The sequence below is a fragment of the Taudactylus pleione genome, unplaced genomic scaffold (assembly GCF_031769625.1).
Source record: "Taudactylus pleione unplaced genomic scaffold, aTauple2 ptg000134l, whole genome shotgun sequence".
Taxonomy (NCBI): Eukaryota; Metazoa; Chordata; class Amphibia; order Anura; family Myobatrachidae; genus Taudactylus; species Taudactylus pleione.
This window is the reverse complement of record NW_028284536.1, coordinates 1,636,848-1,708,936: the sequence shown is the minus strand read 5'-3', so window position 1 is coordinate 1,708,936 and position 72,089 is coordinate 1,636,848. Positions and strand designations below refer to the sequence as shown.

Genomic DNA, 72,089 nt, shown 5'->3' with positions numbered 1-72,089 from the left:
ATATAAATTAATATAGTCTAAATTTATTAGGTGCCCTATTTTAGACCAGGGGTTTTACACTAGAAATCTGGATTCATTGAATGAACCTTCCTGACGTCTTATATACTATAGGCTAGAGATGTGCGCCGGCCCCCGTGTTTTGGTTTTGGATCTGGATCTCCCCTGGTTTTGGATCTGGATTGGTTTTGCCAAAACCTCACCTCCATGTTTTGTTTTTGTGTTTTGGTTTTTGATCTGGATTTTTTCATAAAAAATAAAAAAACAGCTAAAATCACATAAAATGGGCCTTTTTTGTTTCTACATTATTATTAACCTCAATAACATTTATTTCCACTCGTTTCCAGTCAATTTTGACCACCTCACAGCTCACAAGGGGACCAGGAAATGTGCTTTCCAAAAATAAATAAGCAAATGACTTAAATAATGCTTTGCAAATCTTCTATAAACTGGCATTTCCGAACCTGTAGAGGGTCATAAAAAAAACATAGTTAGTTCAAACTGCCGTTGTCACCACTGTCCACTTAACCACATAAGATATATTGTGAAAAAGTGGAACTGAGCAGCAAATACATTTCAGACCTAATTTTTAAGTATTACGTTGCGCGGCTGCGCCATGGCTGCTTGCTGGCATTTGTTTTTTTTTCCCAGGAGGGGACCAGGAAGCGTGCTTTCCAGAAATAAATAGGCTATTGACTTAAATAATCCTTTGCAAAACTTCTGTCCTGTAACAGAATTTTCCAACCTGTAAAGGGACATTAAAAAAAAACAGTTAGTTAGTGGCCTTCAAATTGCCATTGTTCCCACTGTCCACTTATTCTTGGACTGGAGCAACCATGGTGACTGAATTAGTGTCATAAGGAAGAGGAGGCTTCAAACTGGGTGTCATGAGTTGGCCATATGTGGTATGTTGCTGTTAAAGGATCTGGCTGGTTATCAGTGGACACATTATTATTATAGTTGTTGTTATTCTGGGTTGCCATCTCCAGAAGGGCGTTTGCCAACAGACAGAGACTACCTACCTATCAGTTTAGGCATAGACACTTCCTGAGGTACACAACTCTGTTCTCTGGATGAAAGCCAAATAGGTGGAAGCCCCTGTTCAAAGTTCAACATCTGAAGCTCTTATCTCTTCACATCATCTATGATAGAAGAAAAAAAATGTCATTGTGGACATCTAGCTCCTCTTTCTGTACCCTGCTTGCCTTTTTTGTACAGGAAGTTGTCGAAACCATATAAATTGGTTGCGATCGCTTAATTGCGCACGAATCGCAACACGACATCCATTGGACGATTTGATCGTCCACGGCCATTTTATGCGAACACAGGCTCCCGCCGCATTTGCGCAAGCACTTGCGCACGCGCAATTGCACATGCTCGCTATACATGCACACACATCCCATGCCCCCGCAACTCGCCATATTGTGAATAGCGAGCCATGCTTCTGTGCTCACAACAGTTAAGCGCCATTTTTACATTACATAAACACATAAAGTTAGTACAGCAATACTGTTTAAATACTGTTTTGCGTTTCAATCGCATAGCCAGCTTTTAAGTATTATTGTCGGAAACCTTACCCCGACGGACAGCAGCCTTTCCTTACACATAAACTTATATCCCATTTAACCCAAAACTGACTGAGATATGCACAATGCTATGTGTTTTAAAGGTATGCAGTGAATGTTACATGTTAAATAGCAGTTATATGATATCTGGGATTAGGAATAAGATAACTGGGTCATGAGTAGTATTTACCGATTTCCCTCTGTCTCAACAGGAATATGAAACCAACAGAATGAATATGGAAGGGATCACTATCGAGTTATGAAGACCTGCCAAGAATTATACTCTATACTGTATAAATCACTGTACACCTCCCCTGTAGATTTGCATGCCAAATGTTAGTACAAAGGGATTTTTTTAACAGTTCAACCTCCAGTGACGTCAACCATTTACTAACAAATGAATAGCAACAACCATTGTGACTCAGTAATAAAGGGCCAATAGGGAACCCCTCTGAGTATTCAGCTTATGTTCAAAGGTAATTGTACACCTATAAATTGCCATGCAGTCTGGATCCCATCCCCTTTCCCTTTGCTACCTTTCTCCCTGCCTGACCCTAAAGAAACACACAGCAATCCTGATGGACAGCTGTTAGTCTAGGATCCAGACCGCATGGCGAAGTGTTGGTAATTGTATCTTTGTCTTTATCCTGTATATAGCTGCATTGTATAGATTATTTGTGTGTGTTGGAACCGCAAACTGTTTCTGTGTGACAAAGTTATTTTATATTGAAATGGGAGGTATGGGCAATCTGGTCTGTGCAATCAAATCTCTCTAATATCGATGCTGTTCAAACGGTATCAATAAAGTCCAGGATGGATGGCTTGGAAGACCTGGACCCCCCGTGAGTGTAGTCTGTGAGGTATTGGTTGGCACGCAGGTAGCGGAATAACAAAGGCCTCCATGTTGTCTGTGCTTACTATTCCGTATTTCAGTTTGCGATTCAGGTAGGAATTAAGTGGGCTACAGAACACAGTTACAGAATCACTGGATGTCTTAGTGCATTCAGGCCAAATGCGATCCATGAATGACAGATGGATAGATGAATAGATGATAGATGAATACTTTGCTTGTAATAATCTTTGGCTATATATAACAACCACCTTTTACTAGGAATTACCAGACACTTTGAAGGCTGTAACTTTGACCTGCTTTATAGAAAACATGTGAATGAAACCTTTCCACACTGCAGAACATGATGGAGAAATCCCTTGAAGTTCAGTACCTAGAGCATCTTTTTTCATGTTCTCTAAGGCCTCTCCTGTTCCATCTCATCTGAGGGTTGTGTTTTCCCCATGCAAATGAGACAATTCACATCCAGAACGTGACTCTTATTTTTAGCCGTGGTATCAGTCTTTCTTTTGGCTGAATTAGGCTTTAGTTTTTTTTACAAATATAGGCTTTAGTTTATAGAGCATATAACTTTATAAGCTGTTATAAGCTGTTAGGATAACATTTCTGCTATGTTTAAGATTAAAAAGAAAACTTTTTGTAAACCAATAGCTTAAAAAGAAAGTTTTCATTGCAATATTCATGCAGCCTCTTGACAGACAGCAGCACAGCACTCCTGTGCAGCTATACCAATGATAGGTGTGGCTGACACGCACACAGAAAAAAATTGTTTATTTATTGTTTTGGGCAGCAGCCCCTCGACAGACAGGATCACAGCACCCCTGCACAGCTACGCCAATGACAGTGACAGCCAGGTGTAAAATTGATCATAAAAAGAATTCATTGGGTGCAGCCCCAGGCTGTTAAATTGATCATAAATTAATTAAAAACAATTCATTGGTTGCAGCCCCTGGCTGTTAAATTGATCATAAATTAATTGAAAAACAATTCATGTTAAATTGATAATAAATTAATTAAAAGACAATTCATGTTAAATTGATCATAAATTAATTTAAAAACAATTCATTTTAAATTGCTAATAAATTAATTAAAAAACAAATCATTGGTTGCAGTCCCTGGCTTTTAAATTGATCATAAATTAATTTTACCAAATCATTGGTTCCTAAACCAACCATAACATTAATTTAAAATGTCAGGCAGCAATGCCCCAATCAGCACATAATGGAATGGAAAAAGGTGTAAGATGGAATAGTCCTTGGGCCCTCCCACCCACCCTTATGTTGTATACACAACAGGACAGTTTAACAAACCAATCATTTCAGCGACAAGGACTGCCAACTTTGGCTAAAATAACTGGTTTGTTTGGACCCCCATAAAACAAGCTGCCAATGTGCTTTCAACATGGAAAAGAAAATAATTACATACACAAACTGGCTTTATATTACAAGTTGTCATCATCCTCATCCTCGTCCTCCCATCAGTGTGTACATCCTCTTTTTCACACAATATTCATTCATCCCCGCTGGACTCCACCATAGGTGCCTCTGTAATTTTTTGATGTAATTGTTAGTCGAGGTCTTCCTCGTGGAATTTGCAATTAATTTTAATGAACATCATCTTTTCCACATTTTGAGGAAGTAACCTCCTACGCCAATCACTGACAAGGTTGCCAGCTGCACTGAAAACCCTTTCGGAGTACACACTTGAGGGTGGGCAACTTAAGTAATGCAAATCCAGTTTGTGTATGTGACTCCAAATTGCCTCTTTTTCCTGCCAATACTGAAAGGGACTGTCTGACATGTCTATTAGGATGTTATCTCTGAAATAATCCTCCACCATTCTGTGAATGGAGACCGTATCACACATAGTCACGGCAGAAGATATGTCGCTAGTAGGCAGTTCTCTCAGGCCCGACCAGATGTCATTTTTTGGTGACTGATCTGCATGACCAGCAGGCATTCTGTAAGGAAAATGTAGTTTTTTCCTGGCAGCTGTTGAAAATGAAGGAGGAGATGAAGGCGTTTCACATGCAGTTTTTTGACCAACAGCTCTTTGCATAGTTTTAGATTTTGGTCTTTTGGAAAAAACTCAAAAGGTAGGACTTAAACCTAGGATCCAGAATGGTGGCCAAAATATATTTTTCAGATTTCAATAGATTGACGCCTCTTGGATCCTGGTGAAGTGATTCAAGGGCTTGATCCACCAGTCCGACATACTTTGCGCAATTGCTCCGTTTCAGCACCTCCTTCAATTTCTCCAGCTGTTTTTGCAAAAGTCTGATGAGGGGAAAAACCTGACTCAAGCTGGCAGTTTCTGAACTAACTTCATGTGTGGCAAGTTCAAAGGGTTTGAGAACCTTGCACAACATGGAAATTATTCTCCACTGCACTTGAGTAAGGTGCATTCCCCCTCCACAGCTTATGTCATAGTCCGCTGTATAGGCCTGGATGGCCTTTTGCTGTTCCTTAATCCGCTGAATCATATAGAGGGTAGAATTCCACCGAGTTACTACCTCTTACTTCAGCTGATGGAAGGGCAAATTTAACTGTACCTGATGGTCATGCAATCTTTGACAAGCGGTCGCCGAATGTCTAAAATGTCCGGATATTTTGCGTGCCACCGAGAGCATCTCCTGCACGCCCCGGTCATTTTTAAAAAAATGTTCCACCACCAAATTAATTGTGTGAGCAAAACATGGGACGTGTTGGAATTCGCCCAGATGTAATGCTTTCACAGTATTGGTGGCATTGTCCAAAATCACAAATCCCGAGGAGAGTCCAAGTGGGGTAAACCATTTAGCAATGATTTCCCTGAGTTTTTCTAAGAGGTTCTCAGTGGTATGCTTCTTAGTGAAACCAGTTAAACAAAGAGTAGCCTGCCTCTGTATCAGCTGTTTTATGGGAGATGTTGCTGCTGCTGCTGTTGCTCTTGTAGGCAATACACCTACCCAGTGGGTTGTCAGTCATGTAATCATTAGTTTGCCCTGTCCCACTTGTCCACATATCAGTGGTCAAGAGGACAGTGGGTACAACTGCATTTCTGAGGACATTAATAAGGTTTTTTTTAATGTCCTTGTACAGATTTGGAAGTGCTCTTTTAGCGAAGTGGAATCTAGAAGGGATCTGGTAGCGAGGACACAGGACCTGAATTAACTGTTGAAAACCCTCTGCAGTAATGGCAGATACTGGATTCACATCTAATACCACCATAGCTGTTATGGCGTCAGTAATCCGCTGTGCAACTGTGTGATTGCTATCATACTTGTTTGCCCTTGCAAATGATTGTTTAACAGTTAATTGCTTTTTGGAGGATACTCTAAAAGTAGTCTTCCTCCTGATCTCCTTCTGGGATGAAGATCCACTGACAGCAACAGCAGCAGCAGCAGCAACAGGCATAGTCATCAAGGATCCTTCTGAGGAATCATGGATAGGAGAGGAGTCAAAATTGCTTGGAATACCAACATTGGATGCAGCAGGGCTACCCCCAATGACGAATGAGGATGTTGATGATGCAGGTGTTGGAGATCAAAGGCGCTTGGATCTCACAGAGAGGGAGCAGGTAGGTGACACCGGACTTGTTACGTTTTGAGTTTTGCAACTTGGCAATGTACTTTTTGATATTTGATGAATGCACTCCAAGTGACATAACAAGGAGGAGGTCCCTAAGTGGTTTAGGTCCCTCTCTCTACTCACTCTTGCATGGCAATGGGCATATATGGCTTGACAACTGTTGTCCGGATCGGGATGGAAATAAATCCTCACGTGAGAAGTAGATTCTTTTGTCTTTTGCCCCGGCATGACAACAAAGGACTCTGACATTTTCAAACCATGGGCAACAGCTGTTGCCTTACTTACACAAAGGACATCCTCGGCATCAACATCCTAATCACCAACACCAATATCAACAACATCCTCTTCATCCTTTGCGCCTTCATCCACCAAAAAATCTTCCTCCTCCATGTGCAATTCCACAGAAGTATCCTCAGTGACTACCTGTGCAAGATGTTGACTGCCCTTCCCCACATTTACAGAGGGCACACAAATGTTGGAACTTGGAGGATCCTCCAGTACACTAGAATTTAGGTCGGGCTCACACATGGCAACTGCGGACACACTTGCACCCTCCTCGGGGATTTGTGATTTTGATTTCTCAGGGCACACAGTTGGTTTTTCCGGAGCTGTCTTAACAACTTTTCCATTTTTAATTGGACCACCGCCACTACTACTACAAGCAGAAGGGCTATCAGTATCAGCAGTCTTCTTCATAAAGTAAAAAGGCCAAGGCCTTATCCTTTCCTTGCCACTTTGTGTAGTGAATTGCATATTACAGATTTTTTGTTTATCTAAGGTCAAATATCCTTTCAATTTTTTTTTCTTAATCTTAGTAAAACCTGCTTTACTACCATATCGATGGCGTGACTTAAGCCCTGGGGCATGGGCCTTCCTAGAGGTTGAGGAAGCTGATGGCCTTGCACTGCTGGCGGCAGCTACAACATGTTGTTCTTGGCCTTGCACTCCTGTGACAGCCCTCCATATTTTATCTGCAGTCTAGAAGCAGTGTCACAATCACCAATAGTGTAGCCAAGGTGTGGTTACAAAACTAACGCACGTGCAGTCATGCGCATACACACAAAAATATTAGAAAAAACGACAAATGATGATTTGAGAACTTGGCCCCAGAGTAACGATTGATCACGACTGGAGTCTGGCAGCACAAGGTTGCGTTGCTGGCTGGATCTTGTCCACTACTGCGGTTAAGCTGAAAACCCCCCCACACAAACAAGAAAAAAATATGACACTTTAATTGTTTTTTTTTGAAGAACGACTGGAGTCTGTCAGCACAAGGTTGCAACTTGCGTTACTTTCTGGATGTTGTGCACTACTATGGTTAAGCCTAAAACCCACCCACTCAAACAAGAAAAAATATGACACGTTAATTGTTTTTTTTAAGAACGACGGGAGTCAGGCAGCACAAGGTTGCAAGTTCGCGTTACTTTCTGGATCTTTTCGACTACTGTGGTTACGCCTAAAAAAATATGACACTTCAATTGTTTTTTTTTTATTGTACATGATTGTAGTCGCTGGATCTTGTGCGCTAATGTGGTTCAGCCTCACAGCCACGCGCACACAGAAATATATAAAAAGACACTTTGTTTTTTTTTTACTTTTCTTTATTTGGATTCCAGAACTTGGGCCCAGAGATGGACACAGCACAAGCCCAGGACACAGCAGACAGCCCAGATGGATCACCATACAACACAGTGACAGTAACAGCACCATGACCAGAGACCAGAATGGATCAGCACAGACAGCACATTGACAGCACCATGACCAGAGATCAGAATGGATCAGCACAGACAGCACAGTGACAGTGACAGCACCGTGACCAGAGACCAGAATGGATCAGCAGTCAGCACAATGACAGTGACAGCACCGTGACCAGAGACCAGAATGGATCAGCACAGACAGCACAGTGATAGTGACAGCACCGTGACCAGAGACCAGAATGGATCAGCAGTCACAAGCCCAGGACACAGCAGATAGCACCAGTACCTCTCCCAGCCCAACACTACCCACCCTCCATGTTCACTTTACACAGCCGGAGTGGAAATGGCGTCCGTCGCATGGTCCCTTATATACTACATTGATAATAGAGACGAAAGCTCGCGAACTGCGAGATTTCTGTCTCTATGGTTTTACCTCGGTTTGGAGAACCGAGTAAGGCGGGAACCTCCAATCCTGTTTGAATCTGACTCGGATATGATAAATTCGGGTGGGTTCGGTTCTCTGAGTACCGAACCTGCTCATATCTACTATAGACATGTTTTTAAGATCATATAAAACATTTTTGTTTGGTACTAATCGGTACTGTTCTATAGCGTTTTAAGTGCAGCACTCGGCTCCTGTCAGTGAGGGAGCCGGCACTGTCCCTGCCCGCACCTCCTGCACCCCTCACCCCATTGATACATAATGTATCATACAGTTTTTTTACCGTGGCCACAGCAGGGTAAGCACCGTGAGGCCACGCCCCTCCCGAAGGGCCGATATGCGAAGCCACGCCCCCAACACACCCCCTCCCAAAGACCACGCTCCCCATTTCGGCTGTTGCGACGCGCATGGTGTCCCTCCACGCACCGGGTGTCACCACGGGGAGGGACGCCACAGGCTTTGTCCCCTTCCTATGCCCCCTCCCCAACATGTAGACCTTTTCATGGTGTCCCATGCAGCCTTCTCCCTGTCCCATTTGCCCATGTTCCCCCTTGTACTGATCAGCCATGCAGTTTGCATCTCCCTATCTGTTTCTGTCTCCCCAATATTTTCCCAACCCCAGATCTACTTACCCCAATTGCACTTTTCAAAACTAAATGATCTCCCTGTACTTTGAGCACATTTAGTTTTGCACCACTTTCCTCATTTAATTATCTCTATCTCTAAGTTCACTGTCTCATTATCATTTTTTATTTATAAAATGCAATAACAATAATCATAATGGTATAACAATAATCATAATGGAAAAAAAGATACATAGAGGATGACTGAAAAGGTGCAGAAATTAAACATCTTTAATTCTGCCCTTTCCTTGAACCAGACACTCCGGGATACATAAGGCATGTCGACAATCAAAATGTCGACAAGTAGTATGAGGACCCCAAGAGACGGTTGCAGAATTCCCCCTTCACGTTGGCAGTAGTGCTGTTGGCACCTGTAAAATGCTTTAAGCAGCATCTGCCTTCCAGGGTCCCCATAATGCTTGTCATTTTGATTATTGACAAGCGCACTGAGACATATACATACTGACAGAGACACACAGAGATACACATGCAGGCTTACATATAGAGATACATATATACACATATACAGACTTACATATAGAGACACATACATACATATACAGGCTTACATATAGAGACACATACATACATATACAGGCTTACATATAGAGACACATATATACACATATACAGGCTTACATATAGAGACACACATATACACATATACAGGCTTACATATAGAGGCACATACATACACATACAGACTTACATATAGAGATACATAATACACATACAGACTTACATATAGAGACACATACATTACATGCACATATAGGCTTACATAAAGAGTCACATACATTACATACACATATACACATGCAGACTTACATAAAGAGACACATACATACACATATACACATACAGGCTTACATATAGAGACATATACATTACATACACATACAGGCTTACATAAAGAGTCACATACATTACATACACATATACACATGCAGACTTACATAAAGAGACACATACATACACATATACACATACAGGCTTACATATAGAGACACATACATACACATATAGGCTTACATATAGGGACACATACATACACATATACACATACAGGCTTACATATAGAGACATATACATTACATACACATACAGGCTTACATAAAGAGTCACATACATTACATGCACATGCAGACTTACATAAAGATACACATATACACATACAGGCTTACATATAGAGACATATTCATTACATACATATACAGGCTTACATAAAGAGACACATACATACACATATACACATGCAGACTTACATAAAGAGACACATACATACACATATACACATACAGGCTTACATAAAGAGTCACATACATTACATGCACATGCAGACTTACATAAAGATACACATAATTACATACACATATACACATGCAGACTTAGATAAAGAGACACATACATACACATATACACATGCAGACTTACATAAAGAGACACATACATACACATATACACATACAGGCTTACATATAGAGACACATACATTACATACACATGCAGGCTTACATTAAGAGACACATACATACACATATACACATGTAGGGTTACATGTGTAACACATACATACAGACAGGCATACAACAGAGATACATACTGTACACAGGGATACATATAGAGACACACAAAGGCAGGGTCACAAATATGAGATGGATATAAAGATGGGCTTGGTTACCTATCACCTCAAGTAGCAACTTCCCTCTCCTCCTCCATGATGCCAAGGCAGAAAGTTCAACAAGCAGGTATAGCAGAAGTAGGCAGAAATATCACAAGAGTGAGTGACAACCAGATCAAGCAAATTTCCACTCGCATGGTAGGGTGAGGAGATCTATTGGAAGAGGCCAAATGAAGAAGTGAGGGTGAGGAGTTTGGAGGTAGAGAATTTGGGATATCAATTGGAATATTGAAGTCACCTAGGATAGTAGAAGGAAGGTCTGAGGAGAGAAAGGGTGTGAGCATGGAAACAAATTTGTAAAGGAACTTGGAGAAAGGGCAAGGGGGAAACTTTGAAAGTATGAATAAAGAAAGAATGTAAGAGAACGTACAGATTTCCAGAAAAGTAAATAAAAGTACAGATCTCCAGAAGGATATTAATACAATAGAGACTGTACAAAGAAGGGCAACTAAAATGGTGCCAGGTCTACACCACAAAATGTACTGGGAAAGACTAAAAGATCTTAATATGTATAGTTTGGAGCAGAGAAGGGATAGGGGGGACAAGATAGAAACATTCAAATATATAGAGAGTTTTAACAAGGTAAAGGAAGGAGACATTCATCAAAGAAAGAGAAGTATTAGAACAAGAGGACATGTTCTAAAACTGGAGGGTGGTAGGTTCAGGGGAAATTTGAGGAAAAATTACCTCACAGAAAGGGTAGTAGACAAGTGGAATAGCCTCCCATCAGAGGTGGTAGAGACTAAGATAGTAGAGCAATTTAAACATGCATGGGATATACATAAGGATTTCCTTCAGAAGAAGTAAGGATCAATAAAGGTTGAGGTAATAACATGTTTAAAAATGGGGAAGACTAGATGGGCCAAGTGGTTCTTATCTGCCGTCACATTCTATGTTTCAATGTTTCTATGTTTTACTTCTGCTCTTGACTCTATTGTTCCGGCGATCACTACTCACCCTTGCAAATCCAAACCTCAACCTTGGCATTCCAAATGCACCAGATACTTGCAAAAATGTTCTCAAACTGCCGAGCAACAGTGGAGAAGATCACGCTCTCAGGCAGATTTTGTCCATTTCAAATTTCTGATGTCACCCTACAGTGCTGCCCTTTCCCTTTCTAAACTGTCATATTTCAAGAATCTCATATCCTCCCAGTTCACAAATCCCCAGCATTTCTTTTACACCTTCAACTCCCTCCTCTGCCTACTCCCTTCTCATCCCCCCTCCTTGGTCTCTGCCATTGACTTTGCTACCTATTTTTAATCTAAAATTGGTTCCATATGTCAGGTCATCATATCCAAACAGTCCGACAGCTCTCCACCTCCTTTCCTGGATCACCCCTCCCCATCCAATTTACTGACTTTGACATCCTTCTCCCCTGTATCTGGAGAGGAAGTAATGACCCTGATCCAGTCCTCCCCCTCTTCCACCTTCCCCCTTGACCCCTTCCTCTCCTGCCTCCACCACTACCTCTCTCCTTCTGCCAGCTGGTATCTTGCCCACCTACTTAATCTCTCCCTATCTTCTGGCACTTTCCCTTCTGCATTCAAGCATGCCCTTGTCTCCCCATTCTTAAAAAACCTACCCTTGATCCTAACATTTTCTCTAACTACCGACCCATCTCTCTCCTCCCTTTTGCCTCCAAACTCCTTGAGTGGATTGTTTACAACTGCCTCACCACATTTATTTCCTCCCACTCCTTCCTTGACCCTTTTCAGTCTGGCTTCCATTCTCTCCACTCCACTGAAACTACCCTCACAAACACCAGCAATTACCTCCTTGCTGCCAAATCCATGGGCCACTACTCCCTGCTCATTCTCCTTGACCTCTCTGCTGCTTATGACACTGTGTACAAACCTCTCCTGCTTCATATCCTTCACTCCCTTGGTGTACATGACAACTCCTGGCTGTCCTCCTACCTCTCTGACTATTCTTTCTCTGTTTCCTTTCATGACTCCTCCTCCACCCAAAGCCTCTTACAGTAGGTGTTTCCTGAGGTTCTGTTTTTGGACCTCTCCTATTCTCACTCTATACATCCTCTCTAGGTAAACTCATCAGCTCTTTCGACCGCCTTTGTCATCTCTATACAGATGACACTCAGATTAACCTTTCCTCATTTGATCTTACCCCCTTTCTGCTGACTTGTATCTCCAACTGTCTCTCTGCCATCTCTTCCTCAATGTCCCAGCAATTTCTCAAACTTAATATGTCTAAGACTGAGCTGATCATCTTCCCACCATCCCACATTACCTCATTTCCTACTATTTATTTATAAACAGATTACATAACTATCTCATCTAGTCCCAAAGTGCATTGTCTTGGAATCATCCTGGACTCTTCACTCTACTCATTATTATTGTACTATTCATTATTATTTTACTCTTTCTGGTTCAGAAGTTGAATGGGTCTCGTCAGCCTATCCGCAACCACAGATCCTTGAACAAATTCCTAAAGGTGCCAAAGTTCAGGATGGTTACTCTATGCTCCATTATCCTAGCTATGGAGCCTTGGGACTTATAGTATCTCTGAATATTCAGGATGTGTACCTACAGTTACCTATAGCACCCTCACATCTCCAGTTTGCTATACCATAGCAACAGTTCCAATTTCAGGCTCTGCCTTAGGACTTTCCCCAGCTCTGGGTGTTTACCAAAATATGGGTATCAGGGCAGCCCACCTGCATGGTCAGGGTTTCCAACTGTTTCCATACCTGGATGACCTTCTGCTCCTTGCAGGATCCTCAAAAGTGCTTCACCACTGTCTATAGTTGTATAGCAGTAGTAGCAGTAGTAGTAGTGGTGCCAATAGTAGTATTAGCAGTATTAGTAGTAGTAGTAGTAGTAGTAGTACAACAGTATTAGTTATAGCAGCAGTATCAAACGTAGTAGTAGTAGCAGTAGAAGTGGGTAGTAGAGTAGTAGTAGAAGTATATGTAGTAGTAGCATCAGCAATAGTTAGTTGAGAAGTAGTAGTGATAGAAATAGTAGCAGCACCATCAGAAGTAGTAGTAGTAGTAGTAGTAGTAGTAGTAGTAGTAGAAATAGCAGCCGTAGCATCAGTAGTAGCAGTAGTAGTATAAGCAATGGTAGTAGTAATAGTAGTAGTAGCATTAGTAGTAGTAGTAGTAGTAGTAGTAATAGTAGTAGTATATGAAGTAGTAGTAGTGGTAGAAGTAGTAGTAGTAGTAGCAGTACTAGTAGCAGTGGCAATAGTAGTTGAAGCAGTAGTAGTAGTAGTAGTAGTAGTAGTAGTATCAGTAGCAGTATCAACAGTATTAGTAGTAGCAGCAGAAGCAAAAGTTGTAGTAGTAGCAGTAGAAGTGGGAAGTTGAGTATTAGTAGTGGGTAGTAGAGTAGTAGTAGCAGTAGAAAAAACAGCAGTAGCATCAGTAGTAGCAGTACAAGTAGTAATAATTGTAGTAGTAGAGTATAAATAATAGCAGTAGTTGTAGTAGTAGTAGTAGCATCAGTAGTAGTAGGTAGTAGTAGCAGCAGTAGAAATAATAGCAGTAGCATCTGTCATAGCAGTAGTAGTAGTAGAAGTAGTAGTAGAAATAGTAGTATCAGTAGTAGCAGTAGCAATATTAGTAGCAGTAGTAGTAGTATCAGTAGTAGTAGTAGTAGTAGTAGTATTAGTAGTATAAGTAGTAGTATTAGTAGCAGTAGTAGTGTCAGTAGTAGTTGAAGTAGTAGTAGCTGTAGCAGTAGTAGTATCAGTAGTAGTAGTAGTAGAAGTAGTAGTAGTAGAAATAGTAGCATTAGCATCAGAAGTAGCTGTAGCAATATTAGTAGTAGTAGTAGTATTAGTAGTAGTAGTAGTAGTAGTAGTATTAGTAGTATAAGTAGTAGTATTAGTAGCAGTAGTAGTGTCAGTAGTAGTTGAAGTAGTAGTAGCTGTAGCAGTAGTAGTATCAGTAGTAGTAGTAGAAGTAGTAGTAGTAGAAATAGTAGCATTAGCATCAGAAGTAGCTGTAGCAATATTAGTAGTAGTAGTAGTAGTATTAGTAGTAGTAGTAGTATTAGTAGTAGTAGTAGTAGTATTAGTAGTATAAGTAGTAGTATTAGTAGCAGTAGTAGTGTCAGTAGTAGTTGAAGTAGTAGTAGCTGTAGCAGTAGTAGTATCAGTAGTAGTAGTAGTAGAAGTAGTAGTAGTAGAAATAGTAGCATTAGCATCAGAAGTAGCAGTAGCAATATTAGTAGTAGTAGTAGTAGTAGTAGTAGTAGTAGTAGTAGTAGTAGTAGTAGTAGTAGTAGTAGTAGTAGAAATAATAGCATTAAGTCACCTGCCAAAAGGTGTAAAGTTTTAATGTACATATCCAAACTACATATGGATATAGTGTTTTTTCAGGAGACACACTTTACTACCTCTGAAACATGTAGGTTGCAAATGATGCAGTGGTCTCTTGTAGCTTCAGTGCCATATACTTCAAAAAAGAGAGGTGTCATTATATTGGCTAAAAGATCATTATAGTTACAAGTTTTTTCTGTTAATTTGGATTCTGAGGGCAGATATGTGATTGCTGAGGTGTCATTTGATAACAATGTTCTAGTGTTATGCAGTATATATGCTCCAAATATTTACTCAATATGATTTTTCAAAATAGTATTGGCTAAACTTATTGCACATAGTCACTCAAGATTAATAGTGGGAGGAGATTTTAATCTGATTTCATCTAAATATCTTGACAGATCATCATCTTCATTGCGATCATCAACACTCCTTAAATTTGGGGTACCCCATTTTGCTTCTAGGCTTCAATTAATAGAAGTCTGGAGAGCTTTAAATCCCACAGAAATAGAGTATACATTTGACCTCTAGTGCCCACAATATGTTCTCCAGAATAGACTATTTTTTAATTTCTAAGTCTGTTTTCCCTGAGATTATAGAATCCCATATTGAACCTATTGTCATATCAGATCATGCATTGCTTTGGGTTAGAATTCACTTCCACACAGACAAAGTTCCATATAGATTATGGCGGTTTCCATCCCATCTTATTCATTCCATGAAATTCAGAAATTGACTTGAAGCAGTCTGGGAGGATTTTCACACATATAATCAAGAATACGCTGAGTCCGATCCCCCTATGTTCTGGCAAGCTGCTAAATCGGTTCTAAGAGGTTCTATACTCTCTTATGTAGATGATTTAAATAAAAAATATTCCTCGTCTTATATTTCTCTCCAAACAGCTCTCACTAACGCTTATCGTGATTATCAAATTAAACCTTCCCCCATATGAAATAACTCTATCAAATTGAAAAGACTAATTTTGAGGAATTCCTACATGATATGGGAGATACATATTTATTTGCTACTAACTATAAGTTCCATAACTTTGGAAACAAGTCAGGATGGATACTCACTAGTTTATTGAATGGCTCCCTCCCCTCTATGTCTGTACATCCACTTAAAACATCTTCTGGATTGCTTACGTCTTCTGACATTCAAATCACGGATATCATGAGGGAATTCTATACATCATTATACACTTCTGACAACCACCCTCAGGCAAATGCTGACCCACTTATTACAATACATAATACTACTTGGTCCATGCTTAGTTATCCACAAATTACTGTTGATCAAGCTGAAACTTTAATGGCTCCAATATCCCTGGAGGAAGTTCAAAAAGCAATTCAGAATCTAAAACCTGCAAAAGTGCCGGGCCCTGATGGCTTCGGAAATGACTTTTATAAATGACTTTCCCCCCAAATTGTAGATACCTTAGTATTAGTCTTTAATCAATTTGTTTCTGGTAAAGCTCTTCTCTTTATTTGAATCACACCATTATAAAGGTGATCCCAAAACCAGGTAGAGACCTTTCCTCCCTGGCATCCTATAGGCCAATATCCCTTTTGAACTCTGATTACAAATTACTAACAAAAATATTAGCTGAAAGGGTCAAATTGATCCTGCGGTTTATTATGCATCTAGCTCAAACAGGCTTAGTAAGGTGTTGACATTACGTTCTGAATGTTCGTAGAGTTTTATCAGTCATTCAGCACCTGCAACCCCGCAAAGACATTGACTTTAATCCTAATATTGACTTATCACTAGACGCTGAAAAGACCTTTGACCTCATCAAGTGGCCTCACTTATTTCACATGTTGGATCAATTTGGTTTTCCTTACACCTTTAGAAATGTAATCACATTACTTTACACCAATTCACAATCACAAATCTCTAGTAGTGGTATTTTATCATCACCGTTCCCCATTCAAAAAGGCACCAGACAGGGATGTCCACTTTCTCCTCTCTTATTCGCCATCGCTATAGAACCATTGGCAAATGCCCTTAGGTCTTCTGCTTTATTCTCCGGTATTTCCATTAGAGAGGTGACCCTCAAAGTTGCCCTATTTGCAGATGACATGTTACTGTTTGTCTCAAATCCGACCCAATCTCTTCGAGATATAATGGAGCTTATAACTTCATTTGGTTAATTTTTAAGCTACAAATTAACTTTGAGAAGTCTGAAATTCTCCCTATCTCAGGTTCTTTGTTCTTCCTGGAAGACTTAACCTCAATTAACACTTTCAAACTAAAAACATCTTTGATAAAATATCTAGTTGCACAAATTCCATTAGTCTTAGTAGACTTATCTAAATAAAATTTTGCACAAGTTATTATAAAATTATCTGTTACTAGACAATTGGAAGAAGTTACTATTATCCCTATAGGGTCGTAATGCTGTTATTAAAATGGTGATCTTTCCAAAAATATTTTATCTTATTCAGATGCTCCCTATCAGCTTAACTAAGATAGATCTACATCATATAAATAGTGTGATGTCTAGATTTATTTGGCATGGAAAAAGACCAAGAATTGCCATAGCAAAATTAACCCTATCTCGAGTGGGTTATCCGGTCCTACAGGCTTACTCACTTTCAGTTTTTTTCAGGTATATTATTGACTGGCTCCTTGAAAAAAGTGTATATATATGGATTTAAAATTAGATATGGCAATATTCCACCCATATTTCTCAGCAGCATTGATACACTGCAAGAGACAAGATATACCCACTAATTTTCTCTCACATATTTTTTTTTACTGACACTTATTCCTGTGGAAAGTTATTAATAATAAACTTCATAGGAAACATATTACATCACCCTATATCCCTTTTTGGGGAGACCCATCATTCCCTCCCACTCTGTCTAATTCTACTTTCACAGTTTGGCATGAGAAAGGATTAAGCACTACATCCAAAGTCTTTGACCCAAGGAAATTCTCTACTCAGTTTTACGAGCTTCAATGGACTTTCAGTCTACTGCACTCAGATTTTTACATGTATTTATAAGCAAGACACTTCATCTCTTCCATTCCCCGGCCATGGATGGAACAACTTTAAGAGATCCTGTTGGTTCACTGTTAATCACATCTCTCACTATTCCATACAAAACCAAATATTTATATACTTCTCTAATAGATTTCTCTTCTGTCTCTTTGTGAGATAAAACATTGTTACTTTGGAGGTCGGATTGGTCCTCCCTAGACACTAATGCAGATCTGTTTAGGCATTATGATACTTCCCTTAAATGCTACATTCCTCATATCTACAAGAGGTTCATATCCGTACAATCTTTAGAGCCTTCATTACCCCTTTACAAAGACATCACTTTTATACTTCCAAAGCTGCTGAATGCCTGAAGTGTTATATTCAATCAGCAGTATTTATGCACTGCATGTGGGAATGAAGAAAGATTAAACAGTTCTTGCACAAATTACTTAACTATTTGTCTTCAAGCTGCTCTATCTCAGTAAACCCAGACCCTAAAGTGTGCTTGTGGTCTAACTTTTCAAGCAGGACATTAGATCCTAAAAGGAAACAATTGATCCCATTTCTTACGATAGTGGTGACGTTTGTGAGGAGATGATGTTATGTGACTGGACAAAAGTCTCTTCTCCATCCCTCTCTGAGTTAAGTTAAAACTTCTCCAACTGTTATATTTTGATAGAAGAGACACTGTTTTGGATATTAACAGAGGAATAGGAAAATTTTATTCCAAATGGTGTTTTTTCATTGAATCCTTAGATACTGATTCCCAGAACCATATTGTCAAAATCTTTGAATCCACAGACTGGTTCTTATATAGACAACTATTAGACAATTCACATACTGCTCCCTACTGATCCTTTATTAAACTGCAATATGTCTTGTTAATTCAATTTTATAAATTCCTCTTATGCCTCATGGCTAGTTCTAAGAATTGAGCACATAAAAGTAGATTATTCTATTTTGATCCTTGCATTATAAATCTCCTTTCCTTATGTCTTCTTCCTTTATCATGTTCCCCCCCTCTCTTATTTTATAAATTTAGTGTTTCAGCATTTATAGTGATTATTAATATTCAATAGGTGATTGAAACCGGATAGTCACACATTTGGTATTCCAATTGTAATTAGTCATCTCTGGTTCACACCGCTTTTATATGACAGGCTTTGATTGACTTACAGACCATTTTGCCCGAATTCTTAGGCATACGTATGTATTTAATTTTATGGAAGCAATGATGTCTGTATTCCTTTTGTACATTGAATAATTTTGTATCTTGTTTTGATGGTTTTAATATACATAAATGCTGTATAAGAAAATCTTAATAAAACAGATAAATCAAGCGCTGGGTACCTAGACTTCTTTTTGTTGACACAATGGGATCATGTATTAGAGCAATCACAAACCGTTATACTGGAATATTGGCTGCAGATAAAAATAATCCCAGTGGAGCACACGATAGTTATTTATGCTGTATGTTTAGCAATGAGCTTCTGGCTCCGGTAAACACAAGGATCTGCAATTGCAGCATTAATCATCCATGTTACAATCTCCAGCACTACATTAGTAGGATATAGTGATACATTGTGAGCAATTATTATAATCTTCTATTTTACTAAGTAAAGTCCTGAGTGTTCCACACTATCACAGATCCAATAACTTGTGTGAGGTACACAGCAGGGGTCCATGGACACTTAGTCGGAGTGTTATCACCAGGTGCCGGTGACCTTATGCTGTAAGACCATGGATGCAGATTTAGATCTGATTGGCACTTGATCAGTGGGTCCCCTAAAGTCTGGAAGCTGCTCTGTGCAGGGTATGTGTGTAAGAAATTGGGGAAGTCTCAGTATATTATAAAGAGTCAGCTTGTTACACAGTGTGTGATCAATCCATCTGCACAAAAAAACTGATGATCTTTTACCCAGACTGCATAATGTATTTCAGTGTGTCATGCACCGGTGTATTTAATTGCTTGGATGAGCCCAGCATATGAGAGCAGCAATGCAATTAGTGTTTGTATAGGTGAAAATAAAGCAGGAATATATAAAGGATGAGTAGTTCCAGTAATGTCATATCCGGTATCTATCATCTGCCTGCCATCTTTATATTGCTGGTACCTGCTTGCTGGAGTAGACACCATACATTTATCCATGAACAAGGAGAAATCAGTTACTGTAAGTGGAGAAATAAAAAAGCAGGATAGGAGGATTCTAGACCAGGTTCATAAAATGTTTAGTCTGTATATAGATGATGATTATCAGAGGCATAGTATATTCACGGACAGAACACAAAAAAGGGTTCCAAATATTGTTAAATACCTCTGAAGGAGAGAACTGAGGCACCACTATAGGGACACATGGGATGCAGAAATTATACAGAATACCTCATGGTGATAACAGGGGGATTACAGATTTACTTTTCTATATAGTAGGGAGAGTTGGCAAATCACAGCCTGGGGTCTGGTTAACAACTAGAGTCTCAAAAAACAACCTTCAGTAGAAACTAAAATAAAAGTAAATCCTTCTTTTGAATATTTACTTTTGTATTGGTTTATGAACACTTTCATAATTTCTTCTGTCTGAACACCTTTAGCAGACACATTTGTGTTGTATGTAGTTTATTCTAGGGTGTGACTCTATAACTTGTAGGAGTAGGTATACCCCAATTTTTTTATAGAATATGATTAAAGGTATATTTTAAGATAATTTTACATTTCCATGATTGATTCTATTCATTTTCAATGATTTAATATAAAGGAGTGCCCCATCAAAGAAGGAATTACATTTACAGTACAGGCTGTTTTTTGAGTATCTATTATTATATTCCTAGGTGCACCTCCAACATATGTAATCAGTTTTTGACACATTGTCCACTATTGAGATAGAAGTAGGATTTATTTATGTTGTATTATGGTCAGAACTGTTCCAGTGCAGGATAATTGAATATGTATTAAACAAGTAGAGTCACCATTAGTGGAGCGGTAACCAGGAACACTCTCCCCAGCTCCAGCATATCTCAGGATTTGAAAGCTGGCAGCTGTTAGGAAGGGGGAGAAGTGTGGTAAAATACTGCTGTCTTCTTGATCCTTAGCAAAGCAGTGGATGTGAGCAAAAAACTTCCCCAAACTCTTACTCATTGGTCTTGGGTCTGTGTTAGTTGGACAGGGTTAAAACCATTGATGGGCACATGGCTGGGACTATAGGGAAAGGTGAATAATTATGGCTGCAATGGGAGCCAACTCTGAACATCCAGACTTGCTTGCAGCTAGGCCACACCCCAGAGCCTGGTTTTTCTTGCAAGGTATACTTTACATGTTTCTCTGGTGTCCTATATTTTTTTTTAATTTAATACTCTCATTCCTACAGCTTACAGTTTTAACATTTTATTTAGACTGATAGATCTTTCCAGCAGAATATGAAGAGATTTGCAGGTAGGGTCAAATCCAGTGCCCATGGCAGTGCCAACAATATTTCCCAAAAATGAATAGTTGATTTTTTTAATAACAAACAACAAAGTACAAGGCGCTTTAAGAGAGTCTAGATGTATAATAATAATAAGTGATATTTATGTCCTCAGCGCTGCAGGTACAAATAAACCTACTGTGAAGGTTCCCAAAAAACAGAGCCAGAATAAATACAGAAAAGACTCGCGCTGCTGATGTATAATAGATCACTGTTTATTAATAAATTCCAAAGTGGAATACCAAAGTATAAAATGCAAAATAAAATATATGTGATGCAAAATATAAGTGATGGAGTATGTAATGAAATGAATCAAAATAAACAGATATACAATTTCAAAATAAAACCATGACATGAAACAATGTAACGTTTCTTAAAAAAGAAAAAACCAGCTGGTAACTAAAAAATTGGAGTTCCTTATGATTAGGAAATGGGGATCCTTGGCACAACAGAGTCTATTAGGATATGGAGGTGATCCCTAAATAAGGGTGCAAATCCTCAATACGCACACTGTAAGTAACCTCCATATATGAGTACACAAAAGCAAATAATGGAGGATATCTTAGAAGGTAATAGGCCCCCTTAGCACAACATAGTCAGTTGGAAGTTTAGAATATATTCCCTCTAATAGGGCACAGTTCCTCAGTTAGTACACGGTATGTTCATGTTAGTATATCAAATGGTGAGTGTGTAATCACAGTGAGGAGGATAGAACTTGAATAATTACCTACATCAGGCAAAAACTTCAGTAAGTATGTATGTGGTCCCATAGATAATGGACAGGAAACATCTCACAGTTAGATGAATAAGTCCTGGAGTGGAGGTATAGCCGTGTATCCCCGGTATTCAGCACGGACTTGTAAATTCTGCGCTGTAGATGAAGCGCGTGTAAAGACAGACGGCTGTGGAATGATGCACTAGATCTATCCGAGCATCCTCGGAGATCAGTGAATTTTGGAACTACCGTGCTGGAGTCCTGTGTATCCTTATAGAATACCAGTTTTCTACAATTTCCTGTGTTTCCATGTTCATGGTTTATTTTGTTTGTATGATATATCAATGTACATAATTAAATACATTTGTTCCGCCCTTATTCAAATTTAAATCACTAGATCACATTTCTTTCATATTAACATTTAATCATGCATGAGGAACATGTATATATTTTTATATCCATTACAAGCAATTAAAAATTGTAGAACATTTGCAGCAAAAAAAGAGAGACTATAAGTACATTTTCATTTCTATCTATTTATTTATCTATTTATAAATTTTAAGATGTCTTTATATTTTTTCTTTCATTTTACAGGACACATCACTTTTATTCAAGACTTTTATTTTAACATGATATTTTACTTTTTTTTATTTTATTACCATGATGCAGGATATAATATAAATACTGTAGTTGAGGTAACCTTTTGTGCTATCAGCATGATCCACCTGTACCCTCTCTGATTATGTTTATGTAGAATTTTTAGTGACTTTCTTTGGTTTTAGATTGAAGCTGCTTCTTGGTTTGTAGAGCTGCATTTTCTTGGATCATTTTTGCATTCTTTATCCATCTATTAACCTCAGCAAAACCTTGTGGCGATGACTATTTATTACTTGGATGTGGGGGGGGGCACAGGGGTTTGCATGTCTCAAGGTGAAGACCTCACAATCAGGGGATCATCACCTCTGTACAGGTAATGTCCAAACAAATATGTTTTACAAGTCAAGTAGATGAGGAAATCAATTTACTGTGATGTATAAATGGGTGTTAATAAATCTTTAACTATATATTCATGTATATTACATATAAGATCAATCTGATTTAATTCATATTTGTATTATTTATTGTAATCATCTGTCACTTCATCTTCATTAATAAGAGAAAACTTAAAGACACAAATCTGCAGGATTTGAATCATGTTTAATAGCTGTGAGTAAAATAGAGAAGCAGTTTCTCTGCTGGACGATGCATTGCTGGTCTGCAGTGACAAATGATAAATGATGCCCCCTCCCATGGATTATAGTGATAGATTATCCACCTGTATGTGTGATAGACAGAGATTGTGCAGCATTAGTCCCTGTTCAGTATAAATACATGTATTAATACATTCTATATATAAATATATTACACACATTGTAACTCTCATTTTTAGGGCCGTATTCAATTAGCTGCGATAAGCCGTTTTCGGCTAAAAGTTCTCGCCGGTGACATCATTTTGCCAGGCAAACCCCGTATTCAATTCCAAAGACTTTTCACTGATGCGGAAAGTGAATGCATTGGAATAGGCAAAAAAGATTTGCCTATGAAATCCAGCAGAAAAAAGTGCAGAATTGGGGTTTTGGGGTGCAAACTTGCAGAAACCACCTTGCACCCTTGGGACAGCTCCCCAAAGGTAAACTGTGTCAAAAAAAGTTAAAAAACCCTTAAGAACACTCCAAAAATGTACTTTCATTTTGGGGGCAAAAAAAAATCAAAGCTGGTGGACAAACTTAAAAACTAACGAAATAGACCCCAGGGGGGTCCCCAAGTATACCCCAGGTGGGACTACATATTTTCTGCAAAAAAACCTGCTAAATGCTATTCTTCATAACTTTTGCACAGACGCTAATTAGCAGCATTTGATAGTTTTTAAGTACCCCAAATATATTCAGCTGGCCTATTTGGGGGTATCTCTTGTATAGTGATCCCCAATGTCAGTGCATCTTTTGGGGGATGTCAGGCTGATTTTCCCAAATCTGACAGTACTTTTTGCCAGGTCCGTATTTGCCGGATCCCGTTTTCACCGATTTCGAATTGAATACAGGGAAAATCGAGGATGAGCACAATACTTTTTTGCATCTAAAACCAGCATTGTCGGTGAAAAGTCCAGCATGCAAAAAGAATACGACTTTTCACAGCTAATTGAATATGCCCCTTAGTGGAATAAAAAGTTATTGAATAAATAGAAGAGACAATTGTGTTATTATGCAGTGGAATCACAAGGGGGGTAAGGGCCGCACCAAGGTTTCACCCACCCATGAATGACGCCATAGTGCTGAATTCCCCTCAGTCACAGGACCAGGTGCTGTACTGTAGCATTGCCTATAGCACTTACTCCTGACACAGTGAGGGAGCTGGCAATGTACACAGGCTGGTCCCTGATGCAGTCTGCTTCTCCGAACCCCCAGAATGACTAAAACAGGGGTTCTGGATGATAGGCCACACCCCTACCCATGAAGCCATGCCTCATGCCCTCTTTTTCCTGGCGCTCATCTCATGGGTCCGAACTGGGTGAATGATGCCACTGTATATATATAATACTAATAAAGCCCTGAGGGAGTATATGATAGTAAAGCAAATATACAAATTAACATTTAATAACTATGTATAATTTAAATTATTGATGACCATCTAGCAAATAATAATCAATAAATATAATTCATTGGAGTCATGATGTTTATATAACTAAAGATGTGTAATACAGTTTGCACACAGACAAGATATTTTGTAATTATCGTTAACATAATAAATAATATTCATTACACATAAAATCATAACTGTGGTTTTAAAATGTTATTATGATGGATTATCATTTATTATATCATTATGTGGGCACCATTTATATAGCCATAAAGTTATAAATAAGAAACAACACAACCACCTAATCACTGGGAAACTCATAAAATAATAAATGTTGCTAAATTGTAAAAATATTTTGCACTTGAATTTATATTAATCTATATTGCCCTATATTATAATTACTTTATATTTTTTACACTCAGTTTGCCCAATAGTATATTAATAAAATAGTATTATCCCATTAGAGAATTATTAATGTCATTTACCTTATTCTATACATAATGCTTGTCCTCATTATAAGAGTATTGTGGTTCCTCAGCATTTGATTACCATAATTTTAACAGAACCACAAATGTCTTAACCATTATTAAGCTTTTACAGTTTGCCAGCAGTTTAAGAATGACCGTCAGAACCGATGATTAGTAAATCCACTGGCAGATCAATGGGTATTACTGGATGGCAAGGGGGCATTGATATGTAGGGTAAGGTCAGAGAGGGCATGTCTGGGGTGTACAGCAGATGGAATGGCATATGATGCTGAGTTTGGCTATGCAGAGGTCCATCTGATCTCTTACACCTAGTACAGGGCTGGTGACAGTGTGCGCTGATAATAATGACTGTCGGACAGATAGAGGCAGCGCAGTAACATAGATCAGAAGAACATGACAAATATTTGCATTTAGTTCCTGTCACACAGTGCATGCAAAATTACAGCCAAATCCAAATGACCCCTGTATCATCACATGCACAAACATCCTGTAATCTGTCTATGATCCATTATAGTGATTGCAATGTCTGTATACTTTTATATTGCCTGTCCTGGAGTGTGGGGAGATTTCCCTCTGTTACAAAGGACAAGGCGGTCAGCAAAAGAGACTTATTCCCCTTTTCCACCAAAATTCTGGATCTGACCCGGAGTTGGAACAGGGTTCCTATCCAGATCATACCCGGAAAATATCCAGCGCCGACTTGGGATATTCCCGAGTTGGTGCCACTCACACCAGAGTCGGGTCTGCATAGATTCGGCTTTTCTTGCATGAAAGGGGATGCTTGGAAATGATGTCATCACCAAGCGCCACTGAAGCTGTACTAATCGGCCAGCTTGCGGCATGCTCCAGGTCATCATGGCCCAGAGTGCGCTGCACACACAGCAGGATTTCATGGGCTACATCCATGATAAACCCTGCTATTTACCTGGGTTGGATTGTTGGGTCACTCGACCCGGCGATCCAACCTTTACCCTTTTTACACCAAGGAGCTGCCCGAGTTAACCCTGCAATAAAGCGGGTTTTAGCTCCGGTGTAAAAGGGGTATAAGGTGCATCTGAGTGTTCTGATTTATAACCTATATTCTGGGTGAGACCAAGCACACGATAGTTTATCATCAAGTCATTGGTATGTGATGTCCCTGCAGTTCTGTGTAAAGCATTGTGTTCTACTGTGTCCTACTGTATACACCAATAATATATTTTTGTATAAAACCTTTCATAGCCCCTATAGGGGAAGGAAGTCTGTGAATAGGGAAAAAAAGATTGCCAGGCTTTTTCGTAATGCTAGGGCCAAATATGTGTGTGCAAGTGTAATGTTGTAATTTCTATTTATGGCTATCAGCCATCTACATATTGTAGGTAAATTGAAATCACTTGAAGAATGACAGGGAAATGTGTAAATTGGAGGCTATTTTACTATATACCTGGCATAGTCGCATGGGTTGTTACTGCTTCCAGATGGGCTCCTTCCTGCGCATGCACAAGACCCGAATAACGACGGCCAAGCCGTCATTATGGGTCTCGCACCAAAGGGGGCGTGCTGTCGATGGTGAGTGACAGCACACCCCCTTTGGTGGTGTGCCGAGGGCGTCGCTGCCCAGACGGAGGTGTTTCCATGGGAATGCCTACCATCTGGGGCCGGCCCCACTGACATCACTAGTGATGTCAGAGGGAGTGCTTTTGACTCTGATACAGCCAAAAGCACTCCAGGGCTTGCGGCAGTGAGACCCTACTGCAAGGGTCTTGTCGCATGCCCGATGGTAGCGATGGTCTTGCCCTTCTGCTCCACGGGAGGTTTCTGTCCTCCCTGAGCTCGCTTTAGGATAACTCACCCACAGCTATTCGAGTGGCCAGGAGGCCGCCCTTTATTTTCTAAGGGGATAGGCCCAGATTCAGAGCGAGCTCTCTGTCAGAGCGTCCGGCTCTGAATCAGGGCCAGGATCCTTAACAGAACTCAACTGGGCTCAGCCTCAGACTAGAGATGACATAACACCTCTCTTAGGTGTTACCACTAACCTCCAGTACTGATGATTTATGCAGGGAATCACCTAGTAGCCAGCCACTAAAACAACAAGATCAGTGCACTCCTCCAGTGCCTGAGTATTATTTGTGTTCTATATAGCTTCTCCTGCTCCAGAACTATGCTCTCCAGTATAGTTTTCTTCCAGTGTTGTTTAAACTCTTGTGTACATTTTCCTAGTTTCCTTGACAGCAGCCCATGTGTACCAGCATTTCCATCTGTGGTATTTCCAGGCAAAGTCTCTATACCAGATAAGTACAGTATGCTGTTCATTTCATGGTGGGAACCAACTACTTTGGGCCATGACCTGGGCCCGGATTGAGTAAAACTCATACTCTTGCAGGGATTACTAGTGAGGTCTGGTGGGGGTCTCAGACATTTGGTTGTGCTTATTCCACCTGTTTGTATTTATAATCTGTTTGTGTACTCTGATACACTTTCAGTTTTCAGATTGAGAGTTATTGCAATAAATTGTGTGTACAGTATCTCACTGCATGCTACACACAGGGAGTCATTCAGACATTCAGACCTGGTCGCAAGCACTGATGTGCTCGCAACCGGGTCAATGGGTGGCTCCGGAGCTCGCTACAAAAATGGCGGCTGTCGATGTTGATCGACAGCTCGTCCCTTTTTGTAGGCGGGCCAGGGGGGTGGTTTCCAAAATGGAGGCACCAACCTTAGTGTCTGGTCGCAAGCCCCGATGGTTGCGATGGCTATCACCATCTCAACCATTGCTCTGGTCGCTAGTGAAGCTGTGGGTGGTAACCCACAGCTTAGCTTGCAACCAGGAGGCTGCACCAAAAAAACAGAAACGGCCGCCCTCATTCAGAGAGAGTGATCGCTTCCTGCGATCGCCTCTGAATGAGGTCCACTGTCCCTGCAGTACCAACACATCCATGTATCTTGTGGCACACTACCAAAATCCTACACTTTGTGTACTCAGATGTACCTTATTGAAGTTGTGCCTTCTATGTTATACACCTCCGGTTACCTCCTCTAGAGGTATCACAACTATACCTATTTTGGTGTGTTCTCCTGTAGAAACAAAATCCCAAGGCTTCATATAACTGGAGTTTAAAATCCATCTTCATTTTATATATCAGATATTTTAATTTCTCTCCTGCTCTACTTTTTACAACCCCAAACAGTTTGTCTGTCTGAAACTATGATCATTTCTACATGGAAACACCCAATTTGTTACTTAGTCCACCATACACAGTGCAATATAGCAACAATATCACTGCTATATTGTTCCATCTCTGGGTATGATATCAGCCAGCGCAAGCTCCCTTGGGATAGTATATCACTCTTCCAGATCTTTCTGCATGTTCACTTAATCTGGGGGAGCGATGTGTGATCCCATGCAGCGCAATGCAGGTGGGGGAGGGGGTACTTTCAATATCTCTCCCTACTGCCCTATTATTAGCTAACCCCTATTCTGCAATCCCTCCCCTGTCCCCCTTAATTCCAAATCCCACTTACACAAGATCTTTGACCTCATCAATCTACTTTATTTATTTTCCTGTAATTCCCAACTGTATGTTACACCGTGCTGAATTGCTCATTATGCCCAGTGTAACCCATGGTGTGGACTCTAGATGGCTCCATTACCTGGTACTGTCATAGGCAGGATGAACATTATGTGTAACTATTTATACATTGGGTATCCTGGTAGTTGCTTTACATTTTACCATTTTATGTCTTATTTCCATGTATAGCTTATCTTGCACATTTACAGGGGTATTCAATATGGAGCAAAAAACTCAGTTTTTGCGATGTTTTCGCACCGATTACGTCATTTTCGCAGGTTTCGGTTTTACACCGTATTCAATTTCAAAGACTTTTCGCAGGTTCGAAAAGTCTTTGAAAAAAAAGGGGGATAACTTTTCACCACTGAATAGGTGGCGAAAAAAAGTGCAGAATTGGGGTTTAGGGGTGCAGGCTTAAAAAAAATAGCCTACACCCCTGGGAATGACATTTTAAAAATAACTGTGTCAAAAAAAGTTTAAAAAAACAATAGGGACACCCCAAAAATGTATTTAAAAATTTTAGTGAAAAAAAAAAATTGGGAAAAAATTGTTGAAAACTAGGGAAATAGGCTGAGGCTATTCTGCAAGTATGTGGCAGGTGTATTCTAGAAAAGGCTATTAGCGGCAGGTGTATTCTAGAATAGGCTATTAGCGGCAGGTGTATTCTAGAATAGGCAATTAGCGGCAGGTGCATATTTACAGAACTTAAAAAAAAGACTTGAGGGACTTAAAAATATGCTAGAACCCTTTTTCAAGTACCCCAAATTTGATGGGACAACTTAAAAAAATGAAAAAAAAACCTAAGTGCTCTTCTGCATCACTTCAGGAAAAAAACACCTGCTGCGGCTATTTAAATCCTCGACTTTCACTTGCAGGCTAAAACGGGGGTACCCATAGTGATCCCCCATGTTTTTACAGTTTTAGGGTGTCCTACAATTTATTCCAAGTAAATTTCATTTTTTTTCGCAGATCCTACTTCGCCGGGTCCCGTTTTCGTAGCTTTCGTATTGAATACGGGGAAAAAGCGGGCGCGCGTCCAATACTTTATCCCAGGAAAATCTCCGATATGCATCGTAAACTTCGACAGCGAGGTTTACGTTCCATATTGAATACCCCTGATAGTGTGATATAATTGGGTGCAAGGTTTAGCGGTAAAAAACATTGTGCCCCCCTCTGCAAATTTTGGATTGTCGCAGTATGTGCGCTCTCGATACCATCATTATCAAATAAAAAAAAGTGGTTGCAGGGTTTTCAGAGTTGAATACCCTGCATTATGTAAAAAAAAATACTCACTTATCCTGGGGTCTCAGGTGTACTCCTCAGCTCCTGGTGGCCTTCCCTCCATTCTGTCACTGGGAAAGGGGTTGCTGGGAGTCCCTTGGGCTGTTTGTAGGCTTAGGGGACAGCAAGGTGTTGCAAGGGCTGCTGGGGACTTGCTCTGGTTGTGCGACTAAAAATATGCGTATAAATGGAATGCAGTAATTTCTATAAAAATCACAACTTCCCATTTTCAGTCCGCTAATTAGAAAGCAAAATCCCATGGCTGCATGAAAAACTCTGTGCCGCGTGGTATTTTAAATATCCCACCACAATTGGATTCACCCAATTGTATCCAATGGAATGAACCTAAAATGGCTTTCTTGTCTGGTACTTGAGTGGGATAGTAAACAAATGATTTGATGAGTTGTCATGTCTTTCAGGCATTGCTTATTCTGGACAGATTAATCCTTAGTAGTCCACCTAAAATGGCTGCCTCACCTGCATCCTTCATTGGTACAATGACTAACCCTTGAAAATGAAAAACCCCAAATGGCTGCTTAACATTTCTATACATGGTTTCATCTTTTCTGAATTCTGAACCTCTCTATTATATCACTGATATCTGTATAGCCTCTTTATGAGCTATTGAGGAAAAGTACTACAATTTTTTTTTATATTATTTCAAATGGAATGATATTGCACAAACTATCTAGACTTACAATGCACTTTTTCAAATTCATCAAAACACTATGACCCATGTGGGAGGTAATGATGGAGGAAATAGGCTGCAGAGGGTGATACAATACATCTGGTCCTACTGTCATGACCAGGACCGCGGGTTCACAAGTGACACGGACCTTACCTCTCAGGGCGCTCTGGCATGGTCCTTCCTGCAGGTATCCTGGCTTCTGGAGGTGATCCTGGCCCTGGAGATTGGGTGTAGTGGCTGGCAGAACAGCAGGCTGTGCATTCCTGAGCAGTGCTGGTGACCACTGGGCATCGCCATCTTGGATCCAGGTCACATGTCTAAATTGGACCAATCAGCTTGCAGCTTGGGCTGGAGGGCAAGCAACCTATCCTGCACTACCTGAGGGTATTATAGAGTTGTCAAGAGACTCTTTAATTGCTAGTGCAATGTTTTACACAGCTTAGCTGTGTGCTAGTTCCTGAGCTCCCTTGCTTGTATTGCTGCAGTCTATCGTGGTAAGCCTACTAACTCTCAGTCCATGTTCCAGCTCGTTCCACCTCTGACTCCTGTCCGGATTATGTGCTCCAGATGCCTCTCCTATAGAGGGTCCTGCCTTCCCTGTGGGTTCTGTGTCCTTGTGCGCCCCCAGCTCTGGCTCCAGTGTCCGACATACCTTGTCTCCCTTGGTTGCCACAGTTTGTACCTCCTGCACCTGCCTCCATTCATGAAACACACCCCATTAAGGCCGGCATCTTTTTAATACCAGCAAATGGTCCCACGTACTACTCCTGTGTCCACTCCGGATCCAAACTCCAATCAAGTCCTGACAGTTTGCAAAAGCCCAATGGATATGGCTAGTGGACAGGGTGCCAATGTGGACCTTTTACAGGGTATCGCAAACTGCCTAGAAAGACTAGAAGCCATTCAGCGGCAACTAGCCCAATTTCTACAGGATACGTCACTCAGACAAGATGTTTTACAGACCTCCCTCATGACAGTGAGCATGCCTGCAACTGCTAATCTGCAAGCTCCTCTGATTGTTGCCATTCTGGCTTCCCCATCGCATTTACATCTACCAATGCCTAGCAAGTCCGATTGAAAAACGAAGATGTGCCGCGGATTCCTGAATCAGTGTGATATCCATTTCTCTCTCTAACCATCGAACTTCCCTACCGCAAAATGTAAGGTCACCTACATTGTCTCCCTTCTGTCTGGTCCTGCTTTAGACTGGGTGTCCCCACTCTGGGAAAGGTCTTACCCTCTGCTGGACAATTACACCGACTTTTTGGCATCCTTACAGAGGATTTTCGATGAGCCGGAGCCAACTACATCTGCCTCCACTGAAATTATGCATCTCCATCAAGGAAGTCGTCCGGTCAGCCAATACATTATACAATTTCAAACCTTGGCCTCAGAACTAAAGTGGAATGAGGAGGCCCTGGTCCCTGCATTTTGTAACGGTCTCTCTGATCGATTGAAAGATGATCTCGCCATGCGGGATGTTCCGACATAACTAGATGAGATGATTTCCCTCTGCAATAGGATAGACTTACGTTATCGTGAGAGGCAGGCAGAAAAGAACAGGGGAGACCGGTTCCGACTCTGTGCTGCTAATCCTCCGGTTACTCCCATAACTGAAGTCTCGGGTGATGAACCCATGCAAATCAATCGAGCCCAACTCTCTATGGAAGAACGGCAAAGATGCCGCCATGAGAACTTATGCATGTACTGTGGAGAAACGGATCATTTGTTTGCCACCTGTTCCCGGCATCCGGGAAACCCTCGTTACTAACTGGCTCCGGAGACACCAGGTTAGGAGCCAGTTAGGAACTTTGCCTCCAAGTAAGATTGAATCTACTTTGTGTATTCTATTGGAATTAAAACAAGGATCTCATACTATTCCTTCTCTCCTTGATTCAGGAGCAGCAGAACACTTCATTACCGCTAACCTGGTTCAAGAATTTCAGATTCCTGTCATATCTTTCACCCAGACCATCACCTTATCGGCAGTAAATGGCAGTCAAATTGTCAACGCCACAGTATCCCTACAAACCCATCCTGTCCGTGTTCGTGTGGGGGCCCTTCATACTGAACTCATTTCCTTTTTAGTTATTCCCATGGCTTCCCATGGAGTTGTTCTGGGATACCCGTGGTTATGTAAGCATAACCCCCATATGGATTGGAGCTCCATAATTCTCAACCGATTCTTCAAGTCCTTACCCTCGTCTCCTAAAATTCAGAAAGAGAGAGGAGTAGAATTCGAGGTTAAACAAATTTTGGACTCCAGGTTCCGTTATGGTCAACTACAATACCTTCTTGACTGGAAAGGCTACAGTCCTGAGGAACGATCTTGGTTGAAATCAGAAGCTATCCAGGCTCCTCGTCTGATCTGTGATTTCCATTCCAAAAATCCAGGGAAACCTAAAAGCTGTCCGGTGGCCATTCCAAAAGGCAGGGTCCTTCTTGCAGGAATCCTGGCTTCTGGAGGTGATCCTGGCCCGAGAGATCAGGTGTAGTGGCTGGCAGAACAGCAGGCTGTGCATTCCTGAGCAGTGCTGGTGACCACTGGGCGTCGCCATCTTGGATCCAGGTCACATGTCTAAATTGGACCAATCAACTTGCAACTTGGGATGGAGGGCAAGCAACCTATCCTGCACTACCTGAGGGTATTATAGAGTTGTCAAGAGACTCTTTAATTGCTAGTGCAATGTTTTTTCACAGCTTAGCTGTGTGCTAGTTCCTGAGCTCCCTTGCTTGTATTGCTGCAGTCTATCATGGTAAGCCTGCTGACTCACAGTCCATGTTTCAGCTCGCTCCACCTCTGACTCCTGTCCAGATTGCGTGCTCCAGTCGCCTCTCCCATAGAGGGTCCTGCAGTCCCTGTGGGTTCTGTGTCCTTGAATGCCTCCTGCTCCAGTGTCCGACATACCTTGTCTCCCTTGGTTGCCACAGTTTGTACCTCCATCGCCTGCCTACCTTCATGAAACACACCCCATTTAGGCCTGCATCTTTTCAATACCAGCAAACGGTCCCACGTACAACTCCTGTGTAAACTCTGGATCCAAACTACAATCAAGTCCTGACATCTACTATGCACCTTCTCCCTTCCTCACATCACTGTGACCCATGTGGGAGGTAATGATGGAGGAAATAGGCTGCAGTGGGTGATATAATACATCTTGTCCTACAATGCACCATGTCCCTTCCTCACATCACTGTGACCCATGTGGGAGGTAATGATGGAGGAAATAGGCTGCAGTGGGTGATAAAATACATCTGGTCCTACAATGCACCTTCTCCCTTCCTCACATCACTGTGACCTATGTGGGAGGTAATGATGGAGGAAATAGGCTGCAGTGGGTGATATAATACATCTGGTCCTACAATGCACCATGTCCCTTCCTCACATCACTGTGACCCATGTGGGAGGTAATGATGGAGGAAATAGGCTGCAGTGGGTGATATAATACATCTGGTCCTACAATGCACCATGTCCCTTCCTCACATCACTGTGACCCATGTGGGAGGTAATGATGGAGGAAATAGGCTGCAGTGGGTGATATAATACATCTGGTCCTACAATGCACCTTCCCCCATCCTCACATCACTGTGACCCATGTGGGAGGTAATGATGGAGGAAATAGGCTGCAGTGGGTGATATAATACATCTGGTCCTACAATGCACCTTCCCCCTTCCTCACATCACTGTGACCCATGTGGGAGGTAATGATGGAGGAAATAGGCTGCAGTGGGTGATGTTTAATCTTCCCCTATGTGTGGTAAACAATTCCACATTGAAAGAGAAATACTCCTATCAACTCCTGACATGTAACCTGTTACATGGGACCACGCCTTCTCAGGATCACGTTGTCATGTATAGATGTGGGATTATGGATATGTAAATAAAAAATCCTATTTAGGATTTGATAAAGACGCATATTATGGTGGTCCAAACTTTATATATCTTATATGATCCACAATGAATGTCTAATTAACTTTTATGTTCAACATTTACTTGACACGTGGAGGATGCTGGCTAATACTTTTTTCCTCTATATAACTTTATTTTTAACAAACAAGATGGTAATGTTATACACCTGTAAACTCAGGGTAAGTCCCCAGTTCTTACAATTTTTAAAGTTCTGGTTTGTATCCATAGATATTATATGATATACTTTTAATTATTTCTTAGTCACTCAACGTGAAAAAGATGGCTGGAGTGCATCGTAACTCATAGAAAGAGTGATTTTAAGGAATGTTTTAGTTGTGCATTGCCAATCCTGTCCTAGTCCTGTATTACATCCCAGTTTTGGACACCCGGGTTTCATTTTCTTGGATGCCATATGTGACTATATACCACCCGGTATTGATACATGCTACCTATTCTATTTATATTTTCTGTTCAAATAAATAGATACTGTTTGATCTACACCATTAGTCTGTTTCTCTCCCTATATTTGATTTCTTGATCCATACGGGGTTTGGAGAGACAAAGTATCTTTTATTTGTCAGCTGACGATTGTATATATGTAAGAATACATGTGAGTAAATATATATATATATATATATATATATATATTAGGGGTGAGCGGATTCGGTTCTACTCGGTTCCGTTCTACTTTCATTATACACAAGGGGTGTATTATTATTTTAGCTTTAGGAGCACCCGGGCCTTCTAACATCGGACAGAAGCTTCTCTTATGGGAACTCTCTTGATTGAACTTTCACATCTTAAACACTTGGGTGCTTTCCCTGGAATGTGTTTTGGAATTCTATACAGTTTTTTTGTTTTATTTCTTTGTTTCATGGTATTGAACTCGATGGAGGACTTACACCATATATTCCATGGAGGTTTGGTGAGACCAAATAGACTGAGGTATTTGAGACTGTCAGAATTGTTTATAGTCTAGCGCCTAATTATAGGACAAACCATTTATTGTATGTACTGTATATATGTGTTTGTATTTAGTGAATCATTGTTGTCTTATCTGTTGCTGTGACTTTTTCTGTACTGTGATCCTGTATAAACATTATTATGTTGCAGAATGTAGCCCATTGGCCAAAAAGGGTAAGATCATGTGAAGATAGCGTCAGCTACCGGGGCCAAAATCCAGAATGCCTTATGTTACAGAGCTTGGTAAATTTGGCATTTTAGCGTCATCATCACAATCCTTGCAATGGAAAATGGGGACCACTACATATATCTGTAATGTCTGCTGTGGTCCCTGTACATACATTCTGGGGATACCTAATAATTGTGGGTGTCCCCTGATAATAGATGTTGTAGAATAGTCTCACAATTGATAGTGACATATAATATCTGTAAAGTACCAGATGCTCTACACTAGGTCTCTCTTCTATATTCCAGTACCTGTAACTGGTCCATATCTATTACATTTTTGTCATTATCATAAATATAATTAAAAAATAAATATCACAGATCTGCAATGTAGTACAATCTTTACATACACATATTAACCTAAAATAATAACATGATTAAATTAAAATTGTTTTCTGGTTTATTTTCATAAATGTGACAATTTTATGATTTTGGTAGATTTGTGCCCATAAATTCTCATTCTCATGTAATTCACACCTGGATGATAATAATAACAATGACATGCAATATGAACATATATACCAGGTGTTCCCAAACGTTGCCCTCAAGGCACCGCAGCAGTTTATTTTATAGAGATAGTAATGGCTGAGCACAAGTGATAAATAAAACTAGGGTACTAATTAAGTCACCTGTGGTCAAGCATGGATAACCTGGACTGTTAGAGTGCCTTGAGGACCTTGAGACTTTGAGGGAACCTCTGACATAGAGTCTACAGGTGGGGCTGCAGCACCGTCCAAAATCCAAATAACAGAGACCCTCCATCTGTCACCCCAACTACTGACAAACATCACTGGCAGTTGTTGAGGTTCCCCTGTTTGAATTTTGGACCATGCTGCAGCCGCACCTCTAGAGCCACCACTGGTCATATACTAAGGAGGGCAAAACATGCAAAGAAACTTTTGTCAAAAAAATTCAATTCCAGAATTCTGACAAAAAGTTTCTTGAATTCATTAGTAACTGAAGCTTTGGAGAAGGTCTGATAGACCCAACGCATTTAGCACCAAATACCAGCAATGGCAGGTAAGTCATGATAATTTTTCATACACTATTTAATCCTAAAGTCTGGAATATTTTTCTTTGTCAAATGTAATGTAAAACCGTGCTGGTCTAATAGGTGCATATTGTAATGATTGGACATTGGGACTGTCAGAAAGGTCTACAGCCTTGTGATAAAACTATGGTGAGAGGGGAGAAAAGCGTCAAGGGAGAGCATTGAGACCTGCATTTGTTCCTTGGATTCTATAAAGAAAGACTGCACGGTGAATTTCCATACAGCCGCAATATACCTCCCCAACGATATACCTTCTGCCTAACCCGATTACAGCTAAGAGCCAGTTGCTCCATCCAGATCCCCTGTGGGTACATTCACAGCCAGCAGCAGTTCAGTCTGTGGATCCAGCATCCCCACTACTTGCACTATTGTTGGAGGGATACCACACTGTGCTACTTTGTACTTGGCCAGCACGGGAGGCACATGGTAGGTAAACCAGTGCTTATTGCTTTACTGAGCAGTCCGGGACCTCTGGATTATTATTGTTTGGCAGATGGGGGAGTGATGAGTGTTATGTGTATGTGAGACATCTTATGGCAGCTTTTCCCCTTGGAAATTGGGAAGTGATATTATCACCGTGTTTATGTGGATTGTGACATTTCCAGACAGGAGTGCTTTCAGGCATTTCTTTTTAAACAAGCATAATTTCAGCCACTTGTGTATATGTTGTATTTGAAATATTTTTTTCAGCTGTGACTATTAACATATACTGTACCCCCCCCCCCTATTTACATTGGTGCACTGATGGAAAATCCTATTTGCTGTTATATCAATTTAATATAGGAACTGCAGTTCTATGTTTATGTGTACTATATTATGAATAAAAACAGTGACTAACATCTTTTGGAGTATATATGTGTATATAAGGTGACCACAAGTGCAGTCATACATATATTTTCACATTGGGACTGTCAGACTGAACACAGGAGCCATTACAAATATTTGAAATATTAAACTGGATATTAAGGGGTGAATTCAACAATAAAAGTGATGTGCAGTAATGCAATGGGACATCAAGTTTTCCCTCACACCCCAAAGTGGTGCAGGGTAATACTTGCTATGTCAACACTACGGTATATAGCCAATATGTGCACAGTTGGGCATTGAATTCCCCTCTAATTCTGCAAGACAAACATCATCAATAAAAAATCTGTTGTCGCTAAGTAATCTCCATAACTACACAGTAATTTCTACACTATTACTAAGACTGCGGCATCTGCACCCAGTACACTGGGGAAGGGGTGATATCACTATATGGTTCTGTATAGACTTACCACATGATGGGCGCGGTTTGTTAGGGAAAGCATGTGAACCAGGGATCACATAACCATTTAGGGTAACACACCAGCAGTCACCGCTTCCGCTACACTGCAATGGACGGTAGTAGCCATTGTCATTACAGGCAGGTATATGTATTCCTAATGGTTGTGGGTTCAGTCCAAGCACACGGTCACGTTCCTTTGAGCAGGGTTCTATAAAAATATAATGTCTGGTCAATTAGCAGGAACCTAACACTGGACAATCAATAGAGTGAAGAATAAAGCCTATGGGTTATAGTTATCATGTATGTGGTAATAAAATATGTAGGCTCCCTGGTATTTAACAAAGATCATATCCCGGCACAAAGAGCTCCGATAGAAGCCCATCCCTGAGATATGTAAGAAGTAAAGTGTTCAACGATGAGACATTTTACCTCTGGATTTGGATTCTGGCTACGATACTGCGCATACACGGTCATCAGATGGCACCTGTGCCAGCGGCCCATACAAGGGAGGGATCCTTCAGATCCTTTCCTTAGAAACTGTTGCAGAATGTAGCCCATTGGCAACAAAGGATAAGATCCTGTGAAGGTAACATCAGCTACCGGGGCCAAACTCCATAATGCATTACGTTACAGAGCTTGGTACACTTGGCATGTTAGTATCCTCATCATAATCCTTGTAATTGAAAGTGGGAACCACAGAAGATATCTCCTTTGTCTGCTGTGGTCCCTGTACATACATCCTGGGGATACCTAATAATTGTGGGTATCCCCTGATAATGGATGTAGACTAGTCTCACACTTGACGGTGACATGTAATATTCATAAAGCACCAGATGCTCTACACTAGGTCTATCTTCTATATTCCAGTCCCTGTAACTGGTCCATATCTATTATATTTTTGTCATTATCATAAATATAATTATAATATAAAAATCACAGAGCTGCAATGTAGTACAATCTTTACATACAAATATTAAACTAAAATAATTCCATGATTAAAATTAAAATATTTTCTAGTTAATATTCATAAATATGAAAATTTTTAGGATTTTGGTAGATTTTTCTCCATAAATTCTCATAATTATGTAATTCACACCTGGATGATAATAATAACAATAACATGCAATATGAATGTAGATACCAGAGGCTCCCAAACGCGGTCCTCAAGGCACAGCAGCAGTTCATGTTTAGAGATAGCGATGGCTGAGCACATGTGATAAATCAAACTGACTGAGGTACTAATTAAGTCACCTGTGGTCAAGCATGTATATCTTTAAAACTTGGACTGTTAGAGTGCCTTCAGGATCTTTAGGGAACCTCTGGTATAGACCAAGGTACAACCTTCACTACTCCATTGAAATAAAGATAAAGTCATAAACACTGGTGGCTCTAGAGGTGGGGCTGCAGCATGGCACAAAATCCAAATAACAGAGACCCACCAATTGTCACCCCAACTGCTAACAAACATCACTGGCAGTTGGTGAGGCTCCTCTATTTGAATTTTGAACCATGCTGCAGCCTCACCTCTAGAGCCACCACTGGTCATATACTAAGGAGGGGAAAATACACAAAGAAACTTTTGTCAGACAAATTAAATTCTAGATTTTTGACAGAGTTTCTTGAAGTCATTAATAACAGAAGCTTTAGAGAAGGTCTGATAGACCCAACGCATTTAGCGATAAATACCAACAATGGCAGGTAAGTCATGATTATTTTTCATAAATTATTTAATCCTAAAGTTTGGAATATTTTCCTTCATCAGATATAATGTAAATCAGTGCTGGTCTAATAGGTGCATATTGTGATGATTGTACATTGGGACTATCATACTGGATACAGAAGCATTTACAAATTATTTAATATATTAGATTGGATATTAAGGGGTGAATTCAACTGAACACAATAAAAGTGATGTGCAGCACTGTAATGGGACATCAAGTTTTCCCTCACACCCTAAAGTGGTGCATGGTAAGACTGGGGATGTCAGACCTACGGTATATGGCCAATATGTGCACAGTTGGGCATTGAATTCCCCTCTAATTCTGCAAAACAAACATCATCAATAAAAAATCAGTTGTCGCTAAGTAATCTCCATAACCACACAGTAATTTATACACTATTGCTAAGACTGCGGCATCTGCACCAAGTACACTGGGGAGGGGTAACATCACTATATGGTACTGTATAGACTTACCACATGATGGGCGCGGTGTGCCAGGTGGAGTATCTGTTCCACGGATCTTATCACCATTTAGGGTAACACACCAGCAGTAACCGGTGCTTCCGCTACACTGCATAGGAAGGTAGTAGCCATTGTCATCACACTCAGGTATAACAGCTATTATCATTGGTGGCTTCTGTCCAAGTACACGGTCACGTTCCTTTGAGCAGGGTCCTATAAAAATATAATGTTTGGTCAATCTGCATTGTAATTGCTGGACAATACATAGGGTGAAGAGTAAAGCCTATGGGGTTTATTTATCCATTATTGTGTCTAGGTCCAGCAAATTATAATTAATTATTACCACATATCCTGGCAATAGGCAAATAAGGATCACCAGCATTCAGCAAAACTCACTTCCAGAGATCTGGGCACCATTACCATATAAAACAGGAAATGTGGAAACAACTTGAGTCCAATTTGACCTTTGAAAGAATCACATTGTATTGTGATGAAACGCATAAGTAGGGACGTTTGAACTATTGCAATCTAGTTGCATTGATCTTCTTATAGGTTAAACAGGTTCCAGATATTATGCATCTGCTGTTTGCCTCAAAGTCGGGCTTTAGTTTAACTGCCCACTTGACGATAGACACCTTCACGTGTGGAGATTGAGGCAGTGTATCCTTAACCGGACTACAGAAAGCAACACCAGGTTTAAAACAGACACCTCTGCTGGTGGTCCACTTTCTAAACAACTCAGGATGAGTGAATGTAAGGGGAGCCCCCACACCATACATTGTCACGATTCAGGCTGTCAGGCTGCCAGGATCGCGACTCTTACCTTGCCGGGTGCTCTGGTGCAGTCCCTCCGGCAGTGGAGTGGGGCCCTGAAGAGTGGTGCTGGGCACAGGGGGACCCCACAGACCAAGAGGGCTCATCTGGAGGGAGGTGTTTGCAGGAGCAACTGACAGCAATATCGTGCTGGAGACTACTGGGTGTGGCCATGTTGGGTTTGGTCAGGTGTCTTGTGGGAGCCAATCAGGTCACAGCTGTCCTGGGAGTGTTTTGCAGCCAATCCTGCACTACCTGAGGGTACTAAAGGGCTGTCAAGAGGTCCTTTGGTTGCCAGTGCAACATTTATCACAGCATTAACTGTGAGCTAGTTCCTGTGCTCCCTTGCTCTGTATTTACTGCAGTTCCAGAGTGTCTCAGTGTTACCTCCTCTTAGCTCTGCACCTCGCCTGCTCTGTGTACCAGTTTGCCACCTGTAGCCGTGACCCACTGCGGGCCGACCGACCCCGGTCGCTGAGTAGAGGCCGCATCCCTTCAGCGGTACCTCGCCCTCTGTGTATCCACTCACCTCATGAATCATACTCCTTTAAGACCAGCTGCCTATCAACATCAACAAACAAGCCTCCATTCCGCATCCGACTCCACTCCAGGTCCAAGCCCACGCCATACCGTGACACACACATATTTTTTCCTCCCAAAGAGTTGGAGCACAGACCAGTGATTCATAAGCCAGTAGTCATCTGTTATACCTAGATATTGAGCCTGAATGTTTGGGCCATTGCCGCTGGCTCTATCAGGGTTTGTGAATATTATCTTATGTGGACTCTTGATTCGCAGGAGAGTCTGTAAGTAATGACTTATTTTCAATATATGACTATCATTTCGTGACTGCAACCTTCTATTACACACTCATAAAAGGTGGCTGACATACACCAGGCATTAATCATCTAAGTGGTTGGATGTATCACAGACAGCTAGAGATTTGTGGTATACCTTTAAAGTGGTGGCTTCAGGCACATCAGAAAGGAACCATTGAGTGATACATATTATATTTTCTAAGAGATCTGCAACAATCTTGTTACTATGATTTTATTTGATATAAATTCCTATTGTTTAGTACACTGGTAGTGTTATGTGTTTTTTTTATACACAATAGGTTTTTAAGGATTCATTCAATTCATTTAAATTGGGTGATGTTTTGCCAAAACCAATCCAGGTCCAAAACCAGGGAGATCCAAAACCAAAACATGGAGGTTGGTGCAAATCTCTAATTTTGGTATATTTACAACTTTGTTAGTTGTCTTTTGAATTTATTATTTTCCCTCAAGACGGTTAATAATCTGATGATGCACAGACTATTCTGTTAAAATATAATTGTTGGAATTGCAAATTAACACATAATTTGTATATATACTTTGCTGCAACCTTTATGTTTAACCCCTTTTAGTATAAGTTCCTACCATTAGGTACACAGTGCTGGGATTGTTGCTAGTTGAGTCCAACTTTATAATGCTAAAAAATAATTTACTTTATATCCTAAATGACAGCAATAGATTGCAAATCTTATACTGTATATTCAAAGGACACAGTGTCAAATTAAAAAACATAATGGGATGATAGAAATATAATCATCAGCATTATTTATGGAGAAAGGTCACCGGCCAAAGCACTAGACTCTAGATTGGCACTACTATGCTAAGCAGGGAAACTGTTTGACTTAGAATTGGTTCTATTATGCTGCACATTGAATGCTTATGACTACATATCAGAATATACAGCGCTAACCTTAGTACATGGATTGAGTGCCATTTTTTTTTGCAAAGACCCCCATGAGCGGTTTGGATTCCTAGAAATCCAAACACCCCAGAACTTTTGAGACCGAAGGCATCTAAGCAGCAACTAGGACCTCCCTATCTGCTTCATATGCCTACCTGAGCCAAAACCTTGAGATCCTACTGTTGGATCTCTCAGGTTTGGCTTGGGTATCAATTTAAAAAATCCCATATAAATCAATGGGCTGACCACTAATTGCCTGAGAGAGCCATCTATTACGGCTCTCAGCCATTCAGTACTTCCCCATAGACTTCAATATGGTAAACAGACACAAGATGGTGGCCCCACCTCACTGCAGACACCACCACCTGCAGTGCTTATACTGCCAGCACCCCCACAGTGTGAAGACATTTGGAGGGTGGCCTGGTGTCAAGAAGGGCAGCAAAGAAGCCACATCTCTCCAGGAAAAACTTCAGGAAAAGACTGATATTCTGTGAAAGACATTTGGAGTATGGCCTGGTGTCAAGAAGGGCAGCAAAAAAGCCACTTCTCTCCAGGAAAAACTTCAGGAAAAGACTGATATTCTGCGAAAGACATTTGGAGGATGGCCTGGTGTCAAGGAGGGCAGCTAAGAAGCCACTTCTCTCCAGGAAAACTTCAGGAAAAGACTGATATTCTGCGAAAGACATTTGGAGGATGGCCTGGTGTCAAGAAGGGCAGCAAAAAAGTCACTTCTCTCCAGGAAAACTTCAGGAAAAGACTGATATTCTGCGAAAGACATTTGGAGGATGGCCTGGTGTCAAGAAGGGCAGCAAAAAAGTCACTTCTCTCCAGGAAAAACTTCAGGAAAAGACTGATATTCTGCAAAAGGTACAGGGATTGGACTGCTGAGGACTGGGGTAAAGTTATTTTCTCTGATGAATCCTCTTTCTCATTGTTTGGGCATCTGGAAAAATGCTTTTCCGGAGAAGTGAAGTTGAACGCTACCATCAGTCCTGTGTCTTGCCAACAGGAAAGCATCCTGAGACCATTCATGTGTGGAGTTGCTTCTAGCCAAGGGAGTGGGATTGCTCACAATTTTGCCTAAGAACACAGCCATGAATAAAGAATGGTACCAAAACATCAGCCAAGAGTAACTTCTCCCAACCATCCAAGTTGGTTTGGTGATGAACAATGCCTTTAACAGCATGATGGGTACCTTGCCATAAGGCAAAAGTGATAACTAAGTGGCTTGAGGAACAAAACAGCAACATTTTGGGTCCATGCCCAGGAAACTCCCCAGACCTTAATCCCATTGAGAACTTGTGGTCAAAACCCCACAAATTCTGACAAACTCCAAGCATTGATTAGGCAAGAATGGGTGGCCATCAGTCAGTATGTGGCCCTGAAGTTGATTGACAGCAAGTTGCAGAGGTCTTGATAAAGAAGTGTCATCATTGCAAATATTGACTCTGCAAAAACTTAATGTAATTGTCAATAAGAGCCTTTCACACTTATGAAATGCTGTAATATTACCTTAGTATACCATAGTAACATCTGACAAAAAGGTATAATAACACTGAAGCAGCAAACTTTGTGAAAACCAATACTTGTGTCAGTCTCAAATATTTAGACTATGGCTGTATATTAAGACATGGTCCCACATTATGTCTGAGATGGTGAAATACACTGTTGTGAAAAATATGTTAAAAGCTGGTTGAGTTAGTCAAAAATGTTTCTTACAAATTATGTACCAGGGATTGCAAGTATACAAAGGAAAGGATAGTACTCTCTTTTGTTTGGGGCACACATTCTACCTATATCACTATTATAATATATAACCTTTATTAAATATTATTACAACCAAAATTTCTGCAAAGGAAAAACAGGGTACAACGAACAACATATAGTATCGTCAAATGGCAAAAAATGATAACGTGGTCAGTTTCATCATGTACCATTCATTCAAAGATAATCTGTAATCATGGGGACCGCTTGGTTCAGTCATTGAAATAATAATTGTAATAGGCCGAGGTGACAGCAGAACTGAAGTGTCTTAATCTGTATATCAGTGCAAGTTGAAAAGTTGCCAGAAGTTATTATTAGATTAAATTACATATATACTGTACATATCATTCAATCAAGATGCTGATTCGGATCATATACAAAGGAAAATGCATAGGTCTGTGTGATTTCTCATAAAATCTCAATTATATGTATAATAGCAGAAATGCAAGCCCAGATTAAACAGTAAAACAAATGCAGAATGTAGTGAGAGAGGACATAAGATTTCCATGTATCATATCATATCAGGTATTAATAGTAAAGAAAGTAAGAACAGATACCACTCACTAACAGTAAGGGGATAGGTGGCTGCTGTGTTCCATGTACATCATGTAGTGAATGGGACATGAGCGGACCAACCACATGTACTATGAGGGTACGATGCAGGAAATGGCATCTGCTGTTCTCCCCCAGCAGTTGTTAAGAAGAAGACGAGTAAGACAGCTCTGGAAGAACCAACTGTCTGCTCGGAGAAATCAAAATCACAAATTCCTGAGTGCAAGTGTGTCTGCAGTTGCCATGTGTGAGCCAGACCTTTCAAATAGTGTACTTGAGGATCATCCTTCCAACATTTGTGTGCCCTCTGTAAATGTGGGGAAGGGCAGTCAACATATTGCTGATGTAGTCATCGAGGATGCTTCTGTGGAATCGCACATGGAGGATGAGGAGCATATTTTGGTAGTTGCCGTTAAGGATAATGAGGATGTTGATGATGAAGATGTTGTTGCCAAGGATGTCGTTTGTGTAAGTCAGGCAACAGTTGATGCACAAGGTATGAAAAACCCCATTGTTGTCATGTCAGGGCAAAAGACAAAAAAATCCACTTCTCACATGTGGAATTATTTCCACCCAAATCCGCACAACAGTTGTCAAGCCATCTTTAACCGATGCCAAGCAAGAGTGAGTAGAGGTAAGGACCTTAACCATCTAGGAACCTCTTCCTTGTTACGTCACTTGGAGCGCATTCATCAAATTCCAAAGTGTATGCTGCCAAGTTCCAAAACTAAAAATCTAACAATCAGTCCAGTGTCGCCTACCTGCTCCCTCTCTGTGTGATCCAAGTGCTTTCGATCTCCACCACTAACACCTGCATCATCAACATTCTCATTCATCATTGGAAGTAGTCCTGCTGCATCCAATGTTATAAGAATGATTTACTCCTCTCCTCTCTGTGATTCTTCAGAAGGATCCTTGATGACTACACCTGTTGTTGCTGCTGCTGCTGCTGTGAGTGGATCTTCATCCCAGAAGGAGACCAGGAGGAAGACTACTTGTAGTACTGTAACCAAACAATTAACTGTCAAACAATCCTTTGCAATGGCGAACAAGTATGACAGCAGTTACCCAGTTGCACAGCGGATTACTGATGCCATAACAGCTATGCTGGTATTAAATGTGCATCCTGTATCTGCCATTACTGCAGTGGGTTTTAGACAGTTATTTGATGTCCTGTGTACTCGCTACCAAATCCCTTCTAGATTTTACTTTACTAGAACAGCAATTCCCAGTATCTAAAAGAAAATCAAAAAAACCTTATTAATGTCCTCAGAAATGCCGTTCCATGTTTTGCTCATACAATTAATTAGGCAATGCTCTCGGTGGCCCGGGAAATTTTGGGACATTTTAGACATTTGGCAACTGCTTGATGAAGACTGCATGACCAGCAGATACTGTTGAATTTGCCCTGCCATCAGCTGAAGCAAGAGGTAGTAACTAGGTGGCATTCTACCCTCTATATGCTTCAGCGGATGGAGGAGCAGCAAAAATCCATCCAGGGCTACACAACAGCCAATTACATAGGCCGTCGAGTGGGAATGCAACTTACTCAAGTGCAGTGGAAAATAATTTCTGTGTTGTGCAAGGTTCTCAAACCCTTTTAACTTGCCACAAGTGAAGTTAGTTTAGACACTGCCAGCTTGAGTCAGGTCATTCCCTTCATCAGACTTTTGCAAAAATAGCTTGAGAAACTGAAGGAGGAGCTGCAACAGAGCGATTCCACTAAGTATGTTGGACTGTTGGATCAAGCCCGTGATTTGCTTCGCAAGGGTCCAAGGGTCATCAATCTCTTGAAATCAGATCAATATATTTTGGCGACCATACTTGATCCTAGGTTGTAAGTCATACCTTGTGTCTTTTTTCCAATGGACAAAAATCTAAAAAGATGCAAAGAGCTGTTGGTAAAAATTGTCAGCTGAAGCTGCATGTGACACGCAGTTCAGTTTCTGTGGCTGCCAGGAAAAAACAAAATTTTCCCTAGAGAATCCCTGCTGGTCATGCAGATCAGTCATCAAAAAATTACATCTGGTCAGGCCTGAGAGAACTTCCTACTAATAGTGTGTCAAAGCCAGATAATTGGCTAAGACAGAGTCTGTTACAATCAGCATCTGCACGACTCCATCTTGCGAATGGTAAACAAGATGCCATTTTGCGACTGGTCGCACAACACCATTTTAGCTACAACTCACAATATAAGTACATATGGCGATGTTATTATTTAGCGTTGTACAACTCCGACGCACAAGAAGAAACCATACCCTGATGTATCTAAGCCTATTCTAAGGACAACATTGCATAACACGTACCATGGTGTACTGCACAAACACGTATCCGCAAACACTAACTAGCATCTTTTCCTAACATTCCTAATGCTTATATATTACATAATTACATAAAAAGGTTCCACAGTAATAAAGGTTATTACCCAAGGTTTTATTTATATTTGCAATACTGTGATATGTATGTTGTATGATATCTATGGTTTAGTACATAATAAGCAGACCATGTTTGGTGTCATTCTGATCCACTGTTTATTTGCAGATCTCCGGTTCTATCGATGGGGAAATCGCTACATGCGTCTGCAAGTTATGAATTATAGGGAATTAGGTGATAGAATGTACATTATATGAAGTGTCCATTGCTAGTTATGCGCCGGGAAAAAGTACACAAAGAGCCACTGGAAGGCTGAACTTCTCAAGTATGAATGGACTAATGAACTGTGCTGTAACAAAAGACTCAAGAAGAAGAACCAATGTGATGATAACAGCTCAGGCTTATTGTATTGCTTTTCTCTGTCCAGGTATATAGTCAGGCTCTCTGAAACCAGCTAGTCAGTCATATTCTTGTTCCTGTGATGGAGGTTTCATCTTTGATGCCGGAATTTGGATCCAGAGCGCCTGCATATGTATCGATTGTACCACATTGATTGTAACCTTTGCACGTATTGTCTGGATCATGTGCGTATAAGTACCTTTTTCTTTTGTGCTAAATAATAACTTTTTGTGCTTTGGAACCACAATCAAAGTCTGAAAGTGTTTATTGCTGTTTGCGACTATTCATAATGCTAATTAGCGTCATCTAAGGTTTAGAGTTTATAGGCAGGAGTCCATAGAGGTTATAGGCAGGATTGCATAGAGGTTTTAATCAGGTATCCATAGCTGGGAGCTCCTAGAGTGAAATCATGCTGCCACTTGCACGGTAACAGACGGCATCGATCTCTCAGCAAAAGGGTGGAAAGGCGCCATAAGCAGGAAAGAACGCTTTGCCTTAAAAAAATCTGCTACCACTTGTTTGCTGAGAGAGCGCTACTGTCACCGTGTGAGAACAAGGTGCGCTGATTAGAACCAGGGACGAAGAAGGAAAAGTGTGTTTTCCTTCGGTGTTAAAACAGTGTGTTAGTGGGTAAGTCGCACATTAGCATCTGCGCGTTCTCTGTATTGCTGCCGCATGCTTCAAAAGTCATTGTGTTTTGTAGTGTGATTACCTGTTCAAACTTCTGAATTGTGCTACTGTGTTTTGTGAAAAGGTTTTATTTTTCTGTACAGAAGTAGGGTAGTGATTGAAGTGTGAATGTGTGTGGGGGCTACTGTCTGTTAAGCCCGAAAAAGATAAGGCTACTGTCTGATAAGCCTAGCGGAGGTTACTGTCTGGTCAAACCTCAAAGTGTAAACTTAGTAGGTGCCTGATGAGGCCATACAAACTACTGGGCCAGTGTACAAAGCAGGTACATTGTGGTTATTGGGAAACGAGGAGTTTTTCCTAGTCCAAACACCCATTAATCGCAAAGTCCATTGATCGGTTAGGTTCCTTGGGCAGAGCGATCGGACCACATGGTTTTGTGTAAATTGTGATTGTGAAGTGGGTGCCAGAGTGAAACTGCTGGCAAGGTTAGGGGTTATTAAAATTTCTAGATGCTACCAATGGGAGTAGACTCGAAGTAGGAAGCAGTGTGGTAAAGCTTGAAGTGATTTACCACAAGGAAAAAGGAATAACTCACAAAGCAAGTTGTTTCCTTTCATCACTTTTTGGCTATACTAACGGGAAACCGGTGTATAAGTTTGCAGAAGCAAGCGGGTGAAGCTTGGTAATACAGCCGCAAGTAGGGTAAGTACAATAGGTTTTTATTCTGATCCTCGTTGTGCAAAGCTGACTGTGAACTTTAGAAGGGTTGGCTATGCATAACGGGAGGGAGTGCGTGAACGTAGCTCTTTGAATATCGTTCACAGGTTGACGTTTTCCAGAAATTGCCTAACACTGTTTAAATATAGGTGCTAAGCAATCTGAAGTAACAATCGATGAAGTGCTGCTGATGGATGGGCCGCAGGGGTCGGCAAGGTATGTAATGTTTAAAAAGTATGGTGCTTATGCTATGGTGTATTGTAACATATGGGTCAAAATGACCAAGAAATGTAGAAAACCTTTTACTAAGCTTTGATGTGGAAGTCTTGAACAATGTTAGGGACAGTATTTGGTTGGTGAGGTCTCAAAACAAAAGGGTCAAGTTTAATGATTGTTTGAAACTGTGGCAGCATGAGGGGAACATATGGCAAAGCAGAGTGCATGCAACGCAAATCAGCGCTGCGTGCACTGCGCAAGGGAGCGCGGGCACAACACAAAACAGCATTGTGCACGTGACACCCGGGAATGAGCACGCACTGCAAAGTAGCGTAGCCAAAGGTACTGTTAACGCACATGCACCACCGCCGCCCTGTGCGGATAGTGGTGTTGGTACAATCGATCACAAAAACCATAAAAATGTAACAAGCAATTTGTACCCTCTTTTTAGTAACTATAAGGAACATGTTTATGATGCAGATAATGAACCTGTTGTAATGTCCGCTCTTTCCCATGTTACACAAATGTTACATGCACCACCATCACATGCACAGGTAGTGATCCCACCAGCACCAGCAAGGGAAGCAGCCTCATCATTGATAGTACAAGAAACATTAATACCTGCAGCTACTGAAGCTGCTAATCCCATACGTAGTAGTCAGAGGCTGAACCCTCAACCAGGTAATAAAGTCATGGGTAATAGTGCATTAGGCATCCACCCCATCCGGATAATAACTGTTCCCAATGGGAATCTGGACGCACAGAGTATAGTGACCACAAGGGATGTAGCAATGCATTGTCCATGGACGAGGGCAGAGTTACATTCCATAATAGTAGATTTCCCAGACCCTAGGAAGGTTTTAGCAAGTTGCCAAAAATTTGCAAAGGATTTGGGCAATGCTCATGAGCCAATCAACAAGGAGTGGCGTGTAGTATTATGGGCATGTCTTCCACACAATACTGATGTGAAAAAGTTTATCACAGCCTATGTATTGGATGGAGATGTTCCCATAACTGATGAAGGCAACCAAAATAATATAACTCAAATTGTAGATCAACTAGCCATATTTTTCCCTGTAGTAGTTAATTAGAGTAAAGTTTTTACAATTAAACAAAGGAGAGTGAGTCTGCAGGAGACTATTTTAGCCAAGCTCTGCAGACTATTACCCAATATACAGGCATAAAAGATATTAAAGACAATACCCATTACAGGGAAATAACAGTTACAGTGCTTATGGACGGTCTTAAAGACGCCCTTAAGAGCAGGGTTCAGACCTCACTTCCTGGGTGGAGGGGAATTACTGTGGACACACTCAGGGAAGCTGCAATTGAGCATGACAAAAACATCCTTAAGAAGAGAGAAATGCAGAGTGAGAAACTAATGGCCGTTAGTATTCAAGCTCTAGAAGTAATGCAATTACCACCGCAATGCACTTACCACAAACGGCCAAAGTACACACACCCCACACAATCTCCAAACTCATGTTCTCATACCCAACCTCAATCTTCTCATACTTCTCTCCCTACACAACAACAACCTTTCAACCCACGTTACATAAGGAAGTGTTTTAGATGTAATCAGGAGGGCCACATAAGTAGGTTTCGTAAAGTAAATCAGGGATTTCCTAGGTACCAATAGGAGGGGTACCGACACCAAACAGGACAGTCACCTGCTAACACCATGACCATGAATGCTGTCTTAGAAGAAGACAGTCAACGTTAGGGGTTAGGTCACACTGGTAGTCTACAGCCAGTCGAGTTAATTGGGGATACTAGGGAAAAACCGGTAATGGTAATTGATGTAACTGATACCCAATCTTTGCTCTGCTTTCTTCCCTGTTTCCTAACACCCTAACTGTCAGTACCTCTTTGCTTTCACATAGGGGGAGGTGTACACTACATATGGGCATGAATGCTAAGGCGCACATAAAGACAAAAAAGAAGAATGTTTTATTTTTGTTGGAGTGCACTTTGAGGGTTACACCACCCTTTAACAGATTTATGACACAGGCACACGTTTGGCGCTACTTTGCTGATGCACGTGCGGCTACAGCGCACACAATTCACAACACAGAAAATAAGAATTTCCTTTTTTTTGTATGCACTTTGAGGGTTACACCACCCTTTAAGAGATGAGCCAGCTGGCCCTTTACTTATGGGACATAGGCGCATGCTGGCTCTGCTCCTTTGTGGATGCATGTGCGGCTACAGTGCACACAATTCACAAACACAGAAGAAAAGTTGAATTGTTTATTTTTTGTGGAGTGCACTTTGGTGGGTTACACCACCCTTTAACAGACAGACGCACACTTGGCGCTGCTGCTTTGTGGATGCATGTACAGTGCACACAATTCACAAACACAGAAGAAAAGAAGAATTGTTTATTTTTTGTGGAGCGCACTTTGGGGGTTACACCACCCTTTAACAGACAGACGCATGCTTGGTGCTGCTGCTTTGTGGATGCACATACAGTGCACACAATTCACAAACACAGAAGAAAAGAAGAATTGTTTATTTTTTATGGAGCGCACTTTGGGGGTTACACCACCCTTTAACAGACAGATGCTTGCTTGGCGCTGCTACTTTGTGGATGCACATACAGTGCACACAATTCATAAACACAGAAGAAAAGAAGAATTGTTTGATTTTAGTGGTGCGCACTTTGGGGGTTACACCACCCTTTAACAGACAGACGCACGCTTGGCGCTGCTGCTTTGTGGATGCACGTACAGCGCACACAATTCACAAACACAGAACAAAAAAAGATTTGGTTATTTTTTGTGGAGCGCACTTTGGGTGTTACACTACCCTTTAATAGACAGATGCACATTTGTTGCTGCTCCTTTGTTAATGCACGTGCGGCTACACACAATTCACAAAGACAGAAAAAAAATAGGGTTTTTTTGTAGTGCACTTTGGGGGTTACAGTACCCTTTAACGGACAAGCCAGTCAGCCCTTGATTTATGACACAAGTGCACGCTTGGCGATACTTTGTTGATGTACGTGCGGCTACTGCGCACACAATTCACAAACACAGAAAAAAATTTGTTTTCATTTTTTTTGGATTGCACTTTGGGGGAGCACCCCTGATGGACAGATCACCCCCTGGACAACTATACAGCACCCTTTTAGGACTACAGCCACAACACAGCCCAGCCAGCCCCTATAGACTTTGGAGTGGACACAGCCCCTATGGACAACTGACTGCACAACACAGTCCATCCAGCCCCTATGACAGCAGCACAACACAGCCCAGCCAGCCACTATGGACTGAGTGGTCACAGCCACTATGGACAACAGCAGCACAACCCAGCCCAGCCAGCTCCTATGAACAACAGCAGCACAACACAGCCCAATCAGCCCCTTTGGACTGAGTCGACACAACCCCTATGGATAACAGCAGCAGAACACTCCTAGCTCCCACCCTCGATTTTCACTGACCACAGCCGGAGTGAGAAATGGTGCCGACGCGGGGACCTTTTATAGAATCCAAAACCCGCGAGACCCGGAAGCCGGGATGATGATGTTTTGCCTCGATTTCATATCCGAGTCAGGCGGGAAAACTCGAGCCTGCCTCGGACCTGACTCGGATCGAGGGGGCTCGGGGGGGTTCAGATTTCAGAGATCCGAACCTGCTCATCCCTAGTTAAAATATAGCTTATGGGAAACTATTTTCTCTTATGTAATTCATTTTAAAATCTGGAAAATTAGATTTGTGAGGAATAAAAGGAATTGTTAGTAATGATCTCTAGACATATCATACTCTCCTGAGTTTGCAAAAAACGTATCATAAAAAAGATTTCACCATATTATGTAAATTAAATACCAGCCAACCAGTCACATCTTTAATTTAAATCTGGTAACATATGTTGTATTCTTACTCTATGCTTCATTGTGTATGACTTGGAATAATCTTTGCAACTTAAGACTACATCATGGTGACTTTCTTATGATACACTTTGTATTGGGAGGTGGTCACAGGTATCCTAATTTCTAACTCAACTCCAGTAACCTACAGCAATTAGTCAACAATTAGCTTTCACTGGCTAGCAATAGCTTATACTTGCCAATCCAATGTTTCCACTATCATTTGCAGGGGTCCCGAGAGGGGGGAGTGGGTACCTATTAGTTACCCAGGCCCGGGCTTGCTGGATGGGCCCAACAGGGACCCGGGTCAGGCGCCCCCCCTCCCCTCTTACATCAAAGCAGCCTAGCACATGCTCCACTGGGAGACTGCTCATGGCTGCTAAGTTGCAGCCAAAGCAGTCTCCTATGCCTGTGGGGAGAGCGATCACACTGATCATGCCCCCCACTGGCTATGCAGCAGGTTGAGAGGCTCACAGCGCAATTTTTTTTCTTTTTCCAAAGGGGGTGTGGCCATGCCTCCTCTGATTAGGCCATGCCCCATTCTTTCCCCGAGCCCAGCGCAGCTGTCGGTGCCCCTGATCACTTGCTAATGCCACACAGACAATGCTCTGGGAGAGGTAATGAAAGGTTCCAGAGCTGCTAAGCCAGGGGTTCCCAAATCTCAAGGCCAGGGCATTAACTAGGGTGGTGCAACCAGTGCCACCACACAGGACACTGCAGGCCAGGGGGACACTGTTTGGGCCTATCAATTTTCTGTTTATAATCATTCTCACTTGTAGTTTGCTCTTATTTTATACCCAGCATCTCCTGGTCTCCCCTATCTCTTCCCTGGCCCATACCCATGTGGCCATGCCCATTTTTCAGGTGCGTTTGGTCCCTATATGAAAAATAGAGGGGCACCAATGCTCTTGCATCAATGCTGCCATGTGTTGCCCACTACAAGGGGCCAGGATGAGCAAGTCTGGGCTTTTAATATAATTCAACTGATGTTGTTCTCTGCTATATTACTACATAAGGAAGCCCTGAAAATGTTGTCCCTTTATCCTTCATATAAACACTGTGAACAACATGTACAGTTTTGTGCGCTAAATAAAAAATTATAATTTCTTAATCTTTATCACATTTTCCAATAATGTAAAAACATTAATAAAAACCCTCAGGTTTTCTCATTAGAGGAAGGGTCATTTTGTTTGGTATCTTCACAGATATATAAAATAAATATTCTTGTTATTAAATGTAATGTGACATTTCTAGGACACTCCCAGGATGGTCAGTGACCACGTATTTTACTTACCAGCAGCTTCATACGCCGAGGTGACCACACAGCTCAGGATGAGGACCAGGAGGGCGCCGGTAACTGGGGACATGTCTGACTGCTGGAGAGGCGTCTGAGTGCCAGGTAGATGCTGGGTGTTTTATAGGGACAGAATAAGGAAGATGGAAGGGAGGAAGAGAGAACAGAAAATACCTGTATGCAATTATAAAATATAATAACTTCCTTTCTACTGAGTATATACAATGACTCAGATTTTATCCACATCTTACTGCATCTGCTTTAAAGGAAAACACAACAGACGTCAAACAACATTTCACAACTGGCATCACCCAGGGGATTGCGTGTCAGGGCCCGTCTGTGCCACCAAATGTGCCGGAACTATTCCTGGCTCTGATAAATCCCTAGACATGGAAATCTATATTTTGACCATACGCTTGTTTTTATCCACACACTATACAGAGGGTCCAGGAAAGTTACATGGTGCACTATGCCAACTACCAAAATCATACATATAATGTATGGTCCAGCAATGATTAAATATCCTTGGCCTGAATATTCCTTGTCATTCTACAGTATGTCGTTTGTGTCTCCTTAATGTATAGCTCTATGTAATATGTCAGCTTAATAATAATAATAATAATAATAATACTAATAATAATTCTACTACTAATAATAATAATAATAATACTTCTACTAATAATAATAATAATAATAATAATAATAATAATAATAATAATAATAATAATAATACTACTACTACTACTACTACTACTACTAATAATAATAATAATAATACTAATAATAATAATAATATTAATAATAATAATAATAATAATAATAATAATAATAATAATAATAATAATACTTATAATAATAATAATAATAATAATAATAATAATAATAATAATAATAATAATACTAATAATAATAATAATAATACTACTACTAATACTACTACTACTACTACTACTACTACTAATAATAATAATAATAATAATAATAATAATAATAATAATAATAATAATAATAATAATAATAATAATACCTGCATGCTTGGCAAAGAGAGAGGTGGTAATTGTATAAAATAGTCAGTACTTCACATGTGTGCTATGGTCATTGCATACTGTATCTTTATACGGTGGAATGTCAGTACAGTGGTTATCATTGCTGTCTTGCAGCTCTGGAACCTTAGGAATTGTAATGTAATGTAATAATAATGCTATAAGCTTAGGAGCCCATTTATTAATGATCATATTTGCAATTCAATCTGGGCATAATATTACCACCCATGATCTGAATAGAGTCCATCCCTGCGATGTGCGTTCCATCCCTGTGATGTGTGTTCCATCCCTGCGATGTGCGCAATTCCATCCCTGCGATGTGCGATTCCATCCCTGCGATGTGCGTTCCATCCCTGAGATGTGCAATTCCATCCCTGCGATGTGCGTTCCATCCCTGCGATGTGTGTTCCATCCCTGCGATGTGTGTTCCATCCCTGCGATGTGCGCGATTCCATCCCTGCGATGTGTGTTCCATCCCTGCGATGTGCGTTCCATCCCTGCGATGTGCGCGAATCCATCCCTGCGATGTGCGCGATTCCATCCCTGCGATGTGCGATTCCATCCCTGCGATGTGCGATTCCATCCCTGCGATGTGCGCGAATCCATCCCTGCGATGTGCATTCCATCCCTGCGATTTGCCAGTATTGCATCCCCCATAGAAACCTATGTTGCGGCTGCTGGCGGGAATGGAGAGATCACAGCAAGTATCGGAGCTATCTGCTGCCGTCCCTCTGTCATACATTCGGGGGATACTAAATATTTGAAGTTACCCCAAAAGATGGGTGTTTTCTAGGAATAAGCCACAAATATTTAATGATAAACCGGCCACTTAATGTACTAATACTATTTAATGTACTATATATATAAACTTAATGTAATAATACTATAAGCTTAATGTACTAATACCGTAAGGTTAATGTATTAATAGTATTAACATAATGTACTGCTACTGTAATCTTAATATACTAGTAATATAAACTTAACATATTAATACTGTAAGCTTAATGTAACTAACACTATTGGCTTAATGGACTAAAATAATGACATAGAGACATAATCTTGGCAGAATTAGGTCAGCTATTTCTTTAGTTATTATGTAATCAGTTAAACCTGTTTGTTGGGAAGGGAAGAACGCCCAGAACTAAGAAAAATCTAACAACAACATACAAATGCATTGTAGACTAATACCGCCCAAAGTGCCTATGTCAACACAAAATTAGGGAAACCAACTCCCCCTTCTAAACTCCATTACCCATCTTGTGAGGGAGGTGTCGCTGTTCCCATAAGGGTCATGAAGTTTAAAATATAGTCATGAAAGTGACTGAACCCCAAAACAATTAAAACTCTCACCCGGCCTACTGTGCCGCCATTCTTTCCCACCCAAAATTGCCCAAAAATTTGAAACTACAAAGAACTAAGCAACATGAAAGGGAGGGTGGGAAAGCTTCACCAACCAAAGGGCAGTGCCTATGAGACACAGCTGTACCATAGGCTGGCACAACCATGTGATTGGCACCAGGGCCCTCCCCCAGCCTTGTGGTTTAAGCCACTTCATGCATCTTCTGGCTTCAGTTCTTCTTTATCTTTACTCATATTGGGGGTTTATCTCTGTCCAAGCTTTTATGAATACCCCCAAAATTAGGTGTGCACAGTCTGCTCCCCACACAAATACCACCCAAATACGGCACAGGGCACCCATATACAGCACAGAGCACACATATATGGCACAGGGCCCCCATATACAGCACAGAGCACCTGTATACAACACAGGGCACCCATATACAGCACAGAGCACCCGTATACAACACAGGGCACCCATATACAGCACAGAGCACACATATATGGCACAGAAAACCCATATACAGCACAGAGCACCCGTATACAACACAGGACACCCATATACAGCACAGAGCACCCATATACAGCACAGAGCACCCATATAATACAACACAGGGCACCCATATACAGCACAGAGCACCCATATACAGCACAGAGCACCCGTATACAACACAGGGCAGCTTTCTTGCTTCCTCTGACTATCCCGAACCTCCCACACTCAGCTGAGACTCTTGATACCTCATACTTTTTATTTGTTCCTGAAGGCTATGAGCCTGATTCAGAACAGCACGCAAACCATGGCCAATGCCGACTTTAACGTTGTTGAGTGTTTGTTTACTACTGCGCATACACAAAAAATTCGGAAACCCCCCACAATGCATGCGGTATCAGAGGCTGAGAGACATCCTAGTGGGTGACTGGGAGGAAAACTGAAGTAAATGCAAAAAACCTGTCCTGTGGGCATTTTAGGGGAATGTTGCAGTTGTGTGAATGAAAGTGGCTGTGTCCTCAGATATAGTGCTGGAAACAGTACACCTGGCATATAGTACTATAGGTGGAAGTGTTGATGGTGTCATTTACTTCTTACTCACCACTAGGGCACCTAACACTTGGTTGCTTATCTGGGTGCTATGGTCGCTAATGTAGCAATGTATATTATTCATGTCCTGTATTGTATTGTTCTGTAAGTCACTTGTCTACAATTTGTTTATGTACTATGTAAGGCGCTGCGGAACACTTGTGGTGCCATATAAATAATTAATAATAATAATAATAATAATAATGATGGTGTACACCCTGGTGGATAGTCCAGAAACACCAGTGGTGTCACAGCATGTACAGGCGCTATAAGTGGGCATGTCAGGGCTGGCTAATCCCGGTGCATGCTAGTATACTTTTTCCTTTCCTAGCAAAATGCTCAGACGTGACTGCATGAGGCTCTAACCTGTGCAGTGTACAGTGACCAGGAACCTCCGGGGAGATGATGTGGAGGTTACTGACACATTCAGTACTTGGAACACTTAGCAAATTGATGATAAATATGTGGATTTGAAGGATCGGTGTGCAGAGGACTGAATGTCGGCCTTAAATGGTGCTTGTCTAGGGACAGTTCTCCAACTTGCATCCACCGGGATAACATTGAATGAACACAGCGATAACTCAGAATGTAATAATAACAAACTGAACATTTAGCAGCTGTTCCATCAATTTCTGTCTCTATTTGCAGCTGCAGCGAGAGTTCTGGACAAATACTCACAGATTATTGTATATAAGACGTACATGGTGAGGAGCCCTGGAGAAATCACTATTATAGGCAGAGGGGGAGCAGAGTACATCAGTTACTACTGACATGAGGAGTCCGCACTTATGCTGGTTGGAAGAAGGGGGATGATTTAATTTGCTGGAATTTGTGGTATAATTCAGGAAGTGCTGGTACATCCATTACAATCCCCCCTCTATCTCCCTCATTGTATTAGGGGCATGGAAATATCAGTACAGGGCAATACTTATCATATAAAAATATATAATAATTCCAGTCACAAAAACATCGATATTAATGTAAAGTGGACGTCCTATTCCCAGAGAAAGCTGCCTTTTCCATGTTTGTACATATTATATAGCAGCATAATAAAGCTTCACTAAAAAAAAATATATATTTGATAGTAAAGAAAATATGTTCAAGGGTTGGGGCCTAAGGGCTCTATTTATTAACATTATTTTTACTAAAATAAAGTGAAAAAGGGTGTTTTCACACCCTTTTCACATTATTTTAGTTTCACCTGTAGTTACTATAGGGCAATTGGAGTAGAATTAGTAAAATTCTACTCCAACTCCTAGTATCACTTATTTTTAGTAAAGCAGATCGCATTTCCCATAATTGTAATGGGAAATGTGATCCAACCATAGTTACTAAAAATAAATTGTAAAAAACTACCGGGGGAAGCCCTGTGATAATAACGCCACCTGGAGGTGGCGTTATCCAGGGTCTCCCCCGGTTACCAGGCTCCCACTCTGCTCTAACGGGGAGAGCAGAGGTGGGAGCCAGTACCAGTAATCAGATGTGTGGTCTAAACAGACCGCAAGCTGATTGCTGTAAAAAAAAGAAAAAAAAAATGATTTTTTTTTTTTTACTTACCTGAATCCAGGAACCGGTGATCGGGCCTCCAGTGATGGCTCCTCTCCAGTCAGCTGGTCTCCCACAGTGCACTGCTGCCCGGTCATCAGGTGATAAGGCCCCAGTGCAGTATGGGAGATCACCTGATCGGGAAGCCCGGAGAAGATCACCGGAGGCCAGGAGGATGCAGGTAAGTGTAATAAAGGGAGGGGGGGTCGCAGGGCGGGGCTTAGCGCCGGTGGGTGGGCAGCAGCGACGGTGGGTTGGCGCATGCGCGGGCTCTTAATCGCGGTATTTTTTCCAAAAATACCGCGACTAGAGTGCGGATGGGATCCGCAGGTACAGAGCTTTATCGCAAGCTCTGTCCCTGCAAGGGATTTATAGTAAATCCCTGTGATATTGCCTGAATTCGCAATGCAAATTCACTCGGTAATATCACACTACAATCCGCATTCGATATGCGGATTGTAGTAAATAGAGCCCTAAGTGTGAGTAGCTAGTTGAACGAATACAATATACAATATGTGGAAAAGAGTTTGATGCACTGAACGTACAGGGTCTGACTATGATGTGAGAGCAAAGCAAATACGAGCCAATAACTTTGCACCTTGATAAAACTGTGCTGCGCTGCAGGTGGGGCAGATGTGCAGAAACATTAAGATGTCAGAGTGAGGTGTCCAAACTCATATCTAAATTGCAGTGTAACAATAAACTGCCCAGCCTACATGCAACAGCAGCCAGTATTTACAAATGCAAAAATATGTAGCTGTCACCCTCTTGTCTAATTTTTGCGACAGACTGAGCAAACCCTGAGATGCCCACTTTACATATCTTAGCATGGCTCAACTGTGCTGGAGAATCTGATTAAGGCACCTTCAACTCTTTGGACAGCCCCTGTTTGGCGCACAGCCTCCCTTGTAATTTTGTCAAAGTATAGCCACTGTGGCTGTGGTGGTATGAAAGAGAACACAGTGGCATGCCAAAACATGCCCATGACATACCCATGACACCTCCTCTTTTTTCGATCACTTTAAGTCACAGCCCAGGAATGCCCACAGGTTCCTCGGTATAGTGCTATACGTAATGACAAGTCACTGTCATAGAACTGAATTGGGAAGCACCGATTGGTCGAGGGCACTAGTTCCCATGCTCTTAGCCAATCAGTGCTTTCCCCATCCAGTACAATGACAGTGACTGGGAATGACCTGTCATTATACGTAGCACTGTACAGACTGTACAGTGCTGGCTGTGGGGATTGGGTTTGCAGTTTTTTTTAATTTGATAAAGGATTCCAACCTTTGGTGAGTGAGTACTTTCTTTATTTTAATATTTTCTTTAAACATTGGACTGCAGGTGCCAACATGCCCTTCACGTCCAGTCATGCTGGCACTGGTTGTTAAGTGCTAATATGCCAGGCCAGCCTTGCTAGTACCTCTAGTCTCTCTGTAAAAAACAATATTATAATACATTTTTACATATACCTTGCAACCACCTCCCACAGGGGTGTGGGATAGATCAAGAGGAGGGGATACTAATTTTTTGGCGCTTCCAGACTTCACAAGGTATTCCAGCCCTGGGTTGTCCAGTTTGGGGCTGTTTAATGTTATGGCAAGGCAGCCTATGCTGCGTGTCTCCCTGCTATAGCATTATCCCCTCAGCTGGTTCTGCCCAGTGCTGGCTTTTGGAATAATAGGGGCAACCCCACACAGATTTCCCCACTATTTATTTTCCAGTACCAACCACGACTGAGAGATCTGGAAAAGGTTTCTAATTTGAGGATGGGACCCTATGCATTTTTTTTATCCCTTTATTTTCTTTTTACCATAATGAAGCCTGCACAGATCATACTGATCCCCCATACTCGCCTGTCACAGGCAAGTCAGGCAAGTCTGTTGTTTGTGCAGGTTAGCCCTCATCAGGGGCGGATTGGGATGGAAAACCAGCCCGGGAAATTTATGGAATCAGCCCTAATGGGGGCGGGGTCTGTTGAGAGATGCTGGATCCCTCCTGATTCTGAGTTGGACACAGTTGCAGCTGTACTTACATATTCAAGTAATAATAGACAGCACTTAGTGACTTACAAAATTCACAACAGACTCAGGAGCCAATGTATTAAGCCATTTTTACATAAAATTATTTACAAGCTGCAGTTTCTGCATAATTTTATGTATTGATCTTATGTACTAATATCACAATGCAGGATACTTCACAGAAATCTCCTGCAAAGTGCTAATTAGCACTTCAGATCGCAATCCCCTTTTAGATCAAAGGGGACTATGATCTGACCCCTACAGTATGTACTAAACTTCAAAAAGCAAAGCTTTTCGGAGTTTAGCACCGTTAGTTTACAACATCTTCAGATGGTAAACTACTGTTTGTCTATGGGGTGTCCAGGGGCAAGAGAGACATCTTTCTACAGTATCTCTCTCTCGCAGCCCCTGTCCAGCCCCGTAAGCTGACACTGTGCGCATGTGCAGCGTCAGCTTTCCCCCGGGAAAGTCTTTCACTTCTCCGAAATAACGAGGAAATAACTCGTGGGGACAGCGGTTACCGCAACTGCTGTCCCTGCAAGTTCCCGGTAACAGATAGCCAAGATATTTTCATTAAAAATTAAAAATTAAAATATTCCTGGTGAGTTGGAGCATTAATAATCACGGCAGTACTGCAATTATTAATACATAGACCCCTCAGTGTGTCAGAAGACATTTTCCAAGTCCCTGAGTGTTGTCCATTATTACTTGGATACTACACACATAAATATATATATATATATATATATATATCCAGCCAGTAACCTGGCACACTCCTTCCAGTGAAATAGTTGATGCCGCAGTGCCAGCTTTAAACAACAATATGTCTCTCCAATGGCAGCACTCAGCGGTCTATATATCAAACAAAAAATGAAAAGCACACCAGTGCTATAAGCAACGTTTCGGGCTTTAATCGCCTGTCGTCAGGCAACATGGTTTGTATGAGTGGCACCATTGGAGAGACATATATATATATATATATATATATATATGGTATGCAGTCACATTGCCGGCGGACTGAATGCTGGGCGTCGATATCCCAACACAGAACAGGATACCGACGCCGGGATCTCGATGCTCCACAACCCTGATGGTCTAGACAGGTAAGTACCGGCAAAGTCCATGGTAAAGGGGGGTTAGGGTTAGTCACCACTGGGGGGGGGAAGGTTAGGGTAAGGCATCCCCTGGGGAAATTAGGGTTAGGCACAACCAAGGGAGGGCTAGGGGGTTAAAGAGGTAGGTTAGCATACTTACACACCGCAGCCGGCTTATCATACCGATTCCGTATATATATATATATATATATATATATATATATATTATATATATACACTAAATATATATATATATATATATATATATATGTATATATACATATGTATATAAAGTAAACAAATATAATTAATTATACATTTATACATATAAGTATATATGAAATGTAATATATTGCATATACATGATATATATGATATATGTATTTATATACACAGCATATATACATATATATATATATATATATATGTGTGTGTGTGCGTGTGTTATATAATATATATACACCATATATGATATATTATATACATATATATATATATATATATATATATATATAAATATATACATATTAGGGATGAGCGGGTTCAGATTTCTGAAATCCGAACCCCCCCGCCCCCCTGATCCGAGTCGTATCTGAGTCAGGCTTGACTTTTCCCGTCTGACTCGAACTGAAATCAAGGCAAAATGTCATCATCCCGCCTTCCGGATCTCGCGGGTTTTGGATTCTATAAAAGGTCCTCGTGTCAGCGCCATTTCTCACTCCGGCTGCGGATAGTGAAGAGGGAGGGTGGGAGCTAGGGCTGGCTGGTCTATGTGTTGTGCTGCTGTTGTCCATAGGGCCTGTGACCACTCAGTGTCCCTAGGGGCTGACTGGGCTATGTTGTGTTGCTGTTGTCCATAAGGGCTGGCTGGACTGTGTTGTGCTGCTGTCATAGGGGCTGGCTGGTCTGTGTTGTGCAGTCAGTTGTCCATAGAAGCTGTGTCCACTCCAAGTTTAAAGGGGCTGGCTGGACTGTGTTTTGCAGTGTCCCATAAAGGCTGTAGTCCTAGAGGGGTGCTGTAGTGTTGTCCAGGGGGTGATCTGTGCATCAGGGGTGCTCCCGCAAAGTGCACTCCAAAAAAAATTTTTTTTTTTCTGTTTGTGAATTGTGTGCGCACTAGCCACACGTGCATCAACAAAGTAACGCCAAGCGTGCACCTGTGTCATAAGTAAAGGGCCGGCTGCCTTGACCATTAAAGGGTGCTGTAACCCCCAAAGTGCACTCCAAACAAAATAAAAAATAATTTTCTGTGTTTGTGAATTGTGTGCACTGTACGTGCATCAACAAAGGAGCAGTCCCAAGTGTGCACCTGTTTCCCATAAGTCTTTTAAAGGGTGGTGTAACCCCCAAAGTGCACTCCACAAAAAATAAACAATTCTTTTTTTTCTGTGTTTGTGTGTGAAATGTATGCGCAGTAACCGCACGTGCATCAACACAGCAGCAGCGCCAAGCGTGCACGTGTGTCTTAAGTCAAGGGCCGGTTTGGACATCTGGAGGATTACATTGGTGACAGCATCCAAGTAGGCATGTCAGATAGTCCGTACCTGTACTGGCAGGAAAGAGGCAATTTGGAGGCCCCTGTACAAACTGGCTCTATTTTACATGAGTTGCCCCCCCTCCAGTGTGTACTCCGAAAGAGTGTTTAGTGCAGCCGGGAACCTTGCCAGCGAAAGGCGCAGGAGGTTTCTTCCACAAATTGTGGAGAAGATGATGTTCATCAAAATTAATTATCAACTCTTCCAAGGAGACCAGCCTCCAGAACAAACAGATGGACCTGTGGTGGTGGATTCCAGCGGTGACAAATTAATACTCTGTGAGGATGAGGATGTACACAACACTGAAGAGGGTGAGGAATCAGTGGATGAGGAGGATGAGGATGACATCTTGCCTCCGTAGAGCAAGAGTGTGCAGGGACAGATTAATTGCCAGCTTGTTTAATGGGGACCCAAACAAACCAATCATTTCAGCCACAATCGTGTGTCAGACTCTGATGCTGAAATGATTGGTTTGTTAAAGTGTGCATGTCCTGTTTATACAACATAAGGGTGGGTGGGAGGGCCCAAGGACAATTCCATCTTGCACCTCTTTTTTTTCTTTGCATTATGTACTGTTTGGGGCCTAGTTTTTCAAACTGCCATCCTGTCTGCCACTGCAGTGTCACTCCTAGATGGGTCACATGTTTGTGCCGCCCACTCGTGTCGCTTAGCATAGTCATCCAGCTACCTCGGTGCAACCTTTTTGACATAAAAACACTATTGTGAGGTGTGAGGTGTTCAGAATAGACTGGAAAAGAGTGGCAATTAAGGTTATTGAGGTTAATAATAGCATAGGAACAGAAAAACCAACAAATTCTGTGATTTCAGCTTTTTTTTGCTTTTTTTCTAAAAAATACAGATCCAAAACACAAAACCCAGAACCCAAAACATGGAACGGTGGTTTTGGCAAAACTAATCCAGATCCAAAACACGAAGAAAGATCCAGATCCAAAACCAAAACACAAAACACGAAAAGTGGCCGATGCACAACCCTAATATATATATATATATATATATATATATATAAATAACACATAGTAGAGTGAACTTACTTTATTTAACATGTTGTATGTAATGTTGGTGCCTACCTGGTGATGCAGCACACTGAGCACAGAGAAATTTGGCAGGCAGCCACCACCTCCCTCCACCATCCTCATGTTTGGCAACTTGCCATTGGATACTGCCTGGCAGCCTGAGCCTGGCACTTTGCTGGCAGCCTGAGCCTGGTGCCATCAATCACTATTGATGTCTCCGCCTCCAACTCTACCGCAGCCCTCCTCCAGCCTCCTCACAGAGATCAATCACACCATGCAGTGTGGAGCAGGGCTGCCAGAAGGGCTGGAGGAGGAGCCGTCAGTAGTGATTGACGGTCCCAGGCTCCACAAAAGCTTTTGGGAGGAGCTGCTGCAGCTGTGCAGCTCCCCCGTCGGCCATTTAAAAAAAAAATACTTTATTAATCGTGTGCACTGTGCAGCTGCTGGATAAGCGATCGCAGCGATGGGGCTGCGGAGGCCAGGGGGAGGCTGGACAGTCAGTCAGTAAAGGAAGAGCTGAGTGGCCGCCAGCCACCAAATGCACCGGCCCAGTGGGAACTGGCCCGGTGGGCCAATCCGCCCCTGGCCATCATTTGTACATCATGTTTTGGCCAGTTTTGTATCCTATTCTTCTCTTAGTAAATGTATTGATTCTTGGCCTGATGTTCTAAAGTGTACTAAAGATTTGGTTTCAGCCAGTGTTCCAGCAGTTTTGACTTTAGTAAATGGTATGTTTGCAAATCTGATGGAAAATTTACCAAACACACTAAATTGAACTTTAGTAATATTAACCCTTAGACTTAAGCCATGAAATCCGGTATCTGTTACAGTATCTACCAGGTACATATAAAGTCACAAGTTCTAAAAAAATAAAGATGAAATATTTAAATCAAGTATAAAATAAATTCAATTATAAATAATGGCCATTATACTATGAAAATGAAGATGTTGATAGAAGACTGTAATACATTATATTCAGTGCTATTTTTCAGCAGGAACAAGCAGGAACCTGAACCTCTCATTAAGTATGATGTAATGTGTTGGGGATTTTTCATAAGATACATTTTATCTTAAAGTTCCTTCTGAGTGCCTTCCTTACTAAATAATATATGTATGTGTGTATATATCATTGTTTTTCTATAGCTCCACACCCAGTAGCTCTACCCCAGTTTCTATATCAAATTTTCCAGAGAAATAGCCCTGATTATAATAAGTAACATTTAGCAGATCCTATATTACTGTTATTAGAAAAACAAGAGCAGAACATGGACTCACTGTAAATTAGCCTTTGTTGGCAGTCACGTCTTCTGGTGATGGACCTTGTACAGAATAGACACAGGCTGAGTACACGAGTGTTGGTTGACCTTTATATTTACATCCCACCACACCAAAAGCCATGCTTGGATTAATTCTAGTTTCCAAACCTTCCTGCCCCAGGGGATATCCATAAATCCTGTCTGTTTCTGACATCCGAGGAGTTTAGTGAAAACAAGCAACGACTCTATACATTTTTATATCATCTCAATTACTTGAGGAATTTATTTTACCTATTGTGGGTGAAAATTTGACATCATGATATTTTTATTTAAACATATATTAAGTTGGGTGTTTTGTCTAAGAGTACCAAAATATGTTTTAGTATAAATTCCACCTCTGTGACCATTAGTATTTTTAACTCAAAGCTACCAAATGTATTCAGATTAGTCCATAAATGTTCTCTTATCCCTACGTTCCTGCCCTTTTCCTGCTCTGTCCCAGTAACACTGGACACTAGAGAGGAGCAGAGATGCAGCAAAATTCTGCATTTACAAATTTCACTGTGCTGGTGGCACCATCTTTACTGAGGAGATCAGCTGGTGAATCGTGCTAATGGCATTTTCACAGAGATATTGCACATGCTCAGTAGATGGTAACAGAATGCCGGAGTCTTCAGCCCGTGTGCAGAGAGTCCTTCTGAGCTCTACAGGAAAATTTCTATTTGCTGATATATTTTAGTTTATAAATAGAGTCCATTAATTCTGCTCTATAGTGGGGCTTAGGGACAAATAGACATAGAGCTACCACTACAAAGCATTCCCAGAGTGATACGTATTGCTGCTCAAGTTCATGAAATTGATTGAGCCTAGTAATACAATACATATTAGAGATGTGCGCGGACCCCCGTGTTTTGGTTTTGGTTTTAATTCATAATTGTTTTTGGTTGTGGCAAAACCACCCTCATGTGTTTTGGTTCAGAATTGATTTTGGTTCAGTTTTGGATCCCTTTAAAATCAATGAAAATCAATTTTAAAAAAATCTATAAACCAGCTATAATCACGTCATTTGGACCTGTTTACATGCAATCCAAAACCCCAGTTTTGGTTCCGATCTGACTGTAGAACTGTTATGGGATCTGGTTTGTCTCAGAACCCCGAAGTGATTCTGAACTAGGACTTGATTTGACTTGGAAGTTCGGGTGTTTTCGTATTTCAGTAAAACCAAGCCACATATCTCTAATAATAAAATAATTTAAAATTAATATCACTACTAATTATTAAAGTGTTGTGGTCTTGTGGATAATTACTAACACACTTATGCTTTACTGTCAGACATGCTCTGTTCTGTTGCATTTAGTAATATTATTACATGTACTTATGATGGGGTAAAAGCTCTCTTCCTGGTGATGATTACACAGATTGTGGCCACAGCATTATTTTTTGGGTCATTGACTATGTGATCATTCCCCTCTGAGGAACTTGATCATATCAAAGAAACTCACTAGAGAACATTGTTGGAACTTTATACAAAAAGATCATTTGGCATATTTAAACAAACATTGGGAGCTCCATCAGGCCAACTGGGGCTCCCCTGCCCACCTCAATCTTTAGACATTGGACCTCTAGACAATAGACTTCTAGACATTGGGCCTGTAGACATTAGACCTGTAGACATTGGACCTGTAGACATTGGGCCTGTAGACATTGGACCTCTAGACATTGGACCTCTAGACATTGGGCCTGTAGACACTGGACCTCTAGACATTGGACTTAGCCATGACTAGATGTGGATTCCTTGCAGCATGGCACTGTGAGTATACATACAGTGAATGCTGGAGCATCTGCTTTCACACTACAGTCACCGATGACTCACAAATCCCAGATCATGGATGTTTCTCAAGCTGCACAAGTCCACACACAGAGATAGTGACTGTAACTAATGCAGCAGTAACCAATCCATGCTGACCTATGCATCTGTATATACCTGCAATCATACAGTCATCCAATAGTTGTTGGTGGTCTGGGAGTCAGAAGGAGCAGCACTAAATAGTGGCTGCAATGAGCCATTTGCTGCATAAATCTGACTGTGTGTGCACTGACCTGGTAAGATACATTATTCATACGTGATATATTTCATGATTTACAGCTTGTAGATTGACTATATGGTTTGTTTATATTAGAGACCTGTTTTCTTTAATATCTACAGTACAATGTTGCTCCACCGACAACTTTCCCAAAATCTAGCCAAATGGCCCAATTTCCCATGCCATGGACTCTGCCACTTAGCCAACTTAGCCAACTTAGCCAACTTAGCCACGTCTTGTGATTCTTCTTAATATTTATTACTTTAAGCTGCAACTACATGTTGGTAGTTTATCCAATCGCTATTGGCGGTACAGCGTCTTAGCCGTGCTGACATCTCGTGCCAAATGTGGCAACAAAGTAAAGGTGTAAGAGGACAAATCTGTACATGTGGAATAATATGGAACACATCAAAATCCACATACAGAGAATACAATGTTACCGTTATGTAATGTACATGGTTATTGCAATTGCACAATGTGAATGAATTTTTTTAGCCATAAGTAGTTGTTTTATTGAATAAATTGTTTATATGGTTATAGTCCCGGCTTCTTGCTTCAATTGAAATATTTTTAAGCAATATTGCGGAGTTTTAATGCTTCTTATTGCAGCCCTGGGAAACTGGGCTTAGTGACAATTCACACAAATGCCATTTGTTATATTTTTTGATTTATAATAGTTAATAATTATTACAATTATTTATGTCAATTAATTCCAGGGAGTCTCAATAATGATTTCAATCTCTTGAAGATTACATTATTTGGTTGTTAGTAAATTAATGTAGGTATTCACACAATTTTTTTTTCTTGTGTAGATATATATAAGGACATTTCTGTGTACACACAATCTGCAGAGCACACAATTATGAAACACAGGTGAGAACGTCCCTTCAGTCCAAGTGCAGATTTCTTTAGTTCATGTGTCACTCAGCATCAATCATTGCAGGGCCATAACTAGGGTAGTGCCTCCTGTGCCATGGCACAGGGCACCGCAGGGCAGGGGGCGCTGTCAGTGTGCCTGTTTATTATCATTCTCACTTATAGCTTCTTCTTCTATTATCCCCAGCATCCCCTGGCCTCCCCTATCTCTTCCCTGGCCCCAGCATCTCCTGGCCTCCTCTATCTCTTCCCTGGCGCTTCCCCATATGTCCCTATTTAAAAAATGGGGGTTGGGGGCATTAATGCTCTCTCTGGCACAGGGCACCAAAAAGTCTAGTGATGGCTCTGGCTCATAGCTGAGTATACTTAGTCCCAAGGTATGTGAAGATCCAAAACACACAAGACACACTCTGCAAGTGGACTTGTGGTCAAGTCTGCATTCGCCTCGATATTTGCTGCTCCCTAACTTGACTTGGACTCTTCCTTCTGTTCCTTCCCAAACTTTCCTTTAACATTGACTTCCCTAGTGACGTATCCAGCATTCTGTCTGTCTGTCCCTGAGAAACCCTCACCTCTGTATCTTATCCGTACACAGTGGGGTCTGTCAGTTCTTTCCACTATTTAATATTTCTACTTTGATATAAAAAAAAAGTAAAATAAATCACATTTTGGGTATTAAGGACTTTATTTGGATTGTATAATAAAGTTTTTCAAATCTGAAGCGTCAAAAAGCAAAAAGGTAATTTGGAGATACTACTACTACTACTACTACTTCTACTAAAACTACAATACTTAAACTACTACTAAAACTACAATACTTATACTACTACTACTACTAATACTTCAACTAAAACTACAATACATATACTTATACTATTATTACTACTGCTGCTACTACTACTACTACAATTAAAACTACAATACTTATACAACTACTACTACTTCTAATAAAACTACAAAGCTTATACTACTATTACTACTTTTACTACTTCTACTAAAACTACAATACTAATAGTACTACTACTACTACTATTACTACTTCTACTAACACTACAATTCATATACTACTACTAATACTACTTCAACTACTACTACTTCTACTAAAACTACAATACTTACACTACTTCTACTTCTACTAAAACTACAATACTTATACTACTACTAAAACTACAATACTTATACTTCTACTTAAACTACTTCTACTAAAACTAAAATACTCATACTACTACTAATTCAACTAAAACTACAATACTTATACTACTATTCCTACTACTACTACTTATACTAAAACTAAAATACCTATACTACTACTACTACTACTTCTACTTATACTTAAATACATAAACTACTTCTACTACTACTACTAAAACTACAATACTTATACCACTACTACTTCTACTAAAACTAAAATAGTTATACTACTACTACTACTACAACAACTACTTCTACTAAAACTACAATAGTTATACTACTACTACTACTACTACTTCTTCTAAAACTACAATATGTATACTACTACTACTTCATCTAAAACTACAATACTTATTCTACTACTACTTCTACTAATACTACTAATACAACTAAAACTACAATACTTATACTACTACTACTTCTACTATTACTACTACTATGAAAACTACAATGCTTATACTACTACTACTACTTCTACTTAAACTACAATACTTATACTACTACTACTTCAAATTAGGGGTGAGCGGGTTCGGTTTTACTCGGATTTACTCGGATCTTTAAACGGCATTTTATTGGCTATCGCCTATCATGTGTTTTGTATAGCCAATATAATAAATCCGAATTTGCAGTAAAGTGGCGATAAGAACCGAGTAAATCCGAGTAAAACTGAACCCACTCACCCCTACTTCAAATAAAACTGCAATACTGATATTACTACTACTACTAAAACTATAATACTTATACTGCTACTACTACTAACTCTAATAAAACTTATACTACTATTACTACTATTACTACTACTACTACTACTACTACTAATTCTACTACAACTACAATATTTATACTACTACTACTTCTACAAAAACTACAATAAAAGAACTTATAATAATACTACTGTTACTACTACTACTACCACTTCTACAAAAGCTACTATACTTCTACTACTACTTCTAATAAAACTGCAATACTTATGCTATTACAGCGATGACTGCCACTACTAAAACTACAATACCTATACTACTACTATTACTTCTACTAAAACTACAATACCTATACTACTACTATTACTTCTACTAAAACTACAACACTTATACTACTAGTCCTACTACTTCTACTAAAACTACAATACTTAAACTACTACTAATACTACTACTATAAAAAATACTACTACTACTTCTACTACTTAAAACGACAATACTAATAATATTACTACTACTACTACTACTACTACTACTACTACTACTACTACTACTAAAGCTACAATACTTATTCTACTACTACTACTACTACTAAAATGACAATATTTATACTACTACTAGTTCTACTGCTACTTCTACTACTACTATTAAAACTTCAATATTTATACTTCTACTACTACTACTATCTCTACTAAAACTACAATACTTATTCTAAAACTACTACTAATACTACTACTTCTACCTCTGCTAATACCACAATACTTATTCAACTACTACTGTTACTTCTATTAAAACTACAATACTTAAACTGCTACTACTTTTACTCTTTTACTAAAACTTTAAT

At 40.7% G+C, this 72,089-nt stretch overlaps 1 protein-coding gene across 1 annotated transcript; it reads right to left on the bottom strand.

Moving 5' to 3' along the window:
* Positions 1–23,013: 23,013 nt before the first annotated feature.
* Positions 23,014–54,532, bottom strand: LOC148523017 (saxiphilin-like). Its single transcript, XM_088473312.1, has 4 exons — positions 54,453–54,532; positions 40,102–40,302; positions 37,918–38,115; positions 23,014–23,188 (listed from the first exon to the last, which is right to left on the bottom strand). Exons 1-4 carry the CDS (start codon positions 54,523–54,525, stop codon positions 23,181–23,183), a joined length of 480 nt encoding a protein of 159 aa, XP_088329438.1. The 5' UTR covers positions 54,526–54,532; the 3' UTR covers positions 23,014–23,180.
* Positions 54,533–72,089: the final 17,557 nt, after the last annotated feature.

What these genes read in the sequence shown, in the direction of transcription:
- LOC148523017 (XM_088473312.1), bottom strand. Translation starts at nt 54,525, where the DNA reads ATGTCCCCAGTTACCGGCGCCCTCCTGGTCCTCATCCTGAGCTGTGTG. An exon ending in CTCGGCGTATGAAGCTGCTG is followed by an intron (nt 40,303 to 54,452) that starts GTAAGTAAAATA and finishes ATATTTTTATAG; the next exon opens with GACCCTGCTCAAAGGAACGT. An exon ending in CACACCGCGCCCATCATGTG is followed by an intron (nt 38,116 to 40,101) that starts GTAAGTCTATAC and finishes ATATTTTTATAG; the next exon opens with AACCCTGCTCAAAGGAACGT.